The sequence below is a fragment of the Mytilus galloprovincialis genome, chromosome 13 (genome assembly GCF_965363235.1).
Source record: "Mytilus galloprovincialis chromosome 13, xbMytGall1.hap1.1, whole genome shotgun sequence".
NCBI lineage: Eukaryota > Metazoa > Mollusca > Bivalvia > Mytilida > Mytilidae > Mytilus > Mytilus galloprovincialis.
In genome coordinates, this window is record NC_134850.1 from 63713587 (window position 1) to 63785675 (window position 72089).

Sequence of the window (72089 nt, forward strand, 5' to 3'; positions counted from 1 at the left end):
AAAACATTGTTTTCCCTTTTGAATAGACATCTCTCGTAAACCTCAGATATTGTCCGTAAAGGCGAAAGCTGAACTATCACTTGGTAATGAATCCATACCTTCATTCTGCTTGATTATTCCTTTTGCATTCATTTCACTGACTAGCTGCTAAATCCATCAATTTATTTGAATTTGACTTCAAACCATTTGCTCTTCAAATAAACCGCTTAGTGAACACTTTAAATCCTATCGTTTCTGTTTCATTATTATCAATCATAATGACTTCATCATATATTTTAAGTAACTGCAAGTGATCGTAGATCAATACTATTTGTCTTTTGTATTTATGTTAGTTATTTGGATGCGTGTTTTATGTGTCCGAGGACAAGTTTTGCCTTTTTCATATTATAATTCAGTATCCTTCGAGACATTATGATTATTATATATTTTTGTCCATCAAAATTCAGAAATTATCTTGATTTTTATGATATGTAATATTAGATATAATTTATACACATGATTAGGTGGATTATTGTTAGTTATTTTGCCGGTATATTGTGTAAATTCTACCTTTGCATTTTTGTTTTTTTTTTCCATCTTAATTATTTATTCAACCATACAAACCTTTAATAAGTCTTTCTGATCAAGTGGTTTTGCTTTGTCACTGTACATTTGACATACATCGCTTAGTTTCATTGCAGTAGGTATCTTCCGGCCTTTAGTTTCCTCAATAATGATATTTGCCACCTAAAAATATCAATCAACTACTTATATTTTTTTAATTCAAGGAAATATTACACTAACTGTATTTTGTAAAACCTTCAAGACTTTTTGATTCTCAATACTCTTTCTTTATTTGCTCATTTTCCTTAGATGGTTGAATGAGGATATATTTACATAAAGGCAACAGTAGTATACCGCTGTTCAAAACTCATAAATCCATGGACAAAAAACAAAATCGGGGTAACAAACCAAAACCGAGCGAAACGCATTAAATATAAGAGGAGAACAACGACACAACATCGAAACGCAACACACACAGAAACAGACATGTTACCAAATCATGGATCGCTTCTTGTTGACTCAAAATGTGTTGCTTTATTTATCTATCATGTATTCCATGTAAACAGGTATTTAGAATCCAGAATCCAGAAAAAAGGGTAAATTTTATACTGAAAGTTTATCGATGCACGTATGATGATGCTAGGAATTATTTAGTCATCACGGAATATGATTGGAATATTATATTTGGCGTTTTTACATTCATGTCAGATATCGTGAACGTTTTATATTCAATGAAAAGTCATTAATATTAACAAGTGCTTCATCTTGTGCCTCGTAACGGCAGAACGATGTTGTTAATTCTGGTATTGGTGGTCTAACTTTTTGTTTTCGTATTTCCGGTCGTGTAAAACAAAATACTTACAAATCTGTATAGTTCGCTATTCCATTAAGATGATTAAAAACATGTAAAATGTCAAATGAAGGGTCGAATCGTAAAGGCTGTAAAACAATATGAAGTATACACGTAATATGTCCGGTTGTAGATTATAAATTATTCTAACTAACTCAGCGTCTGGTAGTTCAAGAACCTAGCTTATGTACGTGTTGATATAAAATTGAGAATGGAAATATGGAATGTATCAAAGAGACAACAACCCGACCATAGAAAAAAAACAACAGCGGAAGGTCACCAACAGGTCTTCAATGTAACGAGACATTCCCGCACCCGGAGGTGTCCTTCAGCTGGCCCCTAAACAAATATATACTAGTTCAGTGATAATGAACGTTGATATGCATGTTACTACTGAACTGTAAATAGTTCTCTATACATTATGCATAGTTTTATACTTGCCTGTGTGTCGAACACATTTTTCAGTTGAATTCCAAACTGATGGTATAATGCAGCACTGTCACCTGCGCAGGCGTGTATAACCTAAACATAGAGATGTCACTATGATATAAGAATTGTGAAGTTTAACATTTAAACAGATAATATGGTGATAATGCTGAAATAAGATATAAAAATGTAGACATTTAGATTGTTACTAAATCTGTTTCAAAAAAACAAAATTTCCTCCGCAAAACTACAGTCATTTGGATTTACAATTTAAATAAACTTTTTAATTTGTAAATACAAGTTTGAAACAAACCAAAGAAAGAACAATCAATATGTGATGGATAATTATACTGATTCGACTCATAACCTGCAAAGTGCCGTGATTTCTCACTTAGATCTTTTCATGATCCTCTTCAGTGTTTGGGGGGTCATCTCAATGAATAACTATACGGTATCTCAAGAAATTATAATACAGTAAAAAAAGTCCAATTGTTGTTGATTGTTTCTTTTGCAGATTTTCAAATTTGGATTTACGTTTCATAATGAATAAAATATCAAACATGAAAAAGTGGGACAATTCATGGCATCCTTTTGGTCGTCTTTTTTTTTCATTGAACACGAAAATTAAAGGTGCAAGAAATCACTAACTCCGTATCAACTCCTTGTACAGTGTGTTATATAACAACCATTTTAACTGTTCATAATGCGTAGTAGCAAAGTTTAAATAGTGTTATGAGCAGATCAATTTAGTGAATCATAGTCGACATTAATAGTTATAAGGTTAATTACAGATAATAATAATTAATAGTAATGCAAACACATTGTTATAAAAAAACATATAGTATAAAAATAAATAGATACGTTTTGAATATTCTTATACCTTTACTGGCTTGTCAGATTGTAAAATATCTTCGAGCTTCCCTTTTCTGAATAAATCTTTGTTTGTTGCAATATCAAAAAGATAAACATTGTCGTCCACAGTTCCGATCTGTAACAAAGTTAATGGACCCTCTTTTCCTAAGTTGATACCCTCAGCGTCCAACGCTATGAAGTCACACTCAGATAAGTGTTCTACTATACGCAAACATCTATCCGTTTCTGTAATTATCTCTACCTTCGGGTTAGAGGCCATGACTCAATTCTAAAAGAAAGTATGAAACATAATCATCATAGTTACCAAGATAAATAGTTCTTACGACAGATGCGCTTTGCGTTTACAATGTGACACTCGAGCCAGAAAAAGAGAGCACGGACAAACAAATACGAAGATTTGCAATCTATAATTTTGGTCAAATACAGCTTATGTTACTTGTTCCTGTGGTATAAAATCAATAGTTTTGTTAACAGTTGGTTTATAGTTACGACCATATCAGTTATAGTTTATGTCAGCACAAACGGGGGAGCTTAAAGACAATGAAGTATTATATTGTCAGACCACAAATTCCCACAATTACACCTTCATGGATAGATGTAAATCGCTGTAACCATAAAATAGCAATTAACCATCCGGAATAACACTATCGTTTGATAGCCACACATTATAGAAGATCACAAATGTTCTTTTTAATTAACGTTAATTTGTATTCACTGTCGTAGTCAAAGAATGATACGAAGGCGGACAAGTTCGAAACTGTTTTTTGTTATAAATTGTACGCTTTGATTATAGATAAGTAAAAGGCAGTTTTAAATGTATAAATTTCTCAAATTCATATAATTATTTCTTCATAAGGGTTACTTTTATGAATTTGTTAAGTGTGGTTTGACGGAGGTGTTATCAAATATTACAACTTATTGATTTTACGTGTTTAGTAGTTCATCAACTGCTAAACCGCCTTACTTAACAAACGCTTTAATCCTAACACGATATTTACATAGTAAAATTTACAGTTACCCTATGGACCTTCATTTAGTGAAATACATATGGATCAATATATCTAATAGTTATGAGTAGAATAAGAATCTTGTACTTATTTTCGAAATTATTATTATACCACAGTTCTCGGATTCTATCTACCTACTGGAAATATATTTGAGTTCTCAATAAATATAGAATAAGAAGATGTGATATGATAGTAACTTAGCAATTAACAATTATTGAATCTCATCCATATATAAGTTTACCGAATTCTTTTTAATGTTTGTGTATGTTGAAATAAATATGTATTTAAAGATAATAAAAGTAGTATTAAATCACGGTCTGACATTTGGATTTAAGGTAAATCTGGTGTATTATCAATCTTCTTTTAGCTTATATCGTATCGTGTTATTTATATTGAATACACTGTATTTTTCATGTACATATAAATGCTAAAAACGAATCTCACCTTTTCGGATAATTCCAACTGTTATACCAACTCTCTCGGGTAAGACTCATTCAAATCTCAAAAAATATAATATCTGGTCATACAGGCGTCACCGATGAAAGGATAGAAAAAGTAAATACAACATTTTGACTTTTTGGAAATCAGGTTTTGTAAATCCTTAATATTGATCTGCATAATTCAATCCCATTCAAACTGTGATGTAATGTCGATAATTTATTCAACTGTTAAAACATTTCTATAAATAGCACATGTCTATGTAGGATAAGTTGTGAAGTTAAGCGTAGCTGTTCGTGTGATGATGTATCAAATGAATAGTAAAGTCTATATTAATAATTAATGGTTCTACTTTTGTAATTTTTAGTATTAAAGACATATTTTTGTCGAGCAAGTTTACAGATTCACAACCATTTAATTTTTCTTTAACTCTACAAATGTACTTTTATTTCCGCTGACATCACTATAGGTGAAGATAAATACCTTGTGTATTTGTTTATAACCGTCTCCAAGTGGGTGGAATAAAAAATCGAATGATGCATAGATTTAAGATTTTTCTGAAAGAGAAGCGATGAAAACCAAAGGCCTTTCAAATATTTTAAGTACATCTGTTGATCGGTTGGTAGTATTCGAGACCTAGTTAATGACGTTTAAGCCTAACGACTAAAGGATTTGCACTCGGTAGTTGACTTATGTCCATGATAAAAAAAATATATGATCCGTGAGTTAAAACAAATATTTAAAAACAGCTCTAAGTGAAATATAATTTGAAATTTTTGATAAATATATCAACGATACTTGTAAATTCTAACAAATTTGCTTTTGACTGAGAATCTGATAAGTTTACATAATCATAAATCATCATATATAGTTGTTAATTTCTGCATCATTTGTCCCTTGTGAAAAGTAGTCAATCATACAATATCTTTTTTGTATATATTGATATAAGTTTCTGAAGGTCAAATCGGAATCAGATTTTTTAACGATTATGTTTACGACGATTAAAACATATCCGTCCTCATTTGTGAAATAGATATTACATAACTACCAATCGATTAGTGATTCAGCCATTATAACTTTCAAAGGAGTGATTTCAAATTAACCACTTCAAACACTTTGTCTTTTAGCTTCCTCAATCCAATATCACTGCAATTTGTACAGGAGACGCAATTCCTAGAATATCGTATCATCTTGAAGATATATACTCCATGTGCATGTGCTGCTGGAATGTTGCTACATAGACATGGAAAGTTCGAAATTTCAATCAACTCTGTTTTCGTAAAGTTTTGATCCCAACGTACCCTTATTGTCGAGTTATAGATGTAAGTCAAGAAATGACACGGATACACTGTGTTTCCATTATCCTCAATTTCAAGCTGGATTGACTAAGTACGTTCAACATTGTCACCGCATTTTGTATAATTTAATGAATGACATAATCTATTTACGGAAAAGTGGAGTTAAATGATAACGTTAACTTCTTTTTGTTCTTCTTACGAAGCTCCTGTATACAATTAGTCATGTATGAATATAGAAGCAAGTCTGCGAGGGGAGCAGAATTGGTTTCCGGGTGATTGCAGATTGTTTGTTGACAAAAATACTCGTTGAATACATATCATAGATTTATATGTTTAGTTTAATTGGTTGAATTATAAGTTACCATGACATTTAGATAATGTCAACTCAAATATTTCGTGTTATAATTTGGCTTTTGTGTGATTTATAATCTTTGTTGTAGGTGATCTATAGTTGTTAATTTCTGTATCATTTGTCCCTTGTGAAGAGTAGTCAATCATACAATATCTTTTTTGTATATATTGATATAAGTTACAGAAGGTCAAATCAGAATCAGATTTTGTAACGATTATCTTTTCAGATAAAAACAATTTTCTATGATAAGATTGTGGGAGCGTAAGAGTGCAAAAGTCGAAACTGTCCATCGAATAATAGTTGATCATTACCAGCACATACACGGAATATTTTACACTACAAAAATACTTAATTCTTCTATTGTATATGCTTTATTTAGTGACTCTGATTCTCAATTTATATCTGCGACAGAACGTTTGACAACCCTTTTTCCTCGAAATTCAATATTCTATAGAGTTATCTTCGAAGATCGTTCTTTTCAACAGAAGATAACACAAATAGTTATCAAAGGTACCAGGATTATAATTTAGTACGCCAGACGCGCGTTTCGTCTACACAAGACTCATCAGTGACGCTCATATCAAAATATTTATAAGCCAAACAAAGTAAGATTTTGAGGATCCATGCTTTGTAACGTTTGTATTGTTCAAGTTCTAAATTTGTGGTCGTACTTTACAAAACACTTCGCACTTCAGACCATTCCGATATTTTCTATATAGAAAACAAATATTTTAGCAAACATTGATGCTAACATGGATAGAATATGCAAGTAATATAATTTAATGTGAAATAACCAGTCTTGGCACCATCTAACGGTGTTTATATTTCACAACTTCGCTAAGTCCGTGTCAGTTCTGACGTTTTGATTTTAACGAACGCAACCTATGTATTACTGGTAAATTATTAAACCAGGGGTATCGTTACCATACATTACTTTAAACCTTTACTAAATTTTTCCATAGATATAAAGATTTGGTTTTGAAGTTTGGTTGTACCTGTAGAAAAATTATTTCAAACGGGATAGCACATCCTCATTTATACGGAAATGTTGTTAACTGTGCCCGGAAATTTAGAAATGATCCATGTTAACATGTCGCTCCTTTAGATAAAATTATTCTAAAAGGTTACCTATTCAACACTGTAATAAGATCATTGAATATTGTTTTATTGGTATAGATATTGATTTTGTTATCAGTAAATTAAAAGCAAACTAAATATTACTAGTATGTTCTATACATATGCATATTCATGGATCTACAATCTGTCGATACCTTTAACTTGGCATTGCTCAAGGTCATGTTTTTCTCTGGCTGTTATGACGTCTTTACACTAAATCCATTGGATGTTGGATGTGTACGGATTGATAGTTTAGTCTTAGATGTATGATTTTTTATTAGTTGTTAGTGGCTTTGAACTAGCTGTCAAATAACTGCGAGTACTCTCAGATCTGTTCATTGTGTCTTTTTGTGTCGGGATGAATAAGTACCCGGCCACGTCCACTTGTATTTTTGTCCATCTGGTGAGTTAAGCCTTTTTCAACTGATTTTTATAGTTCGTTCTTATGTTGTACTGTTATACCACTCTCCAAGGTTAGGGGAGGGTTGGGATCCCGCCATATTATTTATGTATGTGCCTGTCCCAAGTCAGGAGCCTGTAATTCAGTGGTTGTCGTTTGTTTATGTGTTACATATTTGTTTTTTCGTTCATCTTTTTACATGAATAAGGCCGTTAGTTTTCTCGTTTGAATTGTTTTACATTGTCTTATCGGGGCCTTTTATAGCTGACTATGCGGTATGGGTTTTGCTCATCGTTGAAGGCCGTAAGGTAACCTATAGTGGTTAATGTCTGTGTCATCTTGGTCTTTTGTGGATAGTTGTCTCATTGGCAATCATACCACATCTTCTTTTTTATATTAACTTATTATACTATACTTTTATTATTAACTCTTGGATTCCGATACCATAAATAACTTCAAACATTTACTAAACTCTTACAGGTATACAGAACTGATAAGAAAATTCGGCTTCACCAGTAGAAACTTACTTAGAATAGTATTTCCCATCTTTAATTTTACTATACTAAAATCATCGAACCTTTAAACTGACTTTAGGTTATAAGTAAATGTTATCTTATTGATTTTGCAATAAGATCTTTATATATTGTTTACTAGTAACGATGTCGCCATCAAAAAATTAAAACATATTTAATTTGTATTCTTTTGGAATTTTTTTTTTTTGGGGGGGGGGAGGATATTTAAAACAAAAACCAAGTTTACTCTATGAATAGCATTATCTATACATAATATGATACATATTTATTATAAGGTCAAATTGTAACTATCCTTCTATCTGTCGATACTTTTACTACGGCATTTGACAAGTCCTGTCTTCTTTAACTGTCTATGGCGTTAAAAGCTAAATCGCTGATATGTGTTTTAATTGATTAAGTCTCTTATGCATGATTTTTTATCATTAAATGTTGATGGCTTTTGACTGGATTTCAACAACTGCGAGCACTTGCAAATCGTTCTTTTGTGTTTATTTGATGTTGACGCAGTTTTTAATGCATATCTGATTTTCAATGTTTAATTATTTTGTGTTACATCTTGTCTTACTATTTTAACTATGTACCATCTAATATGCCGATAAATTTTCACTTATGTTTTCGTATTGTGAACAACAAGTTCATTAGATTTTACAAAAGGTTACTTCCGTACTCCTATATACACAATAATAATATTTATATTGACCTGTGTACTTTGTTTTATTTAACGCCTTTTTGTACTAGGTTATTGTTGTCTTTTCGACACTTCATCTTTTTTTATAAATATAATATCAATATTGTGTCATAGATCAAACTTATTCGTTTTATGTTTAAATGTCTTTTTTATTGAGTCAGCCATTTCTATTGGTAATTTTTAGTGTGTCTTTTTATGTTGTAATAGGCGAGCGTCGGAGGTTTTTAATCCACCTACCTAACACACGACTATATGATATATCTGTCCGTCTGTCCGTCTGTCCGTTTGTCCGTCTGTCTGGCTGGCGTAAACATGTCGCAGCGTAACTTGAGAACGACTTATCCAAATTTCATGAAACTTAATATAATTGTTTCTTATGATGGTCAAATGATCTGTATACTTTTTGGTGAAAATAAGATTTAAACTTTTTGAGTTACGGCACTTTGTAACTAAAACAGGGGTGTGTTTTTCACGTCGCACTGTATCTCAAAAACTATTCTTGATTATGGCTTAAAACTTTAAAGACTTCTTAGTTATATTAATCTTAATATCTGTATACTTTTTGGTGATGATTTAAAATTTCATTTTTGAGTATTGAGTATTTTGTAAAAAAGGGCAAGGGTTTTTTTTACATGTCGCGCCATATCTCAAAAACGATTTATGATTATTGCTTAAAACTTTACACACTTCTTTGTTATATTAATCTAAAGATCTGTATACTTTTTGGTTTTTTTTCAAAATTTCATTTTAGTGATATTTAGTTTTTTGTAAAAAAAAACAGAGTTGTGGGTTTCACATGTTCTGCCGTGTCTAAAAAACAATATATGGTTATTGCTTAAAACTTTCTCAGAAACTATTTAAGTTATTGCATTAAACTTCCACACAAGACGTCGGGCGTATCATGCGTTCATGGCGTAGCTGTTTATTGTTTCTGAAATAATTAAAAAAAAGTGTTTAAAATGAAAAAATGTCGTATTTTTATGAAAATCATATTTTTTACGGGAATTGACGCAAAACGCTCGGTAATATTCAATTTTGCGTTGAAAACACACAAACTCGTTTGGTTTTGTATTAATAACATATGTAACTAGTTTTTTTAAGTTCTAATGTCTCTCCTAACGTGTTTTTTTATACCGACAAAATATTGATAAATCTATATTAAAACATATCGTAAAACTGCTTTAAAGCACATATTTACCATGTTTACATGTTTACAACAAAGTAAGAAATACATGTTATTTTGGTCTCCTGTTCGTTCGACAGTTATAAATACATTATGATTTAATTGTCTTAAGATTGCCAACCACGTCAAGGTTGAAGATCACTAGATCACATGGTTGCTTTTTTTTTTTTTTTTTTTTTTTATTATTTTATTTTTAACTATCGCTATCATCGCATACGGAACTTAAGTACACACCCATTTATTTCAGCGTGTAGAGTTATTACAAAAACACAAACTTAATAATAATATACATATTTACATTGAATAACAGTGAGGCAAATTAAACTTTATGTTGCCCTTTGCTCAAATGCACAAGATTTCGCTATTAGTAAATGGTATCGTTTCTATCTTCATCATCGTCATTCTTTTGATCTTCGAGGTCGATGTCCTTTTTAGAATATATATTTTGGAAGGCATCATTACCCTGACATCGACAAAGCTTAGTGCAAGACATCTGCTGCTGTCGGCCAATACATGACTTGCTACATATATATTTCCCCTTGAAAGACATATTAAATCTTGCAGGAAATCGGACGTCATCATGCCTAAAAAGTATACTGGATCCGGGCCATGTGAACCATGTAAACCATGTGAACTTCTTTTCCATCCGTATTCATAAGGAGCCAAAGGATGATCGAGATGTGAAGATGTTACCTAGTAAAGAGATTTACTTAACTCATCGATTGGTATGTACCTTCTACAGTCTAAAGAGAATTAGTTGACCCCGTCAGAAACCACATTAGTTCAGTCGACACAAGTACCTTGAAATGATGAACATAGAGCACAAGAACAACTGTATCGGACTATGATTCATTCCCTTATATTCAACTGCTGAAATATTTTATCAGAGTGTATAACATGAAGCAGGATTCTTGTGTCTGCTTCTTCGTGCGAACAGAAAAGGTATGTTAGATCTATTACATGCTCATTAGAGAGTTGTCGCACTATTTATGGATTGGAAAATGCACCGACAAGAACTTAACATTTATTTGCCTCCTGGAACATATCAGACAAATTGGTGCTCAGATAACCACAAAGGAAAGTAATCAGAGCTTGCTTGTTTTTGTTGCTTGATAGAATTTTTTTCCAGTCTGGAACAGTTCGGCCTTCAGCGATATGATAAACCTTTTGCGTAGATGTTGTTGCCGATCGTCTATGACGCTCTGTTGATTTTATGGAATGTTCTGTGTCATAGCGATCGAAGACAGCAACAACCTTGTCTGTGTATCGGAAGCATGCTTGTACCTGCATAATGTAAGATTTGGCCAAGACTAAAAATGTGGACATCCTTTTAACATCAAATGACCGAACTAAGCTCATGCCATCTCTTATTAGTACGGTAGCACTGTGGTCGAATGAAGGAATGTTATGGACTGATCCTACTAAATTTCCCAATTCATGGGCAAGATCAGACTTATTTCTCTTCCTCATCGTCATGAAATAATGCAGTGGGAATTGGACAAATTTTCACAGATACGTCAACTCTACATTTAGTTAGAGATAGTGCACGTCTAAACACAAGCTCGGGATTCAAATGACCTGTTACAACTTTACCAGATTTGCATTTTAGTTGTACTTTGGGGCTCATATCTTTAAAGGTCTTCAGTCCTGATCTTTGGATGGGATGGTAAAAGCTACCTGTCTTGTTTGTTGATAGAGATAACTGAACAAATATCTTCATTTTAGTTTTCAAGTTTCAACTGTTTTTAACAGTGAATTTTCAATGTCGTGACTTGCACGGGGACGAGTTGAAATGTTAATAAGCTGAGGAGAGTGATTATCAACGTCTAATGGATTTGTCATTCTTTGTGTTATATAAACAATTAGATCTTGTACACGCTTTTCATCCCTTTTCATTGCAGCTGGTTTTGCTTCATCGTAACATTGGTCATGAACCTGGATAGGACACGCACGTGCTTTCATCGTCGATGTTATCTGACTAAGCTCATGCCTTGTAAGATATCATCTTATCAATAAAGCTTCTTCCTTGTTAAATCAACAATGCCTCTAACGTATCAACCTCACTCAAAAACAACCTAAACACATCATCTTGTCTTTGCCTTAAAGCATTCATAAAAACCTCTAACAGTTGTCATACTGAGAGACTCTTGTGTAATATTTTGACATATTATACAGCGTTGCCATTTTATGGACATGCGACCGTGTTTCATTGGAGGTGGTGCAAATTTCACAGGACTTGGACACTCATCCATGATGAGTAATTATGATAATATTTAAAAATATACTATTCTATAAAATGCAGTCTGCTGCTTACATATCACATGCCAATATCGTTAGTAATGCTTAAGATGGTCTTTCGGTAACACATATACGAATATTTATTTAGTAATATGTTAAAACACGACTTCTGTGTTGGCAACTAAAATGTAACATGTGTATATTAGATATTCGATTTATATAAATTTTGAGCGTCTGTGATAAACACGGTACAGATCCAGAATACCGTTTAATAATGCAGATTTTAATGAACTCGTCAAACATTTATCATCCATCATTGAGCTTCGATGTGTGCCGCAATCTTTTCAAGGTATATGGAATTTATAAAAACAAAACATATGAGAGTTATAATAAGTCAGTGATTCTGACAATCTTAAAATATATGATATTTTCTTTACATTGTAGGGTTGGTCTGACAGAAGCCTCTGAATTAACTTTTTTTCATAAAATCTTCTTTTTTTTTGGATTCGGTGTGCTTTTAGAAAGTAGTGAAAGTTATCTTAGATAATAATGAATAATATATTTACACCAATGCCGATATTTTCAATGTTAAATGTCACCGTATACTCAAAAGTATTTCAACATGTCTGTGTTCTCGTGAGATTTGCAAGAAACGTGACCATAAGGACCTTTGACGACCACCCAAATCGTATGCTCTAGAAGTTTTTCTTTCAATTGATACCAAAATTAGCTGTGTGTTAGATAGGTGCATTAAAAACCTTAACGAGTGGCTTTTTCTCAAATGGCGCTCACCTATAATATTACACTACCGTTTCAGGTTTATGGGAAGCTTGTCACCTGTTAAAACCTTTACCCCCAGCTGCATTTTAACGCCAATGTCCGTAGACAGGAACCTGTTGTCCAGTTGTTGTTGTTTGTTAGAGATGTTAATAAGTGTTACTCATTTCTTATTTACTTATATAGATTAGACAATTGATGTTCCTGTTAGAATTATTATTCTACAGTCAATAAATGGTCCTTTATAGATTGCTTTTCTTTGTGAACTAAGGCTATGTGTTGAAGGATTTCTTTGATCTATAATTGTTAACTTTTTATACATTGTGACTTGGATGGAAAGGATTCTCAATGGCTCTCATACCACAATTTATGCATATTTTAATGCATTTGTATTTAGGCTTGTTTAAGGCATATTACGTATATACATACGTTTATAATCACCCTTCTTTCAATTAAAAAAATCTGTTTGCGAAAAGTTATATAGACATTGCTACTGTCGTTTTGCATATGATCAACAAAGACAGCGCATCCATATGATACACTTTTTTTTTTTATCTTTCTTTAGTTTCACCAACTGTCATTTATAACCAGAGATCTTGAAAAACTATCAGACAAATAAAACAGCGTTATAATAAACACATATTGACTGGTTTTTTTTATATGAGAAGATGTGGCATGAGTACCAATTAGACAACTCTTCGTTCAAGTCGCAATTGGTAAAAGTAAACCATAATAGGTCAAAATACGGTCTTCAACACCGAGCCTTGGCTCACACCGAACAGCAAGCTATAAAAGACATAAAAAATTACTATTGTAAAACCATTCAAACGGGAAAACCAACGGTCCAATTTATATAAAAACAATAGAAACGAGACACAGTTATGAACCACATAAACAAACGACAACTACTGAAATTACTGACTTAGGAAAGGTACATGAATGTATATATAATAGAAAGTAATAACTGTGCGAAGTTGTTTTGATTTCTTTGAAAATTATTTTTTTCAGTAAACGCTGAATGGCTGTTTATGAGAAAAGTAGCAGTAAATGATAAACGGTCTGCTCTGAAATGATCAGAAAATCCATATATAAAGATGTATTATCAACATTCCTTTTTCTATTTAATAAGATGCAAAATACGTACGATAATTCCAAATGCGGGTCATAATCTTATAAATTTATAATATATTTCTTTATCATAAAGATTGTTTATTTCTTTTTACAAGCTCATATATCTTTAAATTGATTCAAATATACCTATCAACAGCTGATATTAACATGGAGCTCCATACAATATATCACAGTTATTAGTCTGAAACTGATTACTGTACAAAATAAACAAACAAATGATTACCTTAAATAGATATTCCGAAAAGACAGCAACTTAACAACACAAATAACTAGAGGACATCTAGAGTGCAACATGGCAATATATTAATGTTAACATCGCACGAAATCAAACAATATGAAACTGATAACAGATATATTTCAATAAATACGGAAACATTGTTTTACATTTTTTTTTCGTACGATTTACGTTTTTTTCAGAATTTTAGTTATTGTAAAACTTTGACTGTTGTTTAAATGTATAATTATTATGTTATCTAACTTTTTATCTATTTCCTTAAAAGTACGATACGATTTTGCCTAATATTCGATTTTAAATTTTTGCACTGCTATCTGCTACATACGTTTTTTTTTTATATTCACACAAATATAATTACATAATGATGAATATTAATTATCACTAAGATAAACATATCATGTGATTCCGCATTAATTGTAAGTTGTGTAGCTCCCCTATCTTTACGTTTTGTCGTAATTATCAAGGTGTCGTTTTGCTTTCCTTTTTATTCGGTCTGGTACATTATCAGTGCAATTATATTGTAGCCATTTGTATTTTCCTTGAGGCATATTATAGTTTCTCCCAGTGATTTGTAATTGTTCAATTTCAAAATCTATGTCTTTTTCTATCTTTTGCCAATAAAGTGATAAGAGTACGGGGTTGATAGTGGAGTCACGTTGGCTTCTTGGTCGAATACTCCGCAATGCATCTTTCTCGTAGGGTGAAATTACACTGATCTTTGTAGTTAAACTGTATTTGTTTTTCATGTCAGCTAAAAATATTGTATCCAATGCTTGTTGGAGACGTTTTGCTTCTGTCTGTATATCTCTTTCGGAAATATACTGATAAGCCCTGAGGAATCCATATGATTTTGCCTTTGGAATGAAATTATTGCCTTCTGTAGACAATTGATCACTTAGTTCCTTGAGTCGGGCTTTGATTTCTTCTGTCTTCAATTTTTTTCTAAATGGGGACATAACTTCTGGGTCATATCTTAAATGGTGCATCGCATTTATTTCATCCTCATCTGTTATGTCTTGGAACCTTGTATCTTTCCCATATTTTTTTTCCATATCTGTTAAGATTGATTCCACTATTTCGTCAACTCTTGTTCTCTTTCTTTGTGACGTCGCTTCATCAATGTAGTAGTTTATTTCATCTTCAACTCTTGTCTTAAATTCAGGAATTAAGTTTCTCTCTTCCAGGATTCTGTAAGAACATATCAATGTTGCAGTGAAATACAACGATGTGTCTCTTCTTTTTATGTCGCTTTTGGTTATAAAGATTTTCACGTATTAAACAATGTAACTGTTTATAATAAATTTTAAACAAAATGCGCCTCGGAGGCACCAAATACATAGATTTAAGAAGAATTGGCATGAGTGCCAATGAGACAACTCTCTATCCAAGTCATAATTTGTAAAAGTAACCCAAAATATGACTATTGTAAAACCAATTATACCGGAAAACAAATGGCCTTATCTATATCAAAAAAGGGAAATGAGAAATACTTATGCACCTCACCAACAAACGACAACCACTGAACTCAGGTTCCGTTATGTATATTTTTATAAGAATCCGTTCTTTTATCTGACTGACATTGATCGGGTGGCATTATAAAACTCGATTTTGTTTCTCAGTAATACCCATGCAAGAACATGTTATCAGGATAAGCGTATAAATAATAATCTCACTTTTCATGTAGTAAACATGTAATTATAAGAAGCGAATGTTTCTTGTCGACATTTTATTGCCCGGAGCACATTTTATATAAAACGCAGAATTCTTGTATATATTTGAAATTATTGATTCGCAAAATCAGTCTTTGATTTACATATTTTTTTGAGAGTGGTTATAAATCTAATTGCAACATGATCTAAAATTTATTGCATTTAATGAAATCATATTTTTACAATCAATTATCCATTGTTCTTTTTGTAATGAATATTGAATAACAGAATATTATTAATAAAAATACACAAAAACAATGTTTTACCTTTTCTGGTTATTATAAACTGTTGGTATTAAAGCTGTGACGTCATTACTAGCGTACTCGATCATCTCAGTTGTTAATGGTCTCCTAGCCCATAACTCTCCATCTTCTTTCGTCCATTTAATCTAAAAACATATAAGACCGTCTTTGAAAACATCATTTCATTTATTATCTAAATTGTGTAAAATGAATGGACACATATTTAATATAATGACATCTTCCTTACCAATTTTATCACTTTAAAAAATAAGAAAACAAACATCCCGAACTCAAGGAAATTTCAAAAAGGAAAATCCATATACCAATGGTAAAAGCAAACGCTTAAACACACCAAATGAATGGAAAAGAACTTCGATATTCATGACTAGGTACAGGCATTTCGTTATGTACAAAATTTGGGATAAACCTCACAGTGTAGAAACTATTCTGTACGCTTTCCGGAAGTCGCGATTTTCGAAGCGAGAACTTTTTGGATCACATTTTAAATTTGATGGATATACTAAATTAAACGGTAAGTTGATCATCTGTACATTGCTTAATGATTAATTCAGCCGACATCGATATTCCCAAATGGTTTAGAATTAAATTCAGCGCATTCATTATTCGTAGCTTTGCCTTAATCAAGAGATTTTCAAGTGCATCACTAAGGAAAATCAGTCGGTGGACCTAAAAACAATCTTTGTACCCTCTTAGTGTACAAATTAACGTAAACACCAGACTTATTAACTAAATAAGAAAATAACACTTGTTTGAATTTCTCACTGTACGATCAGTCTCGCTTGTATATTTTGAAACTGTATGATCAGTCTTTATATCACTGTATTCTAGTGGTGATTTCAAAGTTATTTACGACACATTATAAGGTAGCATTTTTCTAAATAACACAAATATATTTCAATAAATTCACATCTTGAAAACTTGATAGGGTGTACTCGACTTACCACATTAAATATAAGGATGTTTAAATGTTGCTAAAATAAAAGGTAGGTTTGTTGTATACATGAGTTTCAGAAATGTCCTCCGTTGTACTTAAAATTGTACAAACACACAGATTTAATTAATATTGTTATACAAAAATGGTTGCACCAATCTTAACCTCCCAACCGATTTTTCTGTGGAAAATCCTGTTAAAAAGGGTGAAAGTACATAAGCAAATTATTATCTTTTCCACAAGTTGCCACGCAATTAACAAATGCAATCAGTACAATGACATATATGGATTAACCCAGAAATCGCTTTAAGTAAACTGATAAAATCCTTTTCATTTTAAATTCATTCGATATTGATACAGTTTATGATATCTGTAAACTTGCCCAAATTACATCACACGAATTATCCCCCTACGCAAAGCTTTTTTATCCATTCTTTGTAATTTTAAAAGAGACAAGCTTGATTTATGTTATCATTAATTGGTCAACGGCGGACGGTGTAAATAGTCTTTAAAAATGTAATAGCTAAATAGATAACTGCAACGATACACTATTACAAAAGGAATTGCTTTTTAAGCATTTGATTTTAAATAAGACTGACGGAACAAAAATACAATTATTTTGCCGTCTACAAAAATCATCAGAAATATATCTGTCTGATGAAAGAAATTACACTTTATAGTTACCTGGACACTGCATTAAATCACATAGGCACGTATATACCTTTAAATTGCCGTTGTTTCTTTTTTTCAAAATCACAACTGGTCATACAGTCAAAAAATCTGAAATCGCTTCTAGTATACAGTCAGTTCTAGACTGATCGTACAGTAATAGTAATTTATTTTGGAATACTCAAAGAAAACATATTTTTTATGGGAAATACGAATATTCTACTTAAATACGAAAAGAATATTGAAACAGTATATATTTAACTGAAAAATAATGCAAATAGTTGCCAAAAAAGATTATTTGCTTTGTACTACGAGAGCAAAATTGTCCACCGATTTCACTTTTTTCTGTTAAGTTGGTGTGATGACGTACATGTATATTTTATATTCTAATGCATGTTTTTGTTTCCGTTACTCATATTTATGATGCTATACATACCTTAAAGATGTTAAAAAGCCCTTTATAGATATAGGATAAAAGAAATGATGAGAAAAGTTACCGTAGGCAAAACCGTCCTGTTAGCCAGTTGGAAACCATCACTTCGAAAATCGCGACTTCCGGATAGCGTACAGAATAGTATCTACACTGTGAACCTGGTTTCATAGCAACTAGAAATCAAACTTGTACTTCAGTCAAATTACGGTATAGAAGTCAATATTGAGTTATTATCTCAATCGCCATAAAAACAAACGACTATAGAAAACAAAAAGCAAAAAAAGGCTTGTAGACGCTCATAACAAAATACAACTATAAGCAGAAACTAACGACAATAATACAAAAATAAAATTGCAATATAACATAATGGCTATATGTATAAATACCTAAACTCGTCAAAAGTATATTACCAAATGAACGAAATAGATAAGCTTACCCTTCTGGAGCGCCTGAGATCACCCAAAATTATTTGGTGGGTTTGTGTGCTTAGTCTTTATTTTTCAATGTTGTCTCTTCTGTACTATTATTTGTCTGTTTGTCTTTTTATTTTTTAGGTATGGCGTTGTCAGTTTTTTTTTTTCAATCTATGAGTTTGACTTTCGTCCTTCTTTTAAAAATATACAAAGACATATAAAAGTAACACGTAATTTATGTATTATTTTTCTGTGTACGTTGGCTTTTGATTTTGTTGCACATCAGTATTTTTGTTGTTTAGTTGTTTTCCTCTTACAGTTGATGTGTTTCTCTGGATTTTAGTTAGTGATGGTTTTGATTTCTCTCAATAGATTGGTGTATTTTAAACAGCGGTAATCTACAGTTGCCCGTATTAGATGCTTAACAAGTCAGTACATAAAATATATACTTCAATACCATTGTGTATTATTTATGAAATTGATACTGATCATTTGTTTTATATCTTAAATACAGATTTGTTTTTCATTTGTTGTATTTGGCTTTGATATAGCTGTTATAGACTATGTGCATTCTAAGATCTGTGCCTACTGTCTTTTTTCGTTAGGAATAGGGAATTGGTAATTAACATAGCAAATCCAGTATTTGTTTTTGTTTTTGTTTTTGTTTTGTTTTTCTTTTATTTTTTTGTGTTTTTTCTATCTAATTTTATCAGAAGTTTAAAACCTTCTTAAGTAATATTCTTCTTAGTTCTGTAATCTTTCATATGTTTTGTCTTCATTTTAATAGTGTTTCCTTCTTAAATAAGTTAACAAACCTTAACTTTGTCTTTCTGTTCTAGTGGTTGCGTGTCATCACTGTACATTTGACACACATCGCTTAATTTCATAGAAGGAGGTAATCTCCGCCCTTTGTTTTCCGAAATGACCAGATGAGCCACCTGAAATATCAAATATCAGTCAATCAGTTATTAAATTAATTTTACACAGAACGATTTGCTTTTGTTGATTTCTCTCTTGTGTTTATTGGAACATTTTTTTACACTACTTAATTAAGTTGCTACTCCAAAGCCGTTAATTAATAACGTATGTTAACAGCATTGTCGATTAACGTACTTTATTGATGTTAGGAACTGACAGACATGTGATCCTGGTATTAAATATCGAAATTTTCGTATGTAGTTAAAGGTTAATATTAAATAATGTTTACACGCTCTTTATCCACATTCATTTTACCGCCTCGTAGGTCTTGTCTCGAGACTGGAGGTCAGGCATTTGAACGCAAGTCTTCTCAACTAATGTCTTTAAGGTAGGTATCAGTTGTTGCCTCCGAATGTGTTCTTTTATTTATGACTAATGATATATTTATTGCACTCTTCTCTGCTGTAAATAGGGTTCACTATAAAGTATTACAACAAATCTATTCTGCAAATATTTTTTTGTTATACATGCCTGTGTGTCGAATACATTTTTCAGCCTCACCCCAAACTGGTGGTATAATGCAGCACTGTCACCTGAACAGGAGTGAATAACCTAAAAACATACGAGCAGTGACACATCAAATTTGTGACTAATTCATTTAAAAAGTTAATTGATATATAGATTATGCTGTTTTAAGATATGAAAGTGAGGCGGGAGTTACTATAGGGACATTCAAATTCAGTAGTCAATGATAAACTGACAAACGCCATGATAAACAAAGAAAATACTGTCAAAAGACAAACAAATAATAATATTCTTATCTTTTAACGACATGATTCTTAATTCATTAGAGGCTTATTTTATGAAGGAGCTTTATCGAACGAATAAATGACGCTTACACCAGTCTATGACTTTGTTCGTTGTATAGAAGTCCTTTCACTAAATAGTCGGATGACGATCTTATTAGAATATATCTCATTGAAACAAGAAGAATTAATGGTTTAGACTTTTCAGATGAAGATAATGTTGAAATGTGAATGACTGTTTTAGATCCATATTGTTTTACGAGTGAATTACACGAATCATTAAGATGGTCATTAATAGTTATCAGATGTACTCATCAGTTATCCAAACATACTTTCATTAGAAAGAAAACAAACTAGAAATACATTTTTAATATTCTTTTACCTTTACAAGATTCTCAGATTGTAAGATGTCTTTGAGCTTCCCATTCCTAAATAAATCTTTATTTGAAGCAATATCAAAAAGATAAACTTTGTCGTCAACAGTACCGATCTGTAACAGAGTCAGAGGACCATCTTTTCCTAAGTTAATACCCTCAGCATCCATGGCGATAAAGTCACACTTAGATAATTGATCGACGATACGCAAGCATCTCTCTGATTCTTTTATTATCTCTACATTATTGCTCTAGGCCATGATTAAATTCTAAATACAACAATGTGTTTATATACTGTACATTTTACAAAACTTAAAATTGTGAATCGTAGTAAACCTGAAAATAAACAAATTTTGTCGCGCAACACCAAATCAAGTGAAGGCGATACTATCGTGTGTGAACACACCAACGTCTGACTACCAGTATTGTAGAGCTGCTAAGTACACGCGTTTATTTTTGTCGATCAATAACTTTGACGGGTTTGAAATTTATTTGATATGATATGTAGAAGGGCTTGTAAAACCAGTGTGACGCTACTCTGTTCTTTTCATGCCTATCTATAATACTAAAATTACGAGGTCCAATTTGTCAGCCGTCATCACGTAAAAACGACGAATCACAGAATTCAACTTTATATATAACTAATATAGTACAAAGGTGTAGATTAAAAATTACACCACTCCAGGCCCTTTTGTTTTCCACGTAATTAATATTGCCAATAATTAAGAAGTTCCGGGTCGAGTCCGCTACCGATACCAATAGTATATTCACCTGTTACCTATTACCTTATCTGTACGTTCCGCATCTGACAGGCGCACCACCAAACGTTGTATTCAGGATTAATATGCTAAATACACGGGTCATAACCACAGGGTTGACACTACTAAATTGTCAAATTGTTACCTATTGTAGTATTTTAATCAGTAAGACTTTCTAAGATAACAATACGAATACTAAAAATCTGGACTAAAATTAGGCGTATAGTTACAGTTTTCAATTTGTTAGTGGGCATGACGTAAAACAGCGAAGCAAAGAATTCAACTTTATTTATAACTTATATAGGACAATGCTATTGATTAAAAAATACTCCATTCCAGGACCTTTTGTTTTCCAAATAATTAATATTATTGTTTCAGTTCGACGGGTTCAAACAGAAAGACTTGAAAGCAGAGAAAAACTGTGTAGCTTATAATCGGCATGAATTTATCAGATGACAATACTAATACTAAAATAAGGCTTGCGCATAGTTATATACTTTAATTCAGTCACGGACCCGTGATATCACGGGTGTGTTCTAGTTTATCATATTCTTATATAGTCCTTTCCTTGAAACCTAACACTGATTAGCTTATCATTTTTTTCCTATTTTTATGGGGGTTTGTCTAGTTATTTGTGGTAGTACAGCATGTAGAAGAATTTGGAAATGGATAATATAACCCGATACTGACAGGAAAAGACAGGAGGAAACTTCAAATTATGTCCAAAAGAATGCAAGACGATGCAGATAATCATGTATTACAGAATAAAAACATATTTTCGCGTCACCGAAACCCCCAAACTCCCTGTATGTTATAAGTATCCAACAAGAATTTTCTCTCGAACATTTTGCCTTTCAAATGAATCTAGTTTTTACATATACATTGGTTTCACAACATTATGCGGAAGAACGACTGACATTGAAAAAAAAAAACAGACAATCATTGTCACACATAGTTTGTCCAGTACGATGTATCTGTCTCTCAACTCACTGGTGACATATTTTTGTAGTCTCATACCGTTCGAGTGTGAAGTCGACTGTCGTATACAAGCAATCTAGCAGTAGAAATCTGTTTGTCTAAGTACCCGGTTGCATTCTGTTTAAAATTCATGCAATTCCATTATATTTCAAATGGAGTTTCAGGAAGATAAAAGATAATTTGGTTAAGTACGAGGTGCACCTGCAACCACTTCTCATGCATTAACTTTAACCGTTCAACCAATGTTTTTTTTTAAATGTTGATACTAAAATGAAGTTCTAAATACATATTGACGATTTACATTTTACCGCCCATAACATGATATTTAAGAAAATTGTTTATATTTCTCTTCAATAATTTATATATGAATCATTTCTCCTATGGTTTTCAAATGATAGTATGCGTGTTACTGATTACTTCATGGAGTTCTAGTTCAATATTGGTTTTTTTTCTTATACCTTACTCTCTTACTAAAATTAAGTATTTACAAGGATTTGCTGGCAGAATGTCTAATCTATAACGCAACTCAACTTCTAGATGTATCTATAGGCAACACTGATATTATTAAATGAGTTTGTCTGTCCTTCTGGTATCCTTCGCCCCTCTTTGAAATCGTCATAAGTATAAGTTAAGACATATACCTCTAGATTCGGACAAAAAAGATATATTAGAATACCAGATGCATATTTGGAAACATATATGTCAACCTGACAAATAGACAGATGATCTAGTCTAGATAATGATTATCAGAAAGCGGATATACAAAATGTTTTGGATATTTTGTGATTCTTTAAATTCCTAGAACAGTTTCTTTATACAGGATTCTCTAAAGTTAGTTTTTTATGTTTGTTTGGGGGAGTTTGATATATATAACGTAGTTGTTTTGTAGTTCTTCTCTTGTATTTGATGTGTTTCCTCAGTTTTAGTTTTTAACCCGAATATGTTTTTTTCTCAATCGATTTATGAATTTCGAACAACGGTATACTACTGCTGCCTTTATTGAAAAATGTATATTACTTTTTTCGTAATATTGAGGATGATACGCGAACACTTTTATCTCGTGGTGTAAGAAGATATTTTTTTTAAGAATTTCAAAATGGACGACGATTGGCAAACGTTCGACCTGAGATCACAATGGTCCTATCGGGTCAGATCAATTTGTAAAAAGAAAGCACTTAAATGGTAACAATATTAAAAAAATACATCAATATTGTGAATGCAGTATTTTCTGTAATATATTAATATACAAAAAAAAAACTCACCTTTTCATGTTAATCCAGCTAAAAGACTTAATTTTCAGACAACAAAATGTTCAAGTACAGATCGATATTGGCAAATATTCAAACCACAATTTTATAATAAATGGTATTTCTTAATAATGTTATTGTAGAAGATATGCTTGTAAATTTTTTATTTTTAATTCTATATATAATACTGTTTGGTGACCATATCATAAGCATTGCCCCAATTAATTGAGATGTATTTTGTTTTGTTTAAATGTCATCTATTCATTCAAGTATAAAAACCTTTTTTATTAATAGGATATTTCACACCGAATATAGAAAATCATTTTGATTCAAACAGTATGAATAAAATCGATGGGAATTTTCGCATATTCTATATCTGTTATTTTAAATATTTTGAAAGTTCATGTATAGACTATTCCCTATTAATGTACCAGTAAAAAACAAAATCAATTATGTCTTGATATTAATGTGCTGTTTATATGCAAATATTATCATTTCGTGTAACGAAATTATGATTAAAACACACACTACCTTGTATTACATATAATGTAACTGAATAAATATATTGATTAAAGTTATGTGCACCGCTATGTATACGTAATAACGTGTCTTTGTATATAAGTAATAAAAGGTTTGAATGTTTATATTAGGTTAACTGTTTCTCATTGTTTTAGTTTATTTTAAGATATTTCAATACGAGGTTCGCTTTCGATGCAACATATTTCTTAATTGTTTAATTTAATTCTTAAACGCAATATTATATGTTATCTAAAATGTGTATTTGGGTGCACAATGAAAATTAATTCGTTTATCGTTCTAATAGATATGTTTGTGTTACCTGCAGCGACCTAGAAAGGCAGTAATTGTATAACTACACTATGACTTTAAGAAAACAAAGTAGCCTCGTCGTCTGGCTAACTGTTCATATATGCAGGTGGTTGATTTGGAAAAAAAGAAGATGAGGTATTATTTTAGAGTTTAGTTTGAAAAATGTTAGTTTGTTTTAAATTATGAATTTAAAAACATAACTACACTAAAAAGGTATCAAACGAATAAAAATGATACTGCACTGAACCCTTATAATTTTAGGTATTAGATTTTTTTCGACACATATTTATAGATTATCGTTCATCTTCCTACGAGATTGATTTTCTCGCTTGAGCCGGGACGGCGAAAGTGAGAAAGTCAATCGAGTTGAGATGACCAATGATAATCTGTTTATCGCTATTTTACCTATGGCGACGTTGTCAATTTCATGTCAATTTCATTAGCAACGCCACGTGCCTCCTTAGTTTCTAACGATAATTTTCCATCTCAAGCCAGTAGTATGATATAAAAAAATTAAAACAAAAGAAGATCAAAGGAAAACTGCACAAAATAGCGATAAATATATATATATATATATATATATTTAGATTTATATGACTCAAATATGTGGCAGTGTTCAAATCATTAGAGCCAATGGCAAATTTGATGTCACAAACGCAATAAAAATCATAATTCTTTGTTTATTTTTGTTTTCTCAAAACCTATGGAAGATTTTGAAATTACGTAATTTTCAATAAAAATCTATAGCGTTCAATAAAATATATACCATGTTACCGCTAACGATATTTTCTTTCCTTTGTTTATGTCTATTTGCTAGTAAACCGACCTTATCCTATCTTTATGACTGTCACGTGAATAACTGTTAAATATATAGAGCAGAACATTCATTCATCATTGATACAAAATATATTTTAAGATATTAATACATTTAGGACATATTGAAAAGTATAATAACAAAAATACAAGTGAGGGATTTAGATAGCTATAAAAGCTAGTTTAATCCATCATTTTCAGCATAAGAAAATGCCTGAACCTAGACAGAAATATCACAGTGTTTATTTTATCGTTGATATGTTTGAGCTTTTGATTTTGCTATTGTATTACGAACTTTCCGTTTAGAATTTTCCTCGGATTTCGGTATTTTTGTTATTTTTCTTTCTTCTCATACAAAACCTGATACCATATATGTCAGACCTAACATTGTCAAAGCCCGAGACATAATATAGAATTAAGAACAAATGAAATACCATATGAAAACGTCACGGTTACATAACAAAATTATGTATATGGGCTGATAAACAAAACACCGTCAGCAAATCAGAAGACGCGTTACATCCAGAAGTGAATTATTTATTGATCCTTTCAATAAGGATAATGAAATTTAAACTTCAGGGTAGAAAAACTTAAGTGTACTGAATACAGTAAATATTAAAAAAAAAAACTATATTCAATGAAAATACTTCTAGTATGTTGATAACATCGGGGACCAAACTACCACCAACAGTAGCACCGACCAAGTGATTTTAATAGAGAGTCGAAAGATATTAAAGGGAAATTAAAATTCATCAGTCGAAAATAAATCATTATACGAGGACGCTGACAATCTTCCTCTTTCACCAGACGTTAATGCTACATGACAGTACAAGAGATTTCAAACGTCAAATCCACTACAGTGGCATAATCGTTGTCCAAACATAGAAAACGGAAATAAAGATTCGATCAATAAAATCAAACAGATACTAATTGTTTTCATTTTTAAGTCGAACATTATCGAAAGCACTTAGTATTTTAGCTCAGATTCTGAATTAGAAAATGTATAAAAAGTTCATTTATTACCTTAGCGTCTGTGTTAACATGGTTACTCATTCAGTATATTTTTACGTTTTGATACAGTCACCCTAATTGTAGTCCTGATAGTTATAAGTGTCGGTTAGAGTGTCAGCTATGAACCAAATAAACAAACGACAACGACTGCACAACAAGCAGCGGGTTTACATTTTTTGCAACTGTACGTGAAACAACAATACTGACGTCAGTTGAATATTTTCAAAAGTATCATGCTTATGAATAATCTCATCATAGAAACCAGGATTAAAATTTTGTATTTGTGTCCGATGCGCGTTTCCTCTACACAAGATTCATCAGTCGGTAGAAACAAAAAAATTAAAAAGGCCAAATAAAATACGAAGTTGAAGAGCATTAAGGAACAATATTCCTAAAAGTTTATTATTAATATAGCTATTAAGTAATCTATTACTGAGGTTGAAAGGCTTTAGTATTTCAAAAATAACAGCTTATCTATAAGTATGACCATATCAATGATAAATCATGTTAACACTGAAGTGCTGACTACTGGGCTGATGATACCCTCGGGGAATAAAACTCCACCAGCAGTTTTGTGTTTTTTAAATTTCTGTGACACAATTTTGGTAATTATTTAAAATTAAGGAGTTTATCTCCCTCACGCAAAGGTCTGATTCCATGCTCGGCTTTTACTTTACGCTTATCTCTTCATCGTTTTAATAAGTTTTTGATTTTGACCTCGAGTATCACTGAGAATACATTGATTGTCAAAATGCGCATCTGGTGAAGAAAATTGGTACCGTTTAGTTCAAAAAATTGAAAACAACACGTTTAATAATTTTTTGCGTCCGAGGCGCATTTCGGGATTTACCTTCATCAGGAACGCTCAAAGCCAAACATTTGAAATCCGAAGAAAGATAAGTAACGAAAATCGTTGAAGAGCTATATGTCAAAAATACCTAAAATAGTCATAATATCAATATTTTACTACAATGTTTGACGTAAATAAAATAGAATATTGACGATGTTTGTATAAAAATTGATTTAGTTTGGTTTGATAAGTGTAGAGTTCAAGTGTTGACCTGAATTACTTTTGTTTGACAGTACATATACTAGCGGGGAAGAGGGTTGTGCTCTCATTTCGATCGTAGTGTGTGTTTGTAGAATGTATTAGGTTTATTTTGAATGCACCATTTAACTAAGTTACCAATATATATAAGGTTGTAATTATATACACTTCCTTACGAATCGAAAACAAAATGCATTGATGTATATCTTTTATCTATTCATTTAATTATTCGGTTTTTTTTTTACTTAAATATTCATTTATTCCTTCATTCATTCAGGATCATTTTCAAATATTTGATAATATTGTAGCGTTGTCGTTTTTGTATAGATGGATTCTTGTTTGTCGATGTGTTATTTTGAGGTAGCGTAAATTACGTAAAATCCTTATTCAAATGGCACAAAGAAAACAAACCACAACATAAAGTTTCAATTAAAATCACAATGTAATCTGTTAAATATATAATATCGGTTTAACCCCCCCCCCCAAAAAAAAACATCAGTTGAACAATAATTCTGAGCTCACTAACACAATATTATCTCAATTCTTCTAACTAACTATCTATCTATTCTCTGATCACTCTCGCATCCCCTTATATACATAATTACAGGCGGTACCCCGACGGTTCCAAAGATGGGGTACCGGGCGGTTCCAAAGATACCGGGCGGTACCTCAACGGTTCTACAGATAGGCTATCGGGCGGTACCCTGCAATCAGGTACACAATCTATAAAACAGAGAATGTTGATGTAATTGTCGATTTCTCTCTCTAACTGTCCAACACTAAAACATGTATACATACTAGTACATGTATATAACTATATCGAAAATAAAGGATTTCTATTGTAGAATTTAACATGACAAACACTACCTTACTTTAATCGGAGTTTATCTTAATTTGCATATTCTGACATTTTGTCAGTTTAGCGATGAAAATGCAAGAATAAGACATAAACAGATTGTTTTGTCCCTACTCTTCATCTTTTTTGTCTAAAACACTACATTATTTTCGCCAAATTTATAGTCCTGACTTAGTGAGTGTGATCGATGGCAACAACTGAACTTGAAAACTGATTAGCTAGCATCGACCCCGTTTACATTTTTTTGTGCAAGGTAATAGCGGGTTCCTAATTAGAAAATGATCTATGTAATACATACCACCTTCACATACAGGTATACCGGAAGTAGATTTCAGGTTTGCAGCAAGTGCCATATTCGTCATCAGAGGAACACAAGAGATCGTATGATTTTCAGATAACTGTGAAATATGAATGATCGCATCAACTGAGACTGTGGTACCACTGTCCTCATCAGTGTTGCTACATACATCTAAGTCAGGTATCAAACGTGATGATCCCCCATCGTTTACAAACAAAGCTAAAGAGCTGGCCATGCAGGTTTTAATAATTTCACAATGAATATGAATGTTGTCTTTAATTCGTGTAACACTTTGCTTTAGCTGTGGGTCTATTATACAAAAGAAAATATAGAGATAATTCATAATATCTTGCGTTAATATAGTTCCAATTCTTATTTTGTTATTTTATTTCAAACCAAAATCGAAGAAGGAATTTTCAAGTTCTCTTCTAATATTCAATCCGAAAGCAAATTATTGATATTACTGGATACGCAAAATACTTCATGAACTTTTTGTCAGAACACCAGTTTCGCCAGCAATTAAAATTATGTGTTTAAATTTCAAAGAAAGCACACAAGTACAAAAGGATAGTTAGAACTGATAGCAATTAATTCCTTATTGATACTTTTAGCTTTTTCTACGTTACTGTAGGTTTATCTATATGTAATACCAAAGCATGTATGCGTTCAAACTAACAAAAGATGTCATGGCATCTTCTTCAGATGAGATTCAGAAAACAAACTGATAATTTTGTGACATTTCAGTATTCATTCTATTCACGATCCTATATTTTTTATCATGATTCTTTTTATTACATCATTACCACTGTGTAGATGTTTTTTTTTTTATTGTGTTGTTTTCAGAGTCCGGTAAATTTCTTAGCTAATCAATCGTAAAATTTACAAGACATTCTATTGATTAACTGTAGCAGAATTTAATAAATAAAATATGAGGTCATTCCGGTATGTCTTTTTTAACTAACCACAACATTAGACATAAAATTGAGAAAGGAAATGGTGAATATGTCAAAGCGACAACCACCCGACCATAGAGCAGACAACAGCCGAAGGCAACCAATGGGTCTTCAATGTAGCGAGAATTCCCGCACCCGTAGGTGTCCCTCAGCTGGCCCCAAAAAATATGCACAATAGTACAGTGACAATGGACGTCATACCAAACTCCGAATTATACACAAGAAACTAAAATTTAAAATCATACAAGACTAACAAAGGCCAGAGGCTCCTGACTTGGGACAGGCGCAAAATTGCGGCGGGGTTAAACATGTTTATGAGATCTAAACCCTCCCCCTATACCTCTAGCCAATGTAGAAAAGTAAAAGAATAATTTTTACAGCATTTTAACTACAACAATTTTATTATCCATCAAAATATTTAAATGGGATTTAAGAATCGACAAAAATAAAAATCGGAAAACTTTTTGAATACTTGTTGCCCCTAAATGGCATAATGTTCCACCCGCGAAAATAACCCGCTATACAGTAATTACTAATTGTACGCATACCTTTTAAACTGATTTCAAATTCGAATGATGTAACATTTCCATCGTCATATTCTATAGTAATTTCGTAAATACCAATACTGTCACATGTTGCAGTTTCCTTCATGAAACGCAATTGTTGGTCAGGTCTTGAAATATTGAAGTTAACTATCCAATCTTCCTTTTTTTGGGAAACGGTATCGGATGACACATTGATGAAAAAACTTGGAAGTGCACTAAAGTATTGTGATGAAACTTGTTTCACCTGTATACCTGACGGGTTGCTAGTAAACTGCTGTGTATATGGAATACATATTTGGTCTCCGACCGTTGCAGTAGATATATCATTTTCACACTTATCTAAAACAAGACCATGCTTTATTCAATATTCATATAGTTTATTGTTGGAATATAAATCAAGCTGTATTTTATTATAATTTAAACTATATATTTGGCCATTGACAACTTATTATTGACCATTATACGGTATGGGGTTTGCTCATTAATTTAAATGTCTGACGATGTATAAAAAAGAAGATGTGGTATGATTGCCAATGAGACAACTATCCACAAAAGACAAAAAGGACACAGACATTAACAACTATAGGTCACCGTACGGCCTTCAACAATGAGAAAAGCCCATACCGCATAGTCAGCAATAAAAGGCCCTGATAAGACAATGTAAAACAATTCAAACGAGAATTAGCCAGCATGCCACACCTTTGTCATTTTTATCATAAGACAACTCAAAATATAAGTGAGACTAGATTATAAATGAGTTGAACACAAACAATCTTTGATCAGTTAAAGAAAAACAAATCTCAAGACACATTTCTGTAGGACATTTCATTAAATATTTCATATTTGGTAGCATCACTTTTTTAAAAAGTGAAAAAACCTCTTGCAAAAACCTTTAAACTAGTATGCAGGTAACAACTGTAAAATATCTGTCCCTAATCAATCTATCCTTGTTTTTCAGTGGCAGTTACACTTTTCATCTTCGTATTGGTCGAAAAATATTTAAAACTACACTATACACTGATGGGTGAATTTGTTCTGATACTGAATATAAATGACACATTTGCCTCTGGTACAAAACAGCAATTAATCAATGCTTTACCTGAAATGCTTTTAATTTCATGATTTTTTGAAGAGTAATAATCATGTTTTATTTTTCTTATACTTTTTGTGTTGGTTATGCATGAGATTCAACAATTTTTTTTTATCTAAATATGAGTTTCTTCCTATTATATATACAAACAGAAAAAAAACCCACCTTGTAACTATTTTTAAAAGGAGCATAAAGTTAGTTTTTTGTGATAAATGATAAACAAAACTTACCCACAACCAGAGATGTAGTAGGTGGATCATCTGTTGTCTCCTTTTTCGAACCTGTGACGGGAACAAATAATTTAAAATAAATAACATTTGGGAAATTTTAAATAGATCACTAACATATGAAATTAAAAGAAGAATATGTCTAAGGACACGAATACCAAACAATTTTGTTGAAAGAGTCCTGATAAAGCCGCATAAGGAATACCACTTAGGACATAATCATTAGATATAGGAAGATGTGGTGTGAGTGCCAATGAGACAACTCTCCATCCAAGTAACAATTTGTAAAAGTAAACCATTATAGGTTAAAGTACGGTCTTCAACACGGAGCCTTGGCTCACACCGAACAACAAGCTATAAAGGGCCCCAAAATGACTACTGTAAAACCATGCAAACGGGAAAACCAACGGTCTAATCTATATAAACAAAACGAGAAACGAGAAACACGTATATATTACATAAACAAACGACAACTACTGTACATCAGATTCCTGTCTGTATGTCATTTATAGAACATAAGAAAGATACAATCAATTTCCTTAAGTATAACAAAAAAAAGTAACAGATTAACCACAGGACGGAGGAACGCAATGACTGAAAACTATATGCCTTTCGAATCAGGTGTCGTGAAATAAACCATGTACTAGAAGTTACACAAACCCTATTAAATATTTGGCGAAAAACCCTATATTGAACACTTGAGGATTAAAAAAGGGTGAACTGTTGAAGTCTCCCAATTTGGTTTTAATTTTAATCCGGGTATTTATTTGTACATTTAAAAATTAACAAAGAAGCTATAACACTTTGCAGCTGTCTATTTGTTTGAATACAGTCACGTAATTTTTAAAGTGTTTAAAAAGGATAGCGCAAGACATGCAATATGATCTGATGCTTGGAATATTTACTTTTTTCTTGCCACTTTATACTCCTTCATTCTTAAACGAAATAACAAACAAATAATTTGTATTGACAGGAAGACAACTTATACTAGTGTTAACTTTATTATGATGTGCATACCGTATTCTTTTTGAACAATCCATGCTGCTACACCGGAGGCACACAAACATATAAAAACAAAGACAAACCATTTCCTCCAATGGCAGTTCTTAAAAATAAGATATAAGCAGTGAAAATACTAAACGAAAACCAAATCTTAGAATAAATTACAATTGTACTGCATTCAATGAACGTGGTAATAACTTTTTTTATGGGTTGTCTTATCGGTTCAAAATTGAACTTATCGCATAACGAACTTAAAATCATGACGGATGTATTATATCATTATATTTCAATGCTATATCTTACTGTTCTTCGATACTTACTAATTTATTGTCGATACTCATGAAAAGCATAAGTTAACATTATTGTATTTCCTTTTTAATTACTAGTATACCGATGTTTTAGGAAATGATGTACGTCTATCACAAGTTTGAAATCAAGAATCATGTACTCAGTAAAATGAAGTTGACATGATTTTAATAGTTTTCACATTAATCATTTTTTTGTTAATTAGTTATCAAAAGTACCAGGATTATAATTTTATACGCCAGACGCGCGTTTCGTCTACATAAGGCTCATCGAAGACGCTCAGATCAAAATAGTTAAAAAGCCAAACAAATACAAAGTTGAAGAGCATTGAGGACCCGAAATTTCAAAAAGTTGTGCCAAATACGGCTATGGTAATCTACTCCTGGGGTAAGAAAATCCTTAGTTTTTCGAAAAATTCAAAGTTATGTAAACAGAAAATTTATAAAAATGACCACACAATTGATATTCATGTCAACACCGAAGTGCTGACTACTGGGCTGGTGATACCCTCGGGGACGAAACGTCCACCAGCAGTGGCATCGACCCAGTGATGTAAATAGTTATCAAAAGTACCAGGATCATAATTGTATACGCCAGACGCGTAATAATCAAATTATTCTTCTTTGTTCGCTTTATGCTAGTTAATTGAAAGGGTGATACTGATTTAATCTATGAAATTGTAACTTAGATGAGAAGTGTTCTGCTTAAACATTTTCCAATGTTTTAATATACCGTACAGTGCACTAATCTTTGAGATGTTTTTTTTTTTTTGTTAAGAGTATTGTTCAAGTGATAAAGCGCTTTTACTTCAACTACTTCTGTTAACAACATACAACGAAACATACAACAGTGTGAGCATAATATAAATTGGCAACTTCATTTAGAGAAAATAGCGTTTCTAAATTTCAAATTTACATCTACGTAGATTGTTTTGTTTATCTATAAATTGAAACTAATAACATACCTTTTTGCTTTTTAAATCCTGAAAAAATATACAAAATATACTATTATTCATTTTTTCCAATAAGTTTTATTCATTTTTGTCTTATTCAAAATGAACGGCGATATTAAAGGATTCTAGGAACAAGTTTTGCTTCAGGTTTCATTATTTAAAATGAAGCTATTTTCTTTACCGGTATATCAACACGGAATTCTTTTGGATAAGACGACTAATATAACACTAAGTTCGAAGTTTCTTTGTTTAAAGATTCTGTGTTCTCTTGCATTCACCACCGTATTCATGGCCATGTATATATAAAAATAATGTGATATGAATGCCAATGAGACAACCACCCCCAAGAGACCAAAATGACATAAAAATCAACACCTTTGTGTCACCGTTAGTCATTTGAAAAATGATAAAAACACTATAAACTATATTAGCCAGCTTTAATAAGATTCGAAATGATAAACCTTCAAGATACAAACGAGACAACTAACTGCCTGATTTATGTACAAAATAAAGAACGAAACAACAAATAAGATATAACAATAAACGACAACCACTTACGTACATGCTCCGTACTTTGTAAAGCGGTATACTACTGTTACCGTTACATATATAATATGGCATGGTTAAACTAGTTTTGAAGGCGATACCCTCCCCAACCTGATGTGTTTGTTCCTTTATTTGTTTTTAATTTAAGAGATGCCAAACCTGTTAGAATGTTCTAGGCAGATGTATATGTTTTGAAAACTATTGTTGTCTTGCTCGGATAATGTATACTATGAGTTAAAGGAGCTTGCAAGGCCTCAGAGTTATATCTAATATTTCAATACTTGCAATATAAGGAGAGTAGAATGATCTATATTTCAACAATGATGGGGGTTATTCTACAGATAGTACTAATCTTTAAGATCTTTGGATAAAAAGTTATTTTTTTTCATTAAAAACGTAAATAACAGAAACGAACAGAAACTCCCTAATCAAATGTCAAAATCAAAAGCTCAAACACAAAAAACGATTTACTAACAATTGTCATATACCAGACTTTGTACAGGTAAAGACGATGGTGAGTTGAATCTGGTTTTATAGCTAGCTATTCCTCTCACTTGTATGACAGTCGCATAGCACGCCACATTATTGACAACGATATGTGACTTAAACAAACAAACAAATTAATCCGGACAATTGATCAACCAGCTTCAACGGTTTTCATCAATAAGGTTAAAGGTCAACGATCATAAAGTTTTAATCTTTAGAAACTAAACCGGACGAAACTGTACACTTTCCGTCATCATTAAACAATATAGTTTGTAAAATGTATGTAATAACCATGAACTGTAAAACTAACAAAGTATCTACAAATATGAATTCACTGAATAAATTCCTTGGTTATCCAGTGACTAATTCACAGGGATACTCGCCCAACTGCTGTAGGTCGAATAATTTGTTACAACAGCAAAGAAAAGTGCAATAAAGATATTATTTATAAAAAAAAACACAAAAAACACACCAAACAGACATAATAGGTACAAATGTCAAAAAGGGGTACAGCAGTCTACGTTGTGTTATAATCTGAATCATTATTAAACATATAAAGGCACACAGACATATCAAACCAGCAAAAAAGAAAAACAAGTATACACAAATTCACCATAGAATAACAAAATAATGACGGGGTGTATAATTTATGAGCCACGACAAATGGACATTTAAAAAAAAATAGACCAAAAGTAAAAGTAAAATTCACAAAAGCAAACACATAAATACATAATAACGTTATTTAGATGATAAACAACGCCATTACATAAAATCCACTTTTGACTGTCCCTCTGGTATCGTTCGACCCTCTTTCAAGACCATTGTGTATTATTTCTGGAGTAAGGAATATTTATCAATAAGGTCTTGGTATCTTCGAATGAAATATTTTGAAGAGAAAATGGAGGAGACGTTCTTTAAAATAGCTTTGGTTCATAAAATTTATAATCAGACACTGGTTACTTCTTGTAAAGTCTGAGTAGCAGCTGCCAGGTCTTCAATAACGAATAGCTCGGAAATGTTTATCTTATATGCAGGCGACTTTGGTATGTTAATAATATAGTAGAAGAGATTGATAATTTCAAATTTAAAATTGTCATTTGTCACAAATTTGGGTACTGAGATGACCGCTTATGTCAAATTCGAGGTATGAGTCTAAAATGAAGCTGCGGAAGCCGTGTCAATTGTTTCCTTAATTTCTAGTTCTGAGTGATAAATTAATAGAACCCAATCCGAAAAGTTTGAATTAACAATGGACCTGGAGAACATATTCAATATATCTGAATGTGCAATTAAAAAAATTAGCTTCTACTGTCTTTTGGTTTTGACCAGTGTCTGAGGAAACTCTGATTCATATCAAGAAAATATTAGGTCGATTAAGCGAGACGCACAGTTTGTTCTTATAGAAATGCCGACAATTTGTTGAAAATTCTCAAAGTTCAACAAATATATTGTAAAAAAAAATGTCCGTCGCCGCATTTCAGAATAGTATACGCATTTTTGCGCCTGTCCCAAGTCAGGAGCCTCTGGCCTTTATTAGTCTTGTATTATTTTAATTCTAGTTTCTTGTGTACAATTTGGAAATAAGTATGGCGTTCATTATCACTGAACTAGTATATATTTGTTTAGGGGCCAGCTGAAGGACGCATCCGGGTGCGGGAATTTCTCGCTACATTGAAGACCTGTTGGTGACCTTCTGCTGTTGTTTTTTTATTTGGTCGGGTTGTTGTCTCTTTGACACATTCCCCATTTCCATTCTCAATTTTATTTGTTATTATATAGCGAGAAAGATCATTCAACACAGATTTAAGATTTATATTTCTACTTTTCTATCAAAACTGGAAATAGGAAAAAACTTACGATATCAATGTTGACCAAATCTAATTATATCAATCTTGTCGGTTTAGACAACTATTTATTTTTTACTTAGGAATTCTATTCTAGTCATAATTGTAATTCAATAGAAAATATATATGAATAACCGATACACCGGAATAAAGGTCTGTGAAGTTAAAAATATAATTGCAATGTGTTGCTAACGTTACAATAATGATAAAAAAGAAACAAAGTTAACACTGCACTGACATTTATTCTAATAAAAAAAAATGCAAATCCCATTTCTCACAGCAAGACTCTGTATCAGAATGTTATCCTAGAAAAAATTACTGCATGCACTTACACCTTTCTTTAACAATATATGTATCACTCCCCACAAAAGACCTCATGATAGTCATCCTACCGTATGTACATGCTTTCTGAGATAAGACACTAGTAGCACGATTTCAGTCTGAAACGGTCATTTTGGTCTGATCACATCTTGATTGACTGGATTTACCGCTAGAAAAAATCGTCAAGATTTGTCAGATCGTTAAGTCTCCATTCGGATCGATAGTCTCGTTAGGTAAATTAGTCCCGTTAAGTCATGTCAAGATATTTAAGACTGTATCTTCTAGCGAGCTGTTTAGATCCGTTAAGACCGTGTCAGACCAAAACAGACCATGGATACAAACTGACGTCAAGATGTTGTCAGACCGTGTCCAGTCGTGTTTAGATTTTAATAATTTGGACACAAAACGAGTGAAACTTTCCCATTATTTATCAGGGGTTGCTCCCCTTTCAAGAATAAAATAAAACTGTGAAAGAAGACGATTTTTTAACTGAAAGTCTACCACGTCCCCTTAATCATGTTATTTAAATAAAACAAATATTCAATTTGAATTCTAACTTCTTCCTATTTAATTATTTAACACTGTTTTATAATTATATAAATAAAAAAAGTAGCTCAAAGTCATACTGCTGCACTAATCGCCGCGAATTGACTACAAAAAATCAACAGATTGCCGAAATAATATTTAATTATTGAATATAAGCACCTGAACCTTTATATTTAATGGTTTACAAGTGATTGCAATACGTTTTATATGCAATTACAGACTGCCGAACGTGGCGAAGAATTTGTCATTCATTTTTACACCCTTATTTAATAATAACGGATGTCGGCCGTGAACACTTGAAAACGTGATCTTAATATGTTAAATTAAATTTAAGATGTAACTATTTTTAAATATTGTAAATGAATGCATTATCATTTATCTTTTTATGTTACCTATATAAATTGCATTTGAGTATTAAAATTTGAGGCAGGGAAAAAAATATATAGATATAACTCTGTCTTTTATCGTTTTCCGTTTATTGTCATGACATTGTCCGTTAACTTTATTTTTGCCAGACTCATGCGTTTGACTTTCCATCTTTATTTTTTAATGTGTCTATAATTCGAGAGCCTTTTGTAAAAAAAACTACATACCAGAAGCCTTCATTAAAAAATAAAGTTTGAATATTATAGCAGAAAAAGGCTTATAAATTCATTCAAATTTATATTTGAAATAGGATAAATAATCAAGAAAATGTTTATAAATACGTCAGACACTGTACTTAAAGTACATTTAAAGACCAGGTTACATATATATTACATGCATACAGCATAATAAAGCTGGTTTAATTTGAATGACTATCCATTAGGGACATTTTTCGACGATAATTAATCAAATCTGACAAGTTTAATTAAAAACGGAAAATAATTCTTCGCCCGTAAACGATTTAACGTTACCGTACCCTCTTTATTTTTGTTGCATTCATGTCGCATGTGTGTCGGCAGTGTCAGCGCTTCTAATAGCTAACTTATTTTACACAAAATCGTTGACATGGTAGAAGGAAACTATAGTACAATATAAGCTGAGCTGGAAATTGCAATTGGTGAGTAGAAATGAATATTTTAATACATGTCTATCAGAATAATCATTGATCATGGATCATCAACCAAGAGTTTGAAGGAAAAATGTTCACATTTGTTAAATTTGTGCATACAGGTATGAATCGACGTTCCAATACTTCACACTCTTGGATAGTAGCCTGTTCAAAGGCAAAGTAAGAATTTGGGCTTGTTAAAAAATTGTTCCTGTGATTGGACACCCCCCCCCCCTTTTTCATGTTTTTTGGAAGATCAATGCATGATTTAAAAAGTTACATATAAACTAGTATGGTTTAAACCCCCTTTTAAAAATGGCTGGATCCACCCCTGTTTATTGCCTAACATGCATTGACATGTGGGGTATTCACAATGGTATGGTTGTGCGGGATGGCCTATACAACAGTTACAAGACCTAAACCCCTGATCAAGTAATCCTACATATTGTATGTTAATGTATTGATAACTGTCACGTCCTAAATTTGCATGAAATATTTGTCACTTTTTTCTATTATAAACCAATAACCAACCAATCTTCACATGTTACGATGTAGTCCGAGACAAGCTTGTCTGGCAAGACAGCCGTTTGGACGTCAGAGTAATCTCGGACTAGTTACGACGATGATATACCTATTTATATAGCCACTGGTGGGTGATGTACAATAATTATAATTTGTCACATATGTGTTATGAATACCTTCAACATGTTCAAGGCTTGGGTTTGTATATATGCAATAACCTCAAAATTGCCCGGGGCAAAAAAAAGAGTATATTGATATTGTGCCCTGACATGCCTGATTCCAAATGATGAGACGGCATTGCATCCTTAACAACAATTTTTAACACTTTTCATCTTTTGTGATAAGAAATTTAAGATTTTACCGGGTATGATTCATTATTTTGTTATAAATGATTTGTTATGCTCTAAATTTTGTAGAATTAAATATATGTTATAACAAGAAAAAGAAATTATGTTGAAATTTTTATTTTTATTTTTTGTATATTATTCACTGTCATGACTGTCATGACTAAATAAAAATTAGATCCCACGCATGCACGGCATAGTTAAATAAGTGCCCGACACGTTATCATCAGTATGTTGATGGATTATAAAGAAGAAGAAGAAAAATCTTATAAATACTATTTGCTTTGTCACCATGTCACGTTGGTAGTAATATTCAACAAATTCTATTTTAAAATAAAAAAGTATTATAAATTGATCACAACAAGTATAGTGCTATAGCCTCTATTAGACAGTAACCCTTCAATGAAGTATACACCTAAGAAAACATTGATGTAGAAAGAGAGAACATTTTGTTTTAGAAATAGAACCTCAAAAAAGGGTTTTATTCTTCTTCTCATATTAAAGGGACTTATCAATTAAATTGTATAAGTCATAAATTCATTTCTTTACATCATTAAACTTTGTTGTCAAGCAAATTATGATTGCTAGTTTTTCTTGTAGATAAATACAAGTTTATATATAATAAATACTTTATTCTTAATGTATATTTTTTTTGTAGATAAGATATCACATTGGTTTGAGCATGATTCCCAGCCAGATTATGAAGCGGCATATATCATGTATATCAATGTATATATAGGAAATATATAGTGTCACTAAGTTACTCTCATATGGTACCTCATTTGTACCTGTAGCTATAAATTGTGAAATGGTGGATTCATTCATAATTTTGTGTTACTTATTGGTTTGGAAATAACTTGATAGAGCTAACAGCATTATGTCATGATGTACAGTTGATGGGATCATCTGATTGGACAAAAAGAGAATTGTGAATTGAACAAATAGCAAACTTACAATTCATAGAAAAAATGTAGGAAATACAATGTACTACATTACTTGGTGACAGAGCATATATATATATATACAACTCGTCTAAACATCAACCCAACAATGTTAGATCTGTAAATTTGCTTTCGCAAATTTTTGGTTCTTCCCTCGCCGGGATTCGAACCCATGCTACTGTGATATCGTGACACCAAATCGCCTGCACTGCGGCCGTCCCGCTAGACCACACGACCACCTGGGCTCTCAAAATAAAAGAGCTTTCGGTGTGCATGTGTTACCTTTCCACGTCAGTTTTAATCTAGCGGCGTACTACAGTACATGATATATAAGGCATGAAGATGTTATTGTTACAGATCAGCTAAATTATCTATAGTAAAGGATCCTACAAATTAATGTAAGATACAGTCACAGAAAATAATTATATTCATAAGTACGTCTGAGTCAGTGACAACCCTACAACAGATGTATCCATTGGATCGCCATCAATGATGGTGATACATGGCTGTGTACATAATGTATATACAACTCGTCTAAACATCAACCCAACAATGTTAGATCTATATATATATATTTGAAATAAGTAATATTAACAATTTGAAATAAAAAGAATTTAAAGTTTTCTAGGAATATTAGTAGTGCATCATATCTTAATTCCATGAATTTCTTGGATAGTTATATCATTAAGAATAGAAAATTGGAATAATGGACATTTCTAGTTTCTGTGAATATCAATCATTGTCAATACTAAAAGTGCAGCATCATGATCATACATCATCTGATTCACCTTGGATAATTATTCATTTGAAATAAGAATTTGGATATAATAAGAGCCTCTATGCTGCCATTGCTATTGTTGGCTACATGTACCACCAGGGAGTGTTAAACCTCCTTTACTTTCCATGAGGGTCTGTCACGGTCCATCACTATTGGTTAGTGTCATATATATGCATGATGATGGAAGTTTTTACCAACCTAGACAAGCTTTACAGCCCTGGCATGGTTGTTGGTTAGAGTCGAATGACAGCTTGTTGTATAGTTATCATAGTCTGAATGTATCTACATGTATTTTAATAATCTTCTAAATTACTGTTCATTCTGAAACTGGCATTTTATAATAGTAGTCAAACATATTAAACAATACATGTACTTCAAAGTATCATTTTATTTTGTCTCGCCTTACACAAAAGTCATGAAAGTTTTGTATACAAGAAATTCGTATTGCAGTCTTGGGGTGATGATGTAAGCTATTTTATAGAGCTTTACATTTTAAAAGCTAAAAGAGCTGGATGTTTCTTGTCTTGTATTCAAAATGCTAGTAGCTAATTAATATGTTATGATGTTTCAGTTTGCCATTATATGTACATTGCACCTGACCCCATTTTCATGGTTCAATGACTGCATGTAAAATATACTGTTACTTAATCAATGAAATGCTCTTTTATACTGTATATTTTATATATGTAATTGGATACATTTGATTGTATATGAGTATCTTGAAAGATCTACTTGTCTATCAGGTGGGGTTGACCTGACCTTGACCTTCATGGATAATTTAAGTGATTAAGGTTATTTCAGTTTGATACAATGTTAACATGGTTAGGTTTGTTTCTCAGTTTATACTTCCTAATAAAATTGACAATGGAAATGGGGAATGTGCCAAAAAATATTATTTTTTTTTGGGGAGGGGGGGGGGGGATTCTTAAAAATCCAAATCGTCCCATTTGTCATCAAAAGTACTTCAGTTCTCTGTATCTGTATCTGTATAATACTGGAAATGACCTCAAAATAATGAGTAAAACTTATCCAGGAAATGTGTGTGCGCCCCTGATGTATCTAGTCGCGCGATATAACTGACTTAATACTTTCCACAGTTTTTCAGTTCACGGCAGCATTTGGTAGTGAGTTCCAATCAGTTTGTGGAAAAAAAGAACGTTTATAAATGTCAGTATTTGCTAATAAAAGTTGTATTTGTTTGACGTTAGAAGTTCTGGATGGTCTAGTATTAAATTCTGTATGATGTTCAGTAGGGATGGCTACCAGGTCGTTCACTATTTTATACAGTAGTACCAGTCGTTGTTCTCGTCTTCGTTCCACAAGAGGTTTCCATCCAAGGTCCTTCATTATGGAGGTTACACTACTGGTGCGTCTATAGTCTTTGAAAACAAATCTAGCAGTTCTTCTTTGTGTGTTCTCTATGCGGTTTATGTCTTTTTGTAGGTATGGGTCCCATACAGTGCCTGAGTAATTTAAGACTGATCGAACTAGTGTGATGTAGGCTGTTTCCCTAAAATGTTTGTTGCAGTGTTTAAGGTTTCGTCTGATTGATCCCAGTGTAGAATTTGCTTTGTTGCAGTATTTATTAATGTGTATTGATGACCATTTCAAATTATCGCTAATAATTACACCTTAGTCTCGATTTTCATTGACCTGCTCTACTATGTAGTAACTTAGTGTATAACTGTATGTGAGCGGGGACCTGCTACGGTGATTTAACATGACATAGCATTTACTGGCATTAAAACGCATACCCCAGTCCTTTGCCCAGTTGTCAAGTGAATCTTGATCTTTCTGTATTTGGAGTTGGTCATGTGGTGTCTCGATGGGACAGGAGGTAGTCGTCGGAAAACAGACGTTTTTGTGATTTTACACATAGCGGCAAGTCATTAATATGACATAGAAAAAAGGGACGGAGGACAGTTCCTTGGGGCATCCTTGAGTCGACGGAACAAGATTAAGAAAATTCTCCTTCGACGATAACTCGCTTGTGGCGTTGCATTAGGAATGATTTAATCCATGCATTCGTATTGCCATCAATTCCATAGTTCTTTAATTTGTGTAGGAGTTAACGATGAAGCACAGTGTCAAATGCCTTACTAAATTCCAGTATGGTTAAATCAAGTTGCTTTTTGGCTTCAAAGGATTTCATGATGTCATGCATAGTAATTAGAAGTTGACTTTCGCAGGAATGGCCACTACGGAAACCATGTTGAAGTGAGGTAAGTATATTGTGTGCTTCCAGGTGTTTCAGGATATGCATGCAAACTATGTGTTCAATGAGTTTGCAGCAAACACAGGTAAGTGATACAGGTCGGTAATTTGCCGCTGTAATGTATGTCTATCTCCTTTTTGAATTTTGGACTGATGGTTCTCCAGTCAGATGGAAGAGTACCCGAGTCTAGACTAACCTGGAATATGTGACTCATTACTGGTGTTAATTCAATTGAGCACAGTTTTAATACTTTTTTTGCGATGCCGTCTGATCCACTAGATTTGCTGATGTTTAAGTTTCTCAATAGTTTTTCTACTCTTTGTACTTCGATGTTGATGTTTTTCATGCTTGGGTATTTTGATTCATGGGTCTGTGGTAGTTGATCTGATGCGTTTTCCTTGGTGAAGACCGACTTAAATTGGTCGTTTTGTAATTCTGCCTTGAATTTGCTGTCCTTATGTAAAATTCCATTTTTTTAAATTCCAGCTATACCTATATTGTCATTACGTTTGGACTTTATGTATCGCCAAAAAGGTTTACTTTTACCTTCTGCCAAAGCTGCATCTAGTATTGTGTTAACATACTGCCAGTGAGCTTGTCGTACAGCTTTTTGTGTAGCTCTTTTATGTTGTTTGAATTTTGTCCAGTCTTCTGGCTTTCTTGTGTGTTTAGCTTTCTGAAAAAGTTTGTGTTTTCTCCTAATTTTCTTTTTTACGATGTTTGATAGCCAAGGCAGACTATGTCTCTTATTTGGTTTTTTTCTTGGTACATTAAGGTTGAGTGTTGTTTCTATACCGTTTTTAAGGTTGATCCACTTATCTTCAACAGAGGTGTTACTATTGATGATGTCAGCGTCAAATTTTATAATGTCAGCTTTGATCTCCTCCCATTTTGCTTTCTTATAAACATATATTTCTCTTGGTTTTGGTTTATTATACTGCGGTTTTAGGTCAGTATCAAGAACAATCATGTTATGGTCTGATATTCCAGGTAGTGTTTTACATGACTTAATGATGGTTTGTGAAAAATAGGTCACGGATGTTGTTCCAGGCTTGGTTGTAGTTGTAGTTGTTCCATAACAAACTCTTCTATAGTAGTTTTTAGTGATGTTTTACTTGTGCTTTTCCAGTTTTGACTGTGTTGTTGTTCCAGTCAATATGCGGAAGATTAAAGTCTCCTGTAAGTATAATAGGTGTATCTTTGCTGTTTTTACTTACATTTAGTACTGATGTTTTAAGGTTATGCAGTGCGTCTATGCTTGCGTTTGGTGGACGGTAGTAGGAACCAATTATGACTGATATTGTCTTTGTTTGTATTTTTGCTCGTTGTAGTTCACAATCGTTTTCACTGTTTTCAACTGCGGAAGTATTGAATTTATCATGGACTGTAATGAATACATCTCCCCCGTTTTTATTTCTGCCTTGCGAAAAACATTTTCGTTAAACTCATTGGGAAAGATTTCTGCAGTTCGGTGTTCGTTTGCTAACCAAGATTCGCAGCCTATGATGACATCAGGTTTTATGTATTCGACGCTTTCGTTTAGTTCTAATCGTTTATTTCTGATGCTTTGACAGTTTATCATAAGGATTCTGAGGTTTTGTTGTTTATGTTCTAGGCCACTGATTGATTTTGAGGCTCTTGATGGTGATTTTTCAGTTGTGCTACTAAGTATTCTTGGTTTTGGACTACTAAATACTGATGGACTGAATGAAGAGTCAATTGATGGTATTGTTGACATAGAGTCTGTGGACAGTAATGATGATACTGAGTTGAGTATGCTAAATTGATTTGATGTTTCTAGTTCATAAGAATGGTATGTGAAGCTCAAAAGAAAACATATGGTCACCGTACGTTTTTTCCGGCTAAAATACAAAATAGGAAAACTTCCTGTAGAATCCTTCAGAAAATGCAATGTTTTAGAGTTACCTCCCCTTAAAATGCCAATTTAATTTTTGTTTAAAACAACCAAAAATAATCAATATTTGCAAAAATATTTAAATTTATAAGTTATATTCTTATTAGATGGTTCTTTTAAATGAAATTCACATTAAATATCTGCATTCCTGCATCAAATTTTGCTAGATTGATAGAAAATATGAACCTTTGATTCTCTGTTTTATTACAATCCAAGATGGAGGAAGACACCCATACCACCTTAAGAAACATTTCAATACCATGATTTAAATTGGAGTTTTGTTTGAGGACGTAGCTGATCATAAGTGTTGAAGGAATATCTCATAAATGGATAGGAATGTTGAGAGTTCAATTCATTGATTTTGAAGACTGATAAACATATAGAGACGATTACGATTTTCAAGATTGCTGCCTTCTTTTGTTTTGTTTACGATTACCTGGCAATCAACCCCACTGTGTTTTGACGTTTAAAAGAACATCGTTGAAATTTTCAAACGAATAAATATATATAAATTATAAATATGAAAGGTCTGATGAGTTTTGTGGTTTTGTTACACTTTTTTTCCTTCTTCTACAACCCTTCACCCAAGGAGGTATTACAGTTAAAATGTACATTGCTCAAATGCTCAAAGGTTTAGTTACAACTTGCGTTTTATAGTTGTCAAGGGTTTCTATATACTTGACAAAGTTCATTTTACCATTGATCACAGATAATGTGCTGACTATATAATATATGAGACATCCCCAGACATAGTTTGAAGAATGTTGGATGATCGCTGTGCAACATATCGTTAACATTCAGATCTCCAAATTTAATTTGACTTCTTGCAAACATTGAGTGTACCATTAGTTTTGCTCACTTGTATCGTCTAATCTTTTTATTTAACCTTTTGTCCAATGATTTTGAACAGTCTGATGAAGTTAACTAATCAACTGTTTCTTTTGATTAATAATTGAATGCAGTACAAATCGTTTGGTGTATCCAAATGCATGTTATTGTCGTTGCACAGTTTCTCTGTATACTTTTGCAGGTGTTCGTGTCTTAAATTCATTTGTTATATCATTTATAGTTGAACGACTAGAAGTTTTCATAAAACTTGATAGTATTTTCTGTTCATTTGATGATTTCTTTTTCTTCCTCTTGAATCTCGTTTTATATGTTAATAATCATTATCCACGTTTCTAAAGACTGAACATGATAAATTTACCTATGCCGTAGCTTTTTGCAACACTGCTTGCTTAAAAACCGCTATCAATTTAACTTTGAATGACCCTTTCGTGTCGTCTGAAAAAATTTTCTTGTGTTTAGGGAAAACGGTAGTATTACATTTTCGCAGCAATAGGTTGGCCTTTTGTGTACCCAAGACGGGTGAAAGAAGTCAACTCAGGAGCGCTGTGATTGGATGTAAGGGTACAATATATTGTGTTATTTATCTATGAATAACTGCAGTGTGTAAATTTACAATATAAGTTTTAAAACCTATTAAAAAAATTTCTAGAGAATTATTCGAAAAGGCTTCCAAAATTTCATAAATTTGGTACAAAATGACGGTGGGCATAAATAACATAAACAAGCACCGTTTGAAATTGGTCATAATACTATTTGGCTTCAATTTTTAGAATTTAGTAATAAGTACCTACACCACACATAACTGTTTTATCCAGGTTTTTATTATAAAAACTGGTACATTTAGAAAATGTTAGTACTGTCGCCTATGGCAGAATAAATAGTACCGTTTTCTCTTAGCCATTGATGTGTATAACAACAATATATAAACAGTCCTACAATTTCGTATGTTTAAAAATCCGAATTTACAAAGATAATTTCGAGTAATCACCCTTCGAACACTAAAAGTCTTGTAACTAATTTTACATTACACAACAACGATAGCGGGGTCGGGCAACGTAAACCTAATTGAATATCTTACTCAAGTTTACTAATCAATCCTTAAACAAACTTATTTTATAAGATTGCCTATTCACCATTGAAATTAGATTTTTGAATATTATTTTGTTGCTATAAGTAATAGTTTTGTTATAAGTGACTTATTACAGTTTTACTGAATATTTGTGTTATGCACATTCATGGTATATCAGTCTGTTAATACCTTTATTTTAGCATTGCATATTTGTCATGTTTTTATTTTTTTACTGTTGATGGTGTCTATATACTTTACATTTATCTCTAAAAGAAGTACAAGAAGTTATATTTATAATACAACTTATGTAGACATAGAAAAAAGGTATATGATTGAAAAACTTTTTCTATGTTGCAAATGACAACATGATTAAATTATTTATTTCAAATATTGGCTGGTTACAATATCTTTTATGGGTCCAAGCTTCTCCTGATGTCCCCTGTTACATACCACGAATCACTCAGGGTAGGGTAGTAATTAGTTGTAAAACTCATATTACATCAAATTTATATTAAATAATATCACTTACAATAACTATGCATATGTTTTCTAATGATTCAATTCAATGTTTTATTAAAGTCTCATCTCTCAACAAGTACAATCAAGATTATACATTGTAACATAACAATAAATAAGATGAGAGACATTTTATACAGAATTATAAGAGACTATTAATGATTGTTAAAACAATTCTATAAATTGTCAAATATACTCTTCTATTGAACTCATTGATATGTAATAGGCTTTGTAAATTGAAAACCAACACTTGTTAAAAAAAATTAAGTTGAAGTGAACTTACTCTTCGTTAGAAGTTAAATATCCAAATACCAAGTGTCTTAGTTTTATCTTATAAGTTATTTTTTTTTTCTTTAAACCTTCATTTATTTTTTTCCAAAATGTTCTGAATGCGAATACATTATAAAGAAGTGATCATAATCTCTTGTGAACAAAAATCAACAACTATTGTTTATAATTTTCCACCTGAATAAACGTTTCATTAAATATGTTGTAGTTAATTCCATCTAAAAATTCTAAATTTGTTTTCTAATAAATGCATGAACAAAAATTGTAATACATCTTTTAGATACAACACATCATAATATACAACAAATATACGTAAACATTTTTAAAGTCCACTAGCTGGTTCTAATCGTTTATTAATCAGAGACTTTTGATAGTGATTCTATTTTTTTTGGTAAAACTTTGAATATAATTTGGTTTCTTTTTATATTGACAGTACTTTTTGCAGAATTTTCCAATTTTAAGATTTCTGCCCAGTCTTTTGGTATTGATTTTTAAATTCAACTAATTTCAACTGTCCAGTTTGATGTCTTGCGAAATCCAGCCTTTTTTAATCTATGATATCAATTACATAAATAAGCTTTTAATCAAATTAAAAAAAAATATAGCTTTATTTTCAAATTTCATAAATTTATTGTTCGATAATATTTGTTTTTTCTTATATCTGTAAATGTTTCTGTTTTTTTTATTTTATTTTACCTCCACTAGTTAATTTTCATCATTTAATGATATTTTTATAAAAACCAAGAATGCTTTCAAGGCTTTTGTTTAAACATATTTTATTAAAGCAAAATTGATTAGACACAAGTAAATCATACTTATGAAGACTTCTCCGTGTTACAATATAAAATTACAATTATATTATATTAGCAAACATGGAGGTGAACTGAGTAGTTGGTCATTTATCGCTCCGGCCAAAATCGACTTTTGATGACTTATGCGAACACCTAGAACTTATTTTTTTGTGAGTTTAATCTATTTATTGTGTCTGGATTTATTCTGTGCTTTGATAATTTTGAAAAATGATGTTTGCGTGGGTAAAAGAAAAGGAAAGACAAAGTCTACCCAAACACCACCCAATATGGCGGCGCCCATGATTATAACAAATCAGGATATGAAAAGCTCACCAAATCTTTCTCAGATATTGGCTAGTGCAAATGACTCTATTTATGGTAACGGTTAACCGAAACCATTTACAAACTGTTAGCAACAATCAATTCCATCATAGTACACCAATGAACATACAACAAGGTCCGCCCATGTTTAAAATGACCCATGTTCTACCAGGTCCTAGTGTTAGTGAAGCTCTACCTATAAATACTCAGCAATTCTCAACCTTAACTTCGCAACAGAGACCCCAGCCTTTTTGTGACATTAATACACTTCAAATGATACTAGAAAATATGAATCATATGAACAGCAAATTAGCAAAACTCGACATGTTGGATGACTTGTGCTCTAGAATGGCATCCATTGAATCTCATTTCAATATTGTTAAAACTTAAATTAAAGATATCAGTTATGATTTGAAACAACAATCAGAAAGAATAACTACTGAAGAGTTCCATTACAATATCGTTGAATCTAGGATATCGGGTATAGAAGCTGATAATGAAAAACTTCAATATGAAATTTTTGATCTGAAAGAAAAGTTACAAGAGATGCAGGCACATTCAATGAAATATAACCTTATATTTAGTGGTATAAAAGAAAGAAGTGAGAGACAGAATGAAAAAGTAGAAGATACTATCAAAGAATTTATCTCTAATGAACTAAAATTTGATAGTGAGGCAATTCAGTTTCAGAACGTGCACAGGCTAAAAAACAGGGGTGATGGTAAACCTAGAAATATCATTGCAAAATTCGTGAAATATTCTGACCATGAGATCATAAGATCAGCAGCTTATGAACACCTAAAAAATAAAAAAGAGGTTGCGGTTTATCAACAATACCCAGCTGAAATCAGCAACCGAAGGAAAGATCTTATCTGAAGAGAGAAGGTCACCAAAATGTGCGCTTGGTGTTAGATAAACTCTATGTTGGAAATCAACTATATAACAACCACGAAGCTCCGAATCCACCAAGGAGTCGACAGGATGCATATGCACAAGGACCTCAACCCGGATTTGTTCCCAGTAGAGAGAGATTTCCCCCGAGGGGTCCACCTCCAGGACATCATACCGGCCCAGTATTTCAGTCAGGATCTACATAAGGACACGACAACAGGAGCGGTACGGACAGTCAGGCTAACAGAGAATTGAGTGACATTAAAGTGTTAAGTTTGAACGTTTGTGGTTTGAAATCTAAACTACAATGCCCAGAATTTATTGAACTTATAGAATCTAATGACATATTAATCTTCCAGGAATCCAAATTAGATAGACATGACATTTTAGAATTACCTAAGGGTTATTTGTACTTTTCAAAGCATCGTGCTAAATTCAAAACAAAAATCTTTTGGTATTGTTATTATATACAGGGAAAATTTCGAGAAGTTCCTGAATTTTCCAAAAACTAAATCAGATTATGTACAATGGTTGGTAATTCATTCAAACATGTTAATGATAGACAAAAATGTATTGCTTGGCTGTATTTATATACCTCCCGAAAACACTAAGTATGCTTCGAATGATGCATTTAATGACATTAAAACTGAAATGTCAGACTTGATTGAAAAAACAAATAGCTATGTCTCTCTAGTTGGTGACTTTAACGCAAAAACCAAATTATTAAGTGATATTGTAATACCAGATAGTAAACTGTTTGAAATACTTGATGATATTGTTGATGATGATGTGTTATCTTATGTGTATGACTATGAAAATTTATTACAAAACAATGTACCAATGAAAAGATACTCTACTGATATATCTGTACCAAACAATTATGGTCATAAACTTATTGATTTTTGTAAAAAAAAAATTGTATATAGGAAATGGTCGATTACCGGGTAAAGATTTTTTTATTGGAGAAAAAACATGTAAAAATGTGTCACTGATTGATTATATATTGTTTTCTTCACATGTATTTTCGTTATTTAAATCTTTTTATGTGAGTGAATTTAATCCATTGTTTTCTGATGTACATAGCAGTTTGTGTTTCAAACTTCACGCTACAGTAAACAATTTTACAATAAATTCCTCTATAGATGATAGTAACACACCCACGCACACACCTATAGTGTGTGATAACATTGTGTGAGGGAATTCGACGTTTGATGTACCACTGTTCACTCCAGTGCAATTTATGACAATACCACTGCATCAATCAGAATTATTTTTTTTGCAGTGTTTTAAGAAATCATTTTGCTTTGTTGTCGCGTATTATTTGTGAAACATTCAATGTTTTAAAAAGGCGAATTTTCTTTATAAAGTCAATGATTATGTTGACTTTTCAAGGCCAAACTTTCTACAGCCTTAAATACGCTAATGAAAGATCCAAAAACTATACCAATACATAACGACATGATTATGAAATTATAACAAATCTATTGGTTAACAAATTTTTACTCGTTATTGCAAAATAATGAACTTAATATATCTGACATTTTCTCCCTACCCAGTTTACCCCTATACATTTTTATGATGTGGACTGGTCATTGTTATTGAATCGTAGGCAATTTGATTGGATTAAGTTGTTATTAGTTTACCTTCAAACTTGTTTATGCTTTTCGTACATGACTATTGATTAATTAGAACGTGCATGAATGTGACCGGTAACTAAAATGACCTTCAAACTGGACACTGGACGAGTCAATATTATGTTTTATCAATGAAAGTTAAGGTATGAAAGGTAAGAATTGCCACTTATTCGATTTTCACAAAATTTTCGGAATATACAGTTGGAAAGGTTATTTTTTAAAAGCCTATTGTGAAGAGTAAAGAGAAAGTTTACAAATAATACGTTTTGTTCCATTAAACAAGTCATTTTCGTAAGAGAAATACCGAAATATATTTTACGCACGACTACGGCATGTAAAATTATTATTTATCATAATAAAAAAAAAGCATTTTTCAGTCTCATTGGAACATGTTGATTACAATTAATCCCAAACTTAAGAAGTAAGTAACTAAAGTCAAAATATGTCCGATCTGCCTATTTCTGCACATCAAAAGTCAATACGATCGTTTTAAAGTCAATTTCGTCTACCTCACAAAATCTTGTTAGGCACTATAGGTTGATTCCCACAAAACAAAACCAGTTTATAGAGTCTATTAATAATGACGTCACAATGTTCACGACAATCTATTTGATGAACTAGATGAACAAGGTCAGGGTTAACAAACAACAAACACTAAACTTAGTAGTGAACAAAGTTGGCGAACTTTTTAAAAATTCTGCAAAAAGTTTTTGGCTCTAATGGCAGAAAAAGAAAAGCAAATACAAATAAAAAGTTTCAAATTTGGTTTGACAACAAGTGTTTTGAAATAAGGAAAATATTCCACAAAGCACGTAATAGATACAGTTTTGTAAAAAACAGAGAAAATAGAGATGCTATGAGAAAGGCAAGCAAACAATACAAAAACCAGATGAATGCTAGCTACAATAAATTCCAACATAGCTGTGAACAAGATCTCAGAAACACATCAAAACGAGACAGCAAAAAATTTTGGAAAATTTTGAATTAAAAAAAGGGAAACAAATAAAAATATTGATATAACAACTGTATGAATATTTCAAGTCTCTAAATAAAAATGAATGTGAAGATGATGATTATGATGATCCTAATGAAAGTGTAAATAATTTAGATAATCAGGTTATTATTGAGTTATTAGATTGTGAAATAACTGGTGAAGAAATATGTAAAGCTATAAAAAGTCTAAAAAATGATAAAGCACCAGGTGATGATGAAATTGTAAATGAATTTTTGAAAAGTACTGTTGACAAGTTATTGCCTATATATGTCAAAATATTTAATACTGTATTAGATACTGGTATTAATCCTGATGCATGGTTAATTGGTATTATAAAACCTGTATTTAAAAATAAAGGTGATAAAAATGATCTCGATAATTATCGAGCACTTTGCTTGACTTCAAATTTGGGCAAGGTGTTTACATCAATTGTAAACACAAGACTTAATAAAGTATCTGATGAAATTGGGATTATTTCGGACTCGCAGGGTGGATTCCGCAAGGGATACTCTTTCCATGATAACATGTTTGTTTTACATTCTATAATTACATTATATCTATCTGCCGGAAAGAAATTGTTCTGTGCATTTGTGGATTTTAAACGGGCGTTTGATATCGTTTGGAGGGCTGGGCTTTTTCAAAAACGTATAAAAAATAACATCAGAGGGAAAATGTTTACATTGATTCAAAATATGTACACTGATATTAAGTCCTGTGTTAAACTTGACAATTTGAAAACTGCATTTTTTTCATGTGAAACGGGTGTTAGACAAGGAGAAAAATTATCATTTCTTTTTGCACTATACTTGAATGATCTAGAAGACTTTTTAGGACAAAATTTGAGCCATGGTTTAGAATATCTGGATTTAGAATGTATACATAGCATAGGTATTTATTTGAAAATGTTTATATTACTATATGCAGATGATACAGTTATTTTTTGCAGATACTGCTGAAGAGTTACAAAATTCTTTAAATGTCTTTGAACAATATTGTAATACTTGGAAACTTACTGTCAATGTCTCAAAGACAAAAAATGTATTATTTTCTAAACGTAACTGTAACAAGAAATTCAAATTTAATCTATGTAATGATGAAATTGAAATCCAAGATACATATACATATCTTGGCTTGTTATTTAATTATAATGGTATTTTTTGTAAAGCCAGAAACAAATTAGTTGATCAAGCTCAAAAAGCTTTATACAGTCTGTACCAAAGAATTAATAATATTAGTATCCCTTTAGATTTACAAATAAAACTATTTGATTCTTTGGTAGCCCCAATTTTGACTTATTCCTCCGAAATCTGGGGATATGAAAATAAGATGAATATTGAGAAGATACATTTACAGTTCTGTAAAAAAAATTCTTGGGGTGAGGTCATCGACCTCAAATTCCATGTTCTATGGTGGACTTCGCCGATTTCCTATCGAAATTAGTATCAAGATGAAAATGATTTGTTTCTGGTATAAGCTTGTAACAAATGTTGATAAACTGTCTGGAAAACTCTACAAGCTTATGTTTAATTCATGTGAAAATGGAAATAATTCTTTTAAGTGGATTAATTATGTAAAATCTATATTTGATGAAACTGGTAACAGTAAAATATGGCAGGTACAAGGAAACGTTAATTTGAATTTTTTAAAAGGAGTAGGTCCAGTAAGACCCCTTTTTGGCCCCAAAATAAAGCAGTTTTACAAAATTGTTAAGATGTAAACTTTAAGTTATTTCTGGGATAGTAGAATGGTTCTGCTCCATAAATATGGGCTGTTTTTGACAATACAATGCACATATATTGGGTACTAGCACCATTAAGTCATGCTAAATTACTGAAATCTTCATAATACCAGCATTTTAGTTAAATTTTAGACGGTTTCCGTGTAAAACGAAAGTGGCCGCATTCGTGTTCATCCAAAATATTGAAATGGAAGTTATATTTGATGATAATACATAACATATATAAAGATTGAGGATGAACACGAATGCGGCCACTTTCATTTTTGACAAAAAACATCTGAAAAGTAAAAAAATTTCGCATATTTGGTGGATTTTTCATATTTGAGCTTGAATCGGATCGTTTTTAATGACTAAATAAGTTTAAATCTTTCACATAAATTAATTGAATCAAATGAAATAGACACTTAAGTGTTTAAAAAGTGCTCAAAATCTTTCGTCAGATGAAACTGAAATTTGAGGCCAAAATCGGTCCTTACCGGACCTACTCCTTTAACGTTAAACAAACACTCCATGACCAGTTCATACAAAAATGGTTTTCGGATATCGATAACTCATCAAGGGGGAAGTTTTATTCAAAATTTAAGACTGACTTTTGTATGGAACCGTATCTAATTAGACTCAGAAAAGTTCCTAGACTTTTTATTTGCAAACTTCGTACTTGCAATATCAAATTTCCGATCGAAACAGGGAGATGGAATAGAATTCCAGAAATTGAAAGGAAATGTAAGCTTTGTAAAACTGGTCTTGGAGATGAGTATCATTACATATCACTTTGTAACAATGCTGATGTTATTAAAATAAGAAATGCATATATTCCTAAATACTACAGAATCAACCCAAATATCAATAAACTTTATGGAATGCTGAAATATTGCAATTTACATGTATTAAGGTTCATGTGGACCCTATGGCTAAAATGGCCGTATTTTCACCTCAAAATTTACTCTGAGTACAGACAAACCTGCGCATCTGTAAAAAATTCCAGGCATGGCATGCCCTAGATAAATAAATTTCAAATATGTTTTATGTTTTAGAAAAATAAAAACTTACCAGGATTTTGCCGTGCACTTTTTTTCATTCCTCCAGAAGGTGCCAAAATAAACTAAGTTGGGAAACAGGTTTGAGAACTTCCCCACAGGTAATAATTGAAGTGAGCTGTATTGCTTGACATGGACATCAGATGGACAATAGATACCTAACAATAATTGGTCATTTAAACTGTGTACCTGAGTGGACCATATCAAGGTAAACTCAACTGTTTGTTAATTTTATCATCTTCTGCAGGGACGAAAAAAAGTGTACGGCAAAATCCAGTTAAGTTATAAATTTTCTAATTCATACAATGCATTTGAATTCTATTTATCTAGGGCATGCTATGCCTTAAAACTTTTCCAGATGCACAGGTTTGCCTGTACTCAGAGTAAATTTTGAGGTGAAAATACGGCGATTTTAGCCATAGGGTCCACATGAACCTTAACTAACCTTTCTATTTTCATACAAAAGGTTGAAAAACTACTGCTCTCTCTGTAAATCAGCACATATGAATATATTTATATATGTTACACTTTCTGTTACTATCCATTATTATTTGATTGTGTTCATGTGATCACGTGGTTATTTAAACTTACATATTGCACGGACTTTTTGTGATATGGTCAATAGATTTAGTATACATTTAGCTTTGTAAAAATGTTTCATTGTATGTATTCTACTCATTTCACTTCTATGTTATTTGTAAATGTATGTGTATTTGTCGCTCCTGTTACGCAGGAAATCTGCGTCTGAGTGTATTTTGAATAAAATAATGGTAATGCATATAAAGCAAACGGTTTATAGAATATAATACTAGCTTTTATAGGTAAAATAGTCCTGAAACCACATCAATAAGTTTTCGTCAATACCATAACTTGAAGCTTTCATTTTACATATAAGGCCCTTATGCCAAACTTTGACGAAAGCTTTAGAGAAGTCACAGAATACAAAACAGTGTATTTCTTTTTTTCCAAGGAGTTTAAATATTTCTAAGAGTTGGTGGACAGTTGAATTTTAACGGAGAAATCTGGATTGATACTCATAAATTAATTTATTAGCATGTATAAATGATTCTATAAGTGAAACGACAAGCCAGGGCAAGGTTTAAGCGTCGGAAAGGAATTGAATTATGTGCAGCTGCCAAAACGAACCCTAAGCAATTTTGGTCAACCATAAAACCTAAGACTAAATCACGCTGTGTAGTAGACAATGATGTACTGTTTAAACATTTTGAAACTATTCTTGGGGACAGTCCACCAGATATCTGCACCGAAGTATTAGACTTACTAAATAATATACAAATAAGTGAATCCCACGTTGACTTTTTAGATTCTGAAATTACTGATGAAGAAGTTATTAAAGCAATACACAAATTGAAATCCGGAAAAAGTGCGGGTAACGACAACATTATAGGTGAAATGTTCTCAGCGGGTCCACTATTTGTTGCGCCGATCTTAAAAACACTTTTTAATAATGTATTTGAAAATGGGATTTTTCCTGAACTCTGGACAGAAGGACTTGTTGTTGCAGTTCCGAAAAGTGGTGATTTAACGGACCCAAACAACTATAAAACTATTATATTAGTAAGTGTCTTATCTAAACTATTTACGTCTATATTAACAAGTCGCTTACTGGCGTGGTCAGAAGACGAGGAAAAATTAATTGATAACCAATTTGGATTCCGACCAGGCCGTTTAACTATAGATGCAATATTTGTTATCCATGGAATTATTACACATATCCTGCAACGTAAAATAAAACTGTTTTGTACCTTTGTGGATTTCCGTAAAGCATTTGATAAACTAAGTAGACGGATCTTATTATATAAACTTCTACAAAATGGTGTCAGTAGCAAATTCGTTAATATGATCACATCTATTTATTCGTCTGTCCAGCTACTAGTTAGATCTGGTGGTTTACTTTCGGACGCAATTTACTTGGTGTGAAACAAGGGGACACATTGTCTCCCTTATTATTTTTGTTATTCATCAATGATTTTATAGAAGATATGTCCGTAAATGCTAGTGATGACGTTGCACAACTGAATGGTTTTCTAATATACTTAATTCTTTTCGCTGATGACACTGTATTGTTTAGTAAGTCTCCTGAAATGTTACAAACATTACTAGATAAGCTATCAATCTATTGTAAGAAATGTAACATTGAGGTAAATACAGACAAAACCAAAGTTGTTGTTTTTAGAAATGGATGGCAGCCAGCTAACTTCAGTTTCGTGTATGAAGGTAAAGAACTACAGATAGTGGACTCTTACGTGTATTTGGGTATGCTACTTCATTACAATGGAAAAAAATTTACATACTCAAAAAAGATTATCTCAACAGGGATCAAGAGCGCTTTCGTCACTTCTGAACTCTTCAAAACATGTGTTTCAAGAAGTCAAGAATGTGTACTGTTCGATAGTATGGTTCCGTATTGAACTATGCATCTGAAATATGGGGTTTTCACCGTGCAAATGATATAGAGCAAATACACAACCGTTTCTGTAGATTTGTTTTAAAACTAGGTAAAAATGTTCCTTTAAGTTTTTTATGTGGTGAACTAGGTCATTTGCCTATGTATGTCTCAAGAAAACAAATTATTTTGAAATATTGGCTTTATATTATTGTAAATAAGCCACCTATTGTTTATGATGTTTACCAACTTTTATTAGAAGATGCAAACAAGGGTAAAAAGAACTGGGCGTCTAGTGTTCGTGATTTATTGTTTAATCTTGGTTTGAACTATGTTTGGACTGCACAGAATTATGTAAATATACAGTTTGATGTTATAAAAACTCGTATAAAGGACCAGTATTTACAAACTTGGTATGCATCAATAAATGATTGTGAAAAACTATGTATTTATAAACACCTCAAAACAGACTTTGTAATAGAGAACTATTTAGATTTTTTTTATTAATAGTAACTTACTTACAAAATTGAGAAGTGGTACTTTGAAACTGAATTTGGAATTAGGGCGATATAAAAATATTCCTAGACATATGCGTCTATGTATATGCTGCAATATGGCTTGTATTGAAAATGAATACCACTTTATACTTGTATGTCCAGCTTACAGAACTGTGAAACAAGAACATTTGCCAAAATATTATTGTTCTTGGCCAAATAATTTTCAACTTTTTCATTTACTTAAAGCAAAATCAATCACAACTAAACTGTGTAACTATCTGAAATATGCTTCGAAAATTATATCATGTATTGTGAATTAATTGTACCTTTATTATATTATGTGTTGTTCTCTGCTATCTGTTGATTTGTCACATTGTATATACTAGTTTATGTATTGCCATAGCATATTATTTATGCTTTCGCAAATAAAATATTTATTCATTCATTCAAGTGCTCAAATACAACCCTTTAAATCAATAACTTTTCCTACACAACTAATTAAGAATATCGGTCTATAATTTGATGGCAAAGATGGATCTCCCTTTTTGAAAATAGGTAATATATTTGCTATCTTCCAGCTAGTTGGGTATTTGCCCTCTCTTAAGGATTTATTAAATATAATATTGAGTGGAACTGCTACCTTTTCTGGACACAGCTTTACCATCTTATGACTGATCACATCAGGGTCAGATACCTTTGTTTGAATCTAAAAGCTGACTGATAATATCTTTTATTTCTTTCATATTAACTTGGATATCTGAAAACTTACTATCAGTTTTTGTATCAAATTCGGGTAAATCAACATGTTCTTCCTCTAGTTTTGAAATCATACAAAGATATTTGTTTAGCAAAGTACATTTCTCCTCATCTTCATATACAGTATCATTCAATTCATTATCATTCATAATATTTTGGAGAGGGGGTTTTGTTTCTGAACCTTTTTTTATTTAATTAACGATTTCATTAATTTACATTACGTTTTTGAGTTTGAGGGTTGTTTTGAAATTGCTCTGTCCAAATTTGTTTCAAAATTTTCTTTGGCGATTTTTTCATATTTTTACTTTATTTCTCTGTTTTTTATACTTCATAATATTATTTTCACAATTAGATTTAATCGCCTATTTTATTAATCTGTCTCGGATTCGAATTCCACTTCCTATTTCATTCTTGAACCAGACTGAGTGTTTGTCATTATGTCGTGCAGTTACTATTTTAGTAGGAATGCATTTTAATCGATTTTCAAAATTTCTATTGTAAAACATTCACACATATCATTAATGGTTTTACTATCAGGAAGCATGGTATTCCAGTCTATTTTGTCTTAATTCTCAGCAAATTTGGATTTATCAGCCCGATCGTATTTTCTCTTTTAAAAGATTTAAACTCAAAGTCTTTATGATCTACAAGTACCAATAACATTAAATTTCATTCTTCTTTAAGATCCAAACGACAAAGCATGGTGATTCAACCACAATTCATTGTGCTAGTTTTGATGTTTTCCTTTTAATTAAGAACACGTACATTTGTGGGATAACATCCGCAAAATATACATTTAGTTTGACATAAAAAAAAGATCACATCTGCATATCAAGGTACATGTGAAAGTATAGTAACAAGTTCAAACAGAGAGGCAATAGATACTCAAGGGACAATCAAACTAAAAAGTCTTAAATAAACTGGCAACGGCATGGCTAAATAAGAAAAAGAACGAACAAAAGTACACAAAACACAATTTAGAGAATTAAGGGTGATCTCAGATACGGATTAAGGGCAAGTAGATCCTGCTCCGCATGTGGAATCCGTTGTGTTACGTTTATATCCGGTTATAAGTCTTATTTGGACAGAATTGTAGTTACGACATTCGTAACATGTCCGTTTTTATATGTGAAACGGGTATTTCTTAATGCCCGCGTCACACTGTCCCGATTTTTACGCCGATGACAACACGATTATGGAAATTTTCAAAATCGGGACTGATCGTATCCAGATCGGGTTATTCGTAGTGCCATCTTTAACAATCGTAGAACCACCGGCCACTTATTCTAGACTTCGGGGACAACTTCGGGAAGGGTTTTAAATTTTTTAACATGTTAAAAAATCCCCGAAGGTGTGTCCGATGTTGAGGGTTCGTATTGAGTTCGTATCACTATCCTCACCATCGTAATGTCACCGGGAATGCATCTTTGAACATCGTATTGCATTCGTGTTTCCATCGTTTCCATCGGTCAGTTTTGACATTTTTTTAGACGATGTCTAGACGAATGAATCACGAAGCTATCCGAAGGTCTTAGGATGGCAACACGACTTCGTGAAGACCTCGTAATCCCGTCGTGTTGCCATCTAATAAAAGTACGAAGGCGACAAGATGGAACTACGACGGCAATAAATTTAAAGTGCCATGCGCGATATGTACTGGTCAGTCTAAGACGACAGTTAAGAAAGACGTTCGCAAAACATGGAGCTTATATCATATGATTCTATGATAACAAGAAAGGCGACAACGTTGTTTCTATTAATTCAAATGGAACAAGAAGAGCAGCTTTTACAGGCTCAGGATTTACTTTTACAAGTAAAATATTATTTTTTTGTCAATTTTTTCATATCAAATAACATAATGAAAATCAGTAACGCGCATCGTACACCAACACTGCAGGTATACGTATATAGGGAGACCAACTTTTTCTTCATTATTCTGATTTTTAGGCAGTTAAGCTGCCTTATGTGAGCACCCTTGATTTGTGTTCTACCCAATACATGCTGAAATACGTGCCATTGTTATTATCTAGCTGGATATTATGTTATTTATAACTTATTGGACAGTTTTTTCATACTTTTCATTCTGGATTACAAAAAATATGACCAGAAAAAACTTAAATGATCGTCGATTTTCCCAAAAGTTTTAAAGTTGCACATATAAAGTAGAACACATTAGGAATCCTAATGTATTTTATTAAACCCTGAGCTTTTGGCTAAGATGTCAAAGAACAAATGTATGAAATATTTAATCGCCGAAAATCTCTAAAGACAAGTAGTTTATATTTCCCAAATTGCAAAAGTCGTAGGAATATTGTTTGTCGTCAATACGTAGTCAACTACGTCATGATCAGCAGTCTATTAAAATAAGTTCAACTGATCACGCTGTTGGCGGCAATTTCGAATTAGATTTAGAAGACGAAATTTTCGTATCTTTTCAATTTGGACGCAGGGGTTCAAATAAGCGGTTTTCCGAGGTCTGCGACCTTCCACTTTTACAATCGGACTTTCTTCTGGGTTACTAGCTACGGCCGACTAGCCCGACGGACCTTGAAAGAAAATAAAAAAAAATAACTTTCCAAACATTTTTACCAAAGTTTTGTAATAAACGATCCCAAACTTATTTTCATCATTACTTTTCATGACAGCGATGTTCAATTTGATCAACCGCTAGCTTTATACAGAAAATCGCCGACAAACAATGTGTAAATCCGAGTAAAATCGTATCTCACTATCTGTCAAACAACATTGAAAAAAATGCGAAAAAATGGCTGCCGCGAGAAAATTACAATATCGGATCCGATTCCGGAAGCGGATAAGGGTAATCCCGGGTTTTGGCTATCAGGTGACAAAATACATCTATGCATCATGGCAGGAACATATATATTAACGTTAGATATACTGTTCCCAGATCATGGTAAATAAATATAAACACTAGAATTAAAAACCAAAAGATATATGTAAAAGAAAGAAAAAGCAGAACATATTTTGTACACAAATTTTAATGTCAAAACCCAATACAATGTGACAGCTGGTAACAGTTTATCTAACAATTATATGTCCCTGGTAACATTATGAATTTTCTTTATCAGTGATAAATGTTGGTAATCCATTTAAGATGCTTATAAAGTTAAACATATTACTGCAATTTCAAGGGGTATTTTTTTCTTCCCAATTTTGATGGGTCAGTTAAAATAGCTGGAAGTTTCTTATATAAAAAAAAGTTGTGGTATGATTGCAAATAAGACAACTGTCCACAAGAGACCAAAATGACACAGACATTACCAACTATAGCTCATCGTACAGACTTCAACAATGAGCAAAGCCCATACCACATAGTCAGCTATAAAAGGCCCCGATAAGACAATGTAAAACAATTCAAACAAGAAAACTAATAGCCTTATTTATATAAAATAGATAACTAAAAACAAATATGTAACATAAACAAACAACAACCACTGAATTACAGGCACAAATAGTGCAACTATATATATATATAATACCTGAATGTAAGCAAATCTTATGATCTATAGACGGAGTCCATTGGGCCACTCTACCTCCTCCTGATTGATAACTTTTGAAACAGATGAGATCCCCACCCCTTGACCATATACATTTATGTACGAGACTAAATATTAAACTAATCAAATGAAATATAGGGGAAGTCCATAGGGTCACCCCACCCACTATAACTTTAGTTTAAGTGAATAGAAATGTATGAAATTTTGACACAAGGTTTATGACCACAAAAGAAAGGTTGGGATTGATTTTGGGAGTTTTGGTTCCAACAGTTTAGGAATAAGAGGCCCAAAAGAGTCTAAAACTAAACCCCTTACAAATATAGATTTATTTCGTCTTCAAGCCATTGTTCAACTACTAAATTGTCTATTATTCTTACCAGCACACTTGGTACAATTAAAAACCTTATAATAAATTGTTCAAATAAGGCCTTCGGAAATAGTGGAATAAATTACTTTTGGAGTGTCAAGAACTCGTTGGAAGTACTTGATAAATTGCATGCTCATATTGGTGATTTTGAATCTGTTCAAAGTTTTGATTTTTCTACCCTGTATACCTCATTGCCTCACATTCTCATTAAGAAAAAATTCACACACCTAATTAAATGGGCATTCAAAAAATCAGAATGTGAATATATATGTTCAAACTCTTTAAGGTCATTTTTTAGTAGCAATAAACAAAAAAACTATGTTAATTGGACATGCTTTGATACTATATATGCCCTTGAATTTTTACTAGATAACATTTTTGTTCGCTTTGGGGATTCCGTATATCGTCAGATTATCGGAATTCCAATGGGGACTAACTGTGCACCACTTATTGCGGACCTCTTTTTGTATTGTTATGAGTTACAATTTATGACAAAAATAAGCAAAGACCCATCAAAACAACATCTGATAAACAAATTTAACAATACTTTTAGATATTTGGATGATATTTTGGCTCTCAATAATGACGACTTCAGTATGTATATTAATGAAATTTATCCTGCTGAACTTACTTTAAATAAAGCTAATACTAATAATGACCACTGCCCTTTCCTCGATCTTGATATCTATATCACTAACGGAAAGCTGAATACTAAAATTTATGATAAAAGGGATGATTTTTCATTTCCTATCGTTAATTATCCGTTTTTAGATGGTGACGTTCCCTTGTCACCATCTTACGGTGTTTATATATCTCAACTTGTACGATTCGCTCGTGTTTGTAACAATGTTTTAGATTTTAACGAGAGAAATTTATGTATTACTGAAAAATTATTACACCAGGGTTTTCGATATCACAAACTAGTCAAAACTTTTACTAAATTTTATCATCGGTATAAAGACATCATTCGTAAATATAGCTCAACATGCAGACTTTTTATACGTTCAGGTATTTCACATCCAATTTTTTATGGAAATATTCTTTATAAAGCACAAAGGTGTCAGTATTCACCTCAGAAACTTACAAAACCTTTAAATAGACTGATTAAGAAGGGATATAATTACGATACTGTTGTCAAGTCATTAAAGATTGCATATTTTGGCGTTAATATTGAGTCACTGATAAGGTCTTTGCGTCGGAACTAAAGACATTTATTTTAAAAACAGTTGTTGGCATGACACGGGTTATGTTCTTCTCATATATGTTATGATGGTATGATACTAAACCCCTAACGGGAAGGATTGTGCCTGAGGTTCATATGATGAAATCATAATCTTTCAGTCAGTTTAATTGAAGTCTGGAGCTGGCATGTCAGTTAACTGCTAGTAGTCTGTTGTTATTTATGTATTATTGTCATTTTGTTTATTTTCTTTGGTTACATCTTCTGACATCAGACTCGGACTTCTCTTGAACTGAATTTTAATGTGCGTATTGTTATGCGTTTATTTTTCTACATTGGTTAGAGGTATAGGGGGAGGGTTGAGATCTCACAAACATGTTTAACCCCGCCGCATTTTTGCGCCTGTCCCAAGTCAGGAGCCTCTGGCCTTTGTTAGTCTTGTATTATTTTTATATTAGTTTCTTGTGTACAATTTGGAAATTAGTATGGCGTTCATTATCACTGAACTAGTATATATTTGTTTAGGGGCCAGCTGAAGGACGCCTCCGGGTGCGGGAATTTCTCGCTACATTGAAGACCTGTTGGTGACCTTCTGTTGTTGTTTTTTTATTTGGTCGGGTTGTTGTCTCTTTGACACATTCCCCATTTCCATTCTCAATTTTATTTGTTTGATTCCATAAAAACATGATTAATTGGGGTTCTTTGATATGCCGAATCTAACTGTGTATGTAGATTCTTAATTTTTGGTCCCATTTTCAAATTGGTCTACATAAAAGTCCAAAGGGTCAAAAATTAAACTTAGTTTGATTTTAACAAACATTGAATCCTTGAGGTTCTTTGGTATGCTGAATCTAAAAATGTACTTAATTTTTTATTATTGGCCCAGTTTTCAAGTTGGTCCAAATCAGGGTCCAAAATTAAACTTGTTTGATTTCATCAAAAATTGAATAATTGGCGTTCTATGATACACCAAATCTAACTGTGTATGTAGATTCTTAATTTTTGGTCCCGTTTTCAAATTGGTCTACATTAAAGTCCAAAGGGGCCATAATTGAACTAAGTTTGATTTTAACAAAAATTGAATTTTTGGACTTCCTTGATATGCTGAATCTAAACATGAAATTAGATTTTTGATTATGGGCCCAGTTTTCAAGTTGGTCCAAATCAGGATCCAAAATTATTATATTAAGTATTGTGCAATAGCAAGAAATTTTCAATTGCACAGTATTCAGCAATAGCAAGAAATCTTTAATTGCACAGTATTGTGCAATAGCAAATATGTTATATTGCACATAGTAAGAAATATCTAATTGTACAATATTGCGCTATAGCAAGATATTTCAATTGGAGTTATCTTTCTTTGTCCAGAATAGTAGTTGAATCAACTTAAATCATTGTTTTATACAACATACAATGTATATTCACTTTTACTTTTACTACCAACTGTTGAATTGAAACAATCTTTACCATTCAGTGATAACAAGCACTTTTTTTTACATTTTAATATTTTATGATGTATTTAAATGAGTAGTTATTGTTGCAAACTCCATTAGAAATTTGAATTGAGATCAGTTTTGGAATAAGGGAAAGGGGAATGTGAAAAAAAATTGAGGGGGGGGGGGGGGGGGAGGGGGTTCAATTTTTCTCATTTCAAATTTCATAAATAAAAAGAAAATGTCTTCAATTTTTTTTTGGAGAGGATTAATATTCAACAGTATAGTGAATTGCTCAAAGGCAAAACAAAAATTTAAAGTTCATTAGACCACATTCATTCTGTGTCAGAAACCTATGCTATGTTAACTATTTAATCACAATCCAAATTTAGAGCTGAATCCAGCTTGAATGTTGTGTCCATACTTGCCCCAACCCTTCAGGGCTCAACCTCTGCGGTCGTATAAAGCTGCGCCCTGCGGAGCATCTAGTTATAATTATGCCTTGGTTTTTGGTTAACTGCCTACAGCGCTTACAGTGCTTTGATTTATGTATCGTCTGAGTTGTTGTCACACGAATGTTTACTCCATAACCATTTTGTTTTCCATATGTCATATTTTGCCGCATTTATGCTTTCCCCACATTCTTCCTTTTGTCTGTATTATGATGATATTCTCCTGGAAAGAGCTCTTTTTGAATAAAAGGGATCAACGAACCCATTACCTTACCTTATGCCCGCGTCACACTGTCCCGATTTTTACGCCGATTGCAACACGATTATGGAAATTTTCAAAATCGGGACTGATCGTATCCAGATCGGGCTATTCGAAGTGCCGTCGTTAACCATCGTAGAACCATCGTCCACTTTTTCTAGCCTTCGGGGACAACTTCGGGAAGCGTTCTAAATTTTTTAACATGTTAAAAAATCCCCGAAGGTGCGTCCGATGTTGAGGGTTCGTATTGAGTTCGTATCACCATCCTCACCATCGTAATGTCACCGGGAATGCATCTTTGAACATCGTATTGCATTCGTGTTTCCATCGTTTCCAACGGGCAGTTTTGACATTACGATGTCTACACGAATTAATCACGAAGCTACCCGAAGGTCTTACGATGACAACACGACTTCATGAAGACCTCGTAATCCCGTCGTGTTGCCATCGAATAAAAGTACGAAGGCGACAAGATGGAACTACGACGGCAATAAATCCAGCTAAGTGTAAGTTAATTTTCGCGCTAAAATACATTTAAAGTGACATTCGCGATATCCACTGGTAAGTCTAATACGACAGTTAGGAAAGACGTTCACAAAATATGGAGCTCATATCATATGATACTAGTAGAACAAGAAAGGCGACAGCGTTGTTTCTATTAATTCAAATGGAACAAGAAGAGCAGCTATTACAGGCTCAGGATTTACTTTTACAAGTAAAATATTACTTTTTGTCAAGTCGGGCGGGCGGGCGTCAATCAAATGTTGTCCGTGCATTAACTCATGAACCGTTCAACCAAACTTTATAAAAATTTAATATGTTGTTACTGACAACTAAATGAAGGTCAAGTTCAATAATGGCGATATTGACTTTTACCGTTCAGGAGTTATGGTTCTTGGAAGATGGAAAAATGGAGTTTCCAGTCGTGTCCGTGCATTAACTCATGAACCGTTCAACCAAAGCTTTTAAAACTTTAATATGTAGTTACTGACAACTAAATGAAGGTCAATGTCAATAATGGCGATTTTGACTTTTACCGTTCAGGAGTTATGGTTCTTGAAAGATGGAAAAATGGAGTTTTCAGTCGTGTCCGTGCATTAACTCATGAACCGTTCCACCAAAGCTTTTAAAACTTTAATATGTTGTTACTGACAACTATATGAAGGTCAAGTTCAATAATGGCGATTTTGACTTTTACCGTTCAGGAGTTATGGTTCTTGAAAGATGGAAAATTGGAGTTTCCTGTCGTGTCCGTGCATTAACTCATGAACCGCCCAACCAAAGCTTTTAAAACTTTAATATGTAGTTACTGACAACTAAATGAAAGTCAAGTTCAATAATGGCGATTTTGACTTTTACCGTTCTGGAGTTACGGTTCTTGAAAGATGGAAAAATGGAGTTTCCAGACGTGTCCGTGCATTTACACATGAACTGTTCTACCAAATCTTACCAAATTTGATTATGCTGTTACTGATGACAAAATGAAGGTCAAGTTCAATAATGACGATTTTGACTTTTACCTTTTTGGAGTGATGGTTCTTGAAAGAGTGAAAAATGGAGTTTCCAGTCGTGTCCGTGCATTTACGCATGAACTATTCTACCAAATCTTCCCAAATTTTAATATGTTGTTACTGATGACAAAATAGAGGTCAAGTTAAATAATGACGATTTTGACTTCTACTGTTCAGGAGTTATGGTTCTTGAAAGATTGTAAAATGGCATTTCCATTCAAGTTGTTGAATTTACTCATGAACCATTCAATCTAAGCTTTTCAAATTTTAATATGTTGATACTGATGACAAAGTTGAGGTCAAATTTGATATTGACGATTGTTACTTTCACCGTTCATCAGTTATGGTTCTTGTGATATTTGCAGGACACAAATAAATGTTAATAAATTCGGTTTGCTGTCGTTGTGACAGCCTCTTGTTGATGTATCGTCTGAGTTGTTGTCACACGAATGTATGGACACTATATGTGTATATGACACATGCAGATAATGGTAAATTGAGTATAAACTTGAGAATGGAAATGGGGAATGTGTCAAAGAGACAACAACCCGACAGCAGAAGGTCACCAACAGGTCTTCAATGTAGCGAGAAATTCCCGCACCCGTAGGCGTCCTTCAGCTGGCCCCTTAACAAATATATACTAGTTCAGTGATAATAAACGCCATACTTATTTCCAAATTGTACACAAGAAACCAAAATTAAAATAATACAAGACTAACAAAGGCCAGTGGCTCCGGACTTGGGACAGGCGCAAAAATGTGGCGGGGTTAATGAATATGCATATTTGATACACAAACTAATTTTTTTTAGAAATCAACCAAAACATTCAGTAACTGGAAATACCTTTAATATTGTCTTTAGAACCAGCAGGTAAAAAAATGAGCAACCAATTTCCTGTGTATTATGCTATTTCAAGGAGAAAAAACAACTTCATCTGCATGACCTTGACCTTTGCCTTTGAACGGAAAAATGTCAGATAATTACAAGGAGGAACAATATCCCAATTGTGGTAAAAATCTTTTGAAGCATATTGGTTTTAGAGTGTCCACAAGGGTGATATGACCTTGACCTTTGAACTTTAAGTCAATAGCGCTTAAGATATTCTTAACGAGTAACACCATACCAAGTTTTGAACATTTTTGGTTTTAGAACCAGAAATGAAATGTACAATATTACATATATTCAATATTGATCAAACAATTTAAAACGCGTGATGCCTTCGGCATATAATTTAAATGCATCGTAAGCTGTACACGACGTCTTTTAGACATATTATGGCCATCGCGCCATCATTGTTATCCATCGTGTAGCCTTAGTTATCCATCGTGTAGGCTTCGACTGAGATATAAAGCTTAAATTTCCGTCTTCGGTTAACCTTCGTATGTCCATCTCTTGCTATCGTATAATTCCGGCACCATCGTATAGACTTCGTTATTCATCGTACTTGCTTCGGTCACTTTTTGGTTTTTGAACGAGATCGGGACCAACTTCGTACGAACTTACGATTTTCGCATTCGGGTGTCCATCGTAAATGAAAAACATGGACAGTGTGACGCGGGCATTAAGATAGATCAGTAAACATGGGCATAATTATGGGTGATTATTCTTTTAGACATCGTATGGCCATCGCGCCATCTTCGTAATCCATTGTGTAGCCTTCGTGATCCATCGTGTGGGCTTCGGTTGAGATATGAAGATTAAATAACCGTCTTCGGTTAAACTTCGTATGTCCATCTTTTGCTATCGTATACAATTTCGACACCATCGTATAGACTTCGTTATTCATCGTACTTGCTTCGGTCACTTTTTGGTATTTTAACGAGATCGGGACCAACTTCGTACGAACTTACAATTTTTGCATTCGGGTGTCTAACGTATATAAAAATCGGGACAGTGTGACGCGGGCATAACAGTTACCAAATCGTGCTGACGATTGTTAAATTTATGAAGGGACACTTTAGAATTCAAATTGGAACTGTTAGTTACCCTCTATCAAGGATATCATGATAGCTCTGAAATATTGCAAAAACTTGGAAATATATGCTTCGCATGGATGCGCTGCTAGATGGTTGCTATATAGAAATGGAAAGTTCACCGCTGGGAATCTGAACTCATCTCATTTTTCTATATATATAAGTTCAATATGATAGATGCGTTCCATAGTCACCAACTTTTGAATTATTGTGAAAACATGATCTATATAGCTAAATTTGATATTAAAGGATGCTGCTAACGTCTTTTCTTTCTTCACAACAAGTTCCTGTAGTCAAAGGTAAGGTAAGAGTAAACAAACCCATTTGTTTATGCGAGAGTAAGCAATCTTAGAGAATGTTTAGATGATATTAAGAATAACGGTATTTCAAATATTATATCATGAGTCATATACTTTATGTTATCGGACCACAGATGAATTATCACGTTGTGATTGGTTAAACGCCGTCACGTGGTGACCCCCTATGAGACCGTATGGGGTTAATAGTAAGTTTCATATGGGGTTCGTGACGCGTTAATGGCGACATCATCTATTAATGTTGTTGTGTTTCATTGTTTATTTTTCAACAAAACGCCGCAGAAAAAATCCAGCGCCCGATAAATTCGTTATACGGTTAACTACTGACCCCTACGGATGCAAAGAGGGTGAATAAAATTCATAGGGGACTCGGACTCCGGCCTCACCCCCTATGGATTTTACTAACCCTCTATGGATCCGTATGGGGTCCGTAGCGAACCATATAACTTATATTATCGTACCGCGGCTAAATTATCACGTTGTGATTGGTTTAACGCCGTCACGTGGTGACCCCCTATGAGACCGTAGGGGTTAGTAAATTTTGGGGGGTTCGTGACGCGGTAATGGTGACGTCATCTATTAATGTTGTTGTTTCTTTGATTATTTTTCAACAAAACGCAGCAGAAAAAGTCCAACGTACGATAAATTCGTTATACGGTTAACTACTGACCCCCTACGGATCCATAGAGGGTGAATAAAATTCATAGGGGATTCGGCCTCCAGCTTCACCCCCTATGGATTTTACTAACCCTCTATGGATCTGTATGGGGTCAGTAGCGAACCATATAACTTATAATGGATCAAAATGTATTTTCTTGTACTGGCTACAGTTAAACTATGCATGGATTCATTTGAAATAACGCTCACCTTTGTAACCGTTATGCATGTTATATCTAATTTATGGTTATATGTGTCACGTGATATGTGTATTTTTAAATTTACAACTAAAGGAATTGTGTTGGTCAAATTACTTAATATAATCAATACAAAAAATAGGACAATTTTTTGAGTGTCAATGATAAACTCATGCAACCAAAGAACAAAGTAAAAGGCTATTTACAATGTGAATATGATTATGTAAAAGAGCCAGGGACAATAAAAAAAAATAGATAAATAGTTTAAGTTACATATAACAAAATATTTACATTGCAAATCATCGCTGGCCTTGGAAGCAAATGACAACTAATTATGAAACGCCACAGCTGTCTTATGTGTAACTCTGATATTACTTTATTTTGTTTTGTCTTTACTTAATATGGTTTTGACATTTATTTACTTAATGATATTTCGATATTACACGATATGGTTTCGTTTTGACTTGATATAGTTGGTGTGTTCCCATTTCGGCTTAACATATGTTTCCAACAGTCTAGGTTACATATATACAGTGGGATTTCCAGTGACACTAGAACAATAGAAAAGTCACTCTTCTTATGAAAGAGATAGAAAAGGTCTAAAAACAGGAGAGACAATTTACGCACAAAACCCGATATGCATAGGGATGAATATCTCTTAAAACACAAAACCATTATATAACTTTTATACAATCACTATAAATAAAGTATATGTTAAAGCTAAATTTGTTAATATATGATTTTTTAATTGCCAAACATGCTGTTAATTGAACAACCTTTTGTTCAACATAGGGGTGTGTAAAAAACTGCCAGATTTGACTGCATATTTTTCTTTTTTTTTTGAAAAAAAATATATATCAAACCTAAATAATGTAGCTTTCTGGGTATCCAATTTTTAACGTGTTCCGAAATGTAGTTTCGTCACAAGAAATTTTCAAAGTTGTGTCATTTTGTCTATATGAATGTCGGTAAATTCGTATCATCGAGCACACCGACAAGTATATCGTTGGGACAACTCGATATAATGTAATTAATATACGTGAAAGATAACCTAATGTGAAGTTTATCAAAATCATCATAACGTAATTGATCAACACATTATATTTGAACAACATGAGTCCTACAATATAAGATTTTAAAGGTGCATATCATTTACATTCAACGTTTTTATTGGATTTTTTTTTTACTTCAATGTAACCTCGAGGTTCAACGTTGATAGTAAAAAAAAAATCCCAGAAAATGTTTGAATGATATTGTAAATGATATGAACCTTAGAATTCTTATAATATCGGAATAGAAAATATGTGATCCGAATTAACCATTCACGTATGTTACAGAAGATTATGAACTTTTATGATGTACAGGGGGGAAGGGTTTTTCTTAAACAATATTATGATTCCAAATTTAATGAATTTTGTTGGCAATACTTT

General features: G+C 32.5%; 2 protein-coding genes across 6 annotated transcripts in view; both read right to left on the minus strand.

Moving 5' to 3' along the window:
- LOC143056229 (uncharacterized) overlaps positions 1-4270 on the minus strand; it is a 9845-nt gene extending 5575 nt beyond the window's left edge. The window contains exons 1-4 of the mRNA XM_076229311.1: positions 4144-4270; positions 2700-2960; positions 1835-1915; positions 604-726 (exon numbers count right to left, since the gene is read on the minus strand). Of these exons, the coding sequence (XP_076085426.1) occupies positions 604-726; positions 1835-1915; positions 2700-2951 (456 nt within the window). The 5' untranslated portion in view covers positions 2952-2960; positions 4144-4270. The remainder of the gene's footprint in view (positions 1-603; positions 727-1834; positions 1916-2699; positions 2961-4143) is intronic.
- Positions 4271-14292: 10022 nt separating this feature from the next.
- LOC143056024 (uncharacterized) lies at positions 14293-34985 on the minus strand. Of its 5 annotated transcripts, XM_076229099.1 has the most exons (12): positions 33529-34985; positions 32274-32361; positions 31260-31310; positions 29943-30278; positions 28442-28750; positions 25182-25274; positions 24426-24505; positions 20613-20873; positions 19956-20036; positions 19322-19444; positions 16064-16185; positions 14293-15276 (listed from the first exon to the last, which is right to left on the minus strand). In XM_076229099.1, the coding sequence occupies exons 8-12, from the start codon at positions 20772-20774 to the stop codon at positions 14529-14531; spliced, it is 1236 nt and encodes a 411-aa protein (XP_076085214.1). In that variant the 5' UTR covers positions 20775-20873; positions 24426-24505; positions 25182-25274; positions 28442-28750; positions 29943-30278; positions 31260-31310; positions 32274-32361; positions 33529-34985; the 3' UTR covers positions 14293-14528. The 5 variants fall into 5 exon arrangements, with proteins under 5 accessions (XP_076085214.1, XP_076085215.1, XP_076085216.1 ...); XM_076229100.1 differs by lacking the exon at positions 24426-24505; XM_076229101.1 differs by lacking the exons at positions 24426-24505; positions 25182-25274.
- Between the last annotated feature and the right edge of the window lie 37104 nt (positions 34986-72089).

Coding starts and splice junctions, on each gene's coding strand:
- LOC143056024 (XM_076229101.1), bottom strand. CDS start 20,774: ATGGATGCTGAGGGTATTAACTTAGGAAAAGATGGTCCTCTGACTCTG. Junction 19,445..19,955: donor AAAATGTATTCGACACACAG/GCATGTATAACA, acceptor TTGATATTTCAG/GTGGCTCATCTGGTCATTTC. Junction 15,277..16,063: donor GTTTATAATAACCAGAAAAG/GTAAAACATTGT, acceptor ATGTTCTTACAG/AATCCTGGAAGAGAGAAACT.